This window comes from Melanostigma gelatinosum (assembly GCF_949748355.1).
Source record: "Melanostigma gelatinosum genome assembly, chromosome: 11".
NCBI classification, from domain to species: Eukaryota; Metazoa; Chordata; class Actinopteri; order Perciformes; family Zoarcidae; genus Melanostigma; species Melanostigma gelatinosum.
In genome coordinates, this window is record NC_136644.1 from 6,571,781 (window position 1) to 6,642,122 (window position 70,342).

Sequence of the window (70,342 nt, forward strand, 5' to 3'; positions counted from 1 at the left end):
CTCTCTTGTTCCCCCATTCCTATCCTTCACTCTTCCTCCTTGAGCTGTCTTATTTTTTATGGGGTCGTGCCGGACACAACCGCGGCCGGAGCAATTATGTTTTCAGGTCGTTAGTCCGTCCGGTCCATTCTCGTGAACGCAATACCTCAATTTATACTTCAAATTTGGCACAAATGTACACTTTCACTTCAGGTCAAACGTCAGGATCCCTGTGACTTCACGTCCATTTTATTCTTGTGAATGTGATATCTCATTAATGCCTCGCGGGAATTTCTTTAAATGTGGCAAAAAATGTCACCGTAAACCTCACAAAACACATTTTTGCCCATAACTCAAGAACTCTGAAGCTAATAATGACAATTTCACACAAATCTCTAAGAGGACATTTTGGACAGACATGGACGTAAACTGCAACTTGACCGGTTGGCGGAGGCCCACAACGATGAAGCGGTAATTCTAGATGGTTTTGTTTTCTCTCGCTTTCTCTCTGGTACCTCTGATTGTCGCGTTCCTCATTACACCCCTTCCTCCCACCGTGCGCTGCATTTTGAACTCGCTGTGTCTCTCCTCTCTAGGAGCACGCTCGCTTTGCCTTCCCGTACTGTTGAGAGGCTGATATTTAGCAGCATGACAATGGGGCTCTCTCCGGGGCAAAAGTATTTCGCATTATGCTCCTGACCAACAAAAAGAAAAGAAAAAAAAAAAAGAGGTGGAGAAATAAACCTCTACGTTCAAGACTTTTCATTCAGTCACCGCCTCACATCCCCTTGCTTGAGCAAGTGTGTGTGTGAGTGAGTGAGGGCTCACATTGTGTCACATGCATCTCAATTCTACAATTACCATTTGATCTATTATTGGTTGCAGCTTAACTGTATTGACCGATGGGTGGGTTTGTGGTGTGCAATCAGAGCACACACACACACACACACACACACACACACACACACACACACACACACACACACACACACACACACACACACACAGTCTCCATTACATAACACACACCCTCACATACACACACACACACACGCGCGCACTAATAATTAGAAAACGGTTGAAATAGCACTCTAGCGTGCTCTTTCAGCTAGCTTGGCAAGATAATTGGCATGAGTGCTGAAATGTCACCTGTGCTGTGTCTGCTGCATGTATTGTGTGTCGGCTGTGTGTGCTGGAGTTGACAGTAACATAGATCGCCTGTAGCCACTCTGACTAGTAGTCAGATCCCAGTACTAGTCTTACACACACACACACACACACACACACACACACACACACACACAGACTCCCACCTGCACACGCAGAATCCGCTTTCAGTGGCAGTGGAGGAGAAGATGTGCGCGGTCATCCACCCACGCACTTACCTTCACTGATCCACTGCAACGTACAGCACAAGTACCACACAAGTGCTTCTATTTCCCTCATCCTCTCACTTCCTATCTCTTTGTCTCTTTCTATGCTGCACACACACACACACACACAAACACACAATTCAATTATGGTACAAGCCACATTTTCATGTTTCGGTGGTCGATGAGAGTCAGAAGCTGTTGTTCCTTATCTCTTTTCAGGCTGTTCTCATTCACTGTTTGTACTTATATGAAAAGTAAGGGACTGTAATTAGTATAAAACCAACGTTATCGTGAGCCAGGGCTTCCAGGACTGCCACTAAGGAAGTCAGGGGGCGAAGTTATTGAGCTATTTCTGGAGCTTTTGACCGTATCCCACAGTCTTCTTCAAAGGACGACAGAGCTGGTCTTCGGTCATGTGGTAACAGGTGGTCATATAACTGTAATATCATTTTGAAAATCTACCAGAGATACAGTATGTGTCCCCGCACACAAAGTAACCTTTTTGGACGTGACCATAACCAAGTAATACATATCTCAGCCTCTTTGATTCCCTTTTCTTTGAGAAGAGGGAACAGGAAGTGCAAAAATGTTAACTCGTATCTGGGTTTAAGGACTCATTCCTGCAGCCCTCTATTTTTCGCAGTGTCAATGTAAGTTCACTTAAAGTGCTTGTGTTTGCCACTGAGAAACCTAGTTATCCTGAGTTGTGTGCCTCCCCCTCATTCTACAACGAGACGGCAGCAAAAAGAGAGAGGGTGTGGAGTAAAAGTAAGAGAAACCCTGTGCAGTTTTGAACTGTCACAAAATCGGTGTACGTCAGTCGAAGAGCTCGTCCAATTTATGTTCGCGGATGAAAGCCTGAGACAAAATTCGGGGAAAAGAGAGATAAATATCTGCTTTTTTTTCTCTTTTTATTGTGTCTGAACAGAGGCCCGTGGGATGGAGCGGCATCTTGGAGCGAGAGAGAACACAGATGCTCTGATTTTCAATCAAGCCGCTTCACACTCCAGGCAAAATCACGCCACTCCGCTCCCACTCTGCAGAGCCCGCGAGCCCCGGTGCCTACAGCCCCCATCCAGTCCAGAGTTCGGCTCAGAGCAAACACGCATACACACAGATAAACACAAAGTCCACCTGTGCATCTGCCAAACGGGTTAATGTGTGACTGTGTGTGACATTGTGTCAGATACAATAATCAATGAAGACAAAAAAGTTTAACTGTGTCTTCACAACATGAGAAAAGATATTGGGGTGACAGAAGAGGAGATCTGAGTCACATCTATATAGAAATGAAATGCAATAAAAAAATACAGAAATTACACCAGGACTGCCTGTCAATGCTTGTGTACGTGTGTTTGTGCTGCCCAAATATGTGGCTCAAAGGCAGCCACGTCCTAATGCCACTTAGCATTGCAGGACATCAAAGAGAGAGACCTTGGGGGACAAGACAGACAGCCACGGAGACGGAGCTTTGATGAGGATGTGAACCTATGTTTCATTGTTAATAATACCCCACAGTGCTGACAAGAAAGTATGGCCGCTCTAATGGAATTCAGCGTCTACACTAATAACGTCACGGAGCCTCGATATATTCATTTTAAACTGGTTTAGTGGAAATGAATGGCAAAAATCAAGACGCTGAACATTCATCTTTCATTCGCTGCGTGTTGCCAAGAACTCGTGACCTACAAATCGCAATTCTGTATAGACGTTTTAATTATTAAAAAAGATGCTTCAATATGCATTTTTTCAGCCTCGGATTAAGACGGTTCAGCGAAAGGAAATAACGCGCTGCTTCTTGTACACGAAGCCATTTAGAGCTGATGGTTTATTCTGCTTTGGTAGCGTGCAGTCTTGGAATAAGGACAGGCTCTCTGCACACTGTAGCTATCGCAGACTGCTCAGTGGAGGACAAATTTAGTGCCCGTTGCCATGGTTATGACAGAGAACGCATCCACACACAAACGGAGCAGCGAGACCACGAGGATGCACACCTACACAGCTCTGTCCTCTTTCAATCCACAAACACCACGTGTACATGAGGAGTAACTATCTGTGTGTGTGTGTGAGATTATGTTAGGTTTGTGTGTGCGTGTGCGTGTAGGGTATTGTCATGTCTGCGGTGTGTGTGCGCATGAGGAGCACCTGTGGAAGCACTTTTTTTTCTTTTTTCTTTACAAGTTGAACACAGACTCACCGTCACAGTGGGGATGGCGGTGACTAGGGAGTAGACGAGGACGGGCGGCGCCTTGCTGTTGTCCTCCGGTCCCGGGTTCGGCTTGGAGTAGGCTTTGTCGAAACAGAAGAAGCCCTGGATGTGCACGGGGAACGTGTCCGTGTACTCAAAGTAGTACGCCAACAGAACGGTCCCTGCCATGATGACCAGCTGGAAATAAAACATATTGGTTCCAGCTTTAGGATTGGATCCGCAGGAAGAGGAGGTGGGAGAAGAAAAAGACAGCCGGGGAAAAGGAGGATGTGGAAAAAATATTGTCACGGATTTATAGGAAAAAAAGAAAGAATAAAAAAAGGAATAAAAAGGGAGAGATTTTTCCTTCACAGAGCCAAATGATGGATGCTTCGGTAATGTGTAAAATGAATCAAGTGTGCGTGGAGAGACAGTGAGAGATGAGGATGAGAGAGAGGGAGAGGGAGGGAGGGAGAGATAGAGACAGAGGGAGACAAATAAGGAGAAAGACGATAGAGAGGGGGAAAGAGACAGCACTGACAGAGAGATGAGAGAGAGAGAGAGAGAGAGGGAGAGAGAGAGGGAGAGAGAGAGAGATCCCTTCAGCGGTGTCAGCGCAGCGTGCAGAGTGGGAGGGTAAAGAGACAAATGGAGACCGATCAAAGAAAATAACGCTGTATGGAGGAAAACAGGAAGAGCTGATCAAGGACGGGAGAGAGGTGGGAGGGGGGGGGGGGGTGAGACACAGATGGGGTGAAAAAGAGCAGAGCGGTGGAGAAGACAAGAGGAGGGAGGAAGAGAGAAAGAGAAACAACCGTGGGAAAAGCGTTGTGTGTGTGTGTGAGTGACTATCTGTATAACTTAAGTTACCAGCTGTACGCAAAGTTATGCAGCATAAAATATGATCTCCATAACTATTTTAAACAGTATTTGACAACAGAAAGCATTAGCAATTCCTAACAGAGAGTAAGAGGGGATGATAAACATAGAAACATGAAAAGAAACCCACGCCATTCTGCACAGATGAGACCGATGCACGAGTACTAATTATTCATTTATACTCCAGTAAACAGCACTCCAACGTCTTTGCCCAACTCCCTGCAGGGAAAACAAACAAGAAATAATCTACAACTGCAGACTCAGCTTCTCGAACTGAAAACTGAGGGTTTGTGCAATATTTGTTCGCCCTGCGGGTAGCTTTGGGCCTGAACCAAAAAAACTACAAGTAAAAAAAAAAAGAGGATATATTTATATATCGCTGATTAGTTGCATCATAATCTGCGGCCTGAATTGTGAGATGAACTTCTATTGTGTGTGGATGACAAATGTATCAGCACCAAAAACACGAGGAGCCTCTGCTGGCAGGCTGAGCTGCTGGTTTGAGGCCCATGAGGCAGGAAAAGTATCAGCGGTTTGGCAGCTGCTGCTTACAAATTGCTCTGTTAACTTCAAGGGGTTACAATATGTATGGCATTTTTAAGGTTAACTTGCTACACGTAACACATTCCAGCATTATTACACACTGAAGAGTGATCATGAACATGGGGAGAGGGTGACCTAATTCAAACCCCTTTACACCGCACGCTCCTCCCCGCTGTCAGCTCGGCTTCTCTCCTTTTCCCGTTTCCTTTACAGTCACTGAAAATCCGTGGATGACTCCCTTTGTGAAAAATAAAATCAAAAAATTGATCTGTGCGTACCCGTGGCAATGTGCAAGCCTGATCGACTGATTTGTTTGTGGGTCTTTGCACTGAGGGACCACAGGGAGAGCATCATAATGGGGGGGGGGGGGGGGGGTGTATATATATAGCATCAACACGTGCAGGCAAACCACACAAACACCTCCATCTTGTAGTATATAAATATAGTCCAAGAATACCAAGCAGCTCCATGTTTTTCCAAGTTCTTTTCCATCTGTGTGTGTGTGTGTGTGTGTGTGTGTGTGTTTCCATGCACGTGTTCGGATTTGTCTGCAGGCATGTGGGTGCAGTGCCATGTCTGCGGAGGAACTCTTGACACGGGCACGCTGTGTTGAACATTTCTTTCAATCATCGGTTCCTCTGTTTCTTGCCGAGCTACAGAAGGCTTGAGGGAGGGAGCGAGGGAGGGAGGCGCAGAGAGGTGGGAGAGGGAGCGAGCGAGGGAGGTCCGCGAACACCCATTCAAGTTTAAACAAACATTTGAAGACAACTGCGGAAAACGGCCTCCCTGGCAGATCGTACGTGTCGTTTTGCTTCTACTTCTGCACCGCTTCGGCATTCAAATGGGCTGTGCTTATTGACGATACCGTCAGTTGGAGAGGTCTACAGCAACCGTGTGGAATAATAGATGAAAACAATTCTGGGACAAGATAATCACAGTAAGTTTAATCAGTATGACTAAAATACAAAAGTTGCAGTACATATATCTTATTGCATTAACACAAACAGGAAATACAGCCGATCCCTCCTGAATACACACTTATGGTGAGTTTACATCAAACGGGACGCAAATGTTTGCCTCACATTACTCGCAGGATCATTTGAATTTACAATAACGACTACTGCTGATTTGTGCATGTTGTTGGAGCCCCAGATACGTCGCGTCTTGGTTCATAACATCAAACGGACACGCTCGGTTCATTTCAACGAGCTTCAGTGCATCTAGCGAACCACACGTCGGCTGATTTACTACAGCTGTATGAACATGACAGATTTTGCTGTGATTTAATTGCATTAAATGGACAAAAAGGATGCTGCTGATATAACGACATGGTGATGCAGATTTGTAAAAAGTCGGAATTCATGTTTGTCAGGTTGGGTCCGCCAGACGACGAGCAAACAACTTTTAAAATGCTTGTTTTACTGAATGGAGTCCATATCGATTAGTTCGCCATAGCTGCTCCATCAACACTCAAAATGAAGTCACCCAGGCATGAATACGACAGCAACATCATTGATTACGCCATTGAAACGCTATGGTTCACACACATACATTTATACACATTTTGTCTGGTCTCTGTACAAGTATGAGGTTATGAAGAGCTCACAGACAGTTACAATAGTTTTTTCCTCCATTTCTCATTCAACAACGTCAGGACTTCAGTGACGCCAGGAGGAGAATCTCTAAAGTGAAATATGGATGGTGTTATGGACATAAATTTTACTCATCTGCGTCGCGTCGTGTCATTCCCGTCGCCTGGCGCAGATTTGCGTCTATTCTGGACTTTGCGTGTAATCTTGTCAAGCGCAAAAAGTTGCTTTCCATTTGGGGTGAACACTTTTCACATTAACATCCTCCTTCCCTCCCACATGAGCAAATAACCAACGACCTGCGCACTCTGCAGCCACAGCCAGTTTGTCTAAATACAGCATGAATAAAAGGTCAAAGCAACTTCAAGTTGATGGTTTCTAATTAGCACATCCTGCACAGGTCACCTTGGAATATTCATCTGCATAATAAATGATTTCTAAAGCGCCGTCTGCATGTGCGGTATGAAACCACTGACAAGCTTAAGCTGCGGGAGGGTCACGACAGGCCGACATTACATCGTTCTGTCACATGACTCATCTCCACACAGGCTGTTTACCCAGGGTCGTCAGTCACATGGCAGCCATCTAGGTGTTTGTACGTCTGAGAAAGCACCTTTTGAAACTAATTGCAACTTCATTTCTGCTTTATTGTCCCCAAAAGCCCCCCCAATACTAATGACAATATTGTTACTCTACTGTTACTGTGTCTAATTTGTTCATGTCCTTGTATGTGCAGTATGTGTGTAACAGATGAGATGTGGTACTGTGCTGAGACCACAGGTGATCAGACACTTGCCAGGTGGGGGTTGTCAAGCGGGCGACCTCCATCCTCAACGTTAAGGCAAGCTAAAGACCCACACGTTCACTGACTCTGAATACTTGCATGTACGTAAATAGACGGTCTAAACAAGTGGAAATGACACAAAGTCTGTTGACATCTCCTGCTTACTTAAGACCTCACAGAGAATCAGACGCCAACCGTGTCTGTCTCCTGTTTGTCTCACTCTTATCAGCGGTACACCAGTCCGACAACATAAAGACAACAGCTTCTGTCCACACATACGTTTGAAAAAAAAAAAGAAGAAGTATGCTTTTCACATAGGAACAAAAGAACGCTGCAAACATACGAGGTTTCAAACGCTCGTGGATCTCAAACTCCCACGCTAACATATACAGCTTTTTCAGATTTCAAATCTGAGGTGGTTTCACCGACAGGCGTGACAAACGAGGGATTACTCCGTTGCGCAAAGAAACCCAATTTAATTTAGCTGCTGAAACCTGTCAGCATACATTTAGCCACCAGAGGTTATAACAGAAGGCAGCTTTAAGACGATGACCCCGTTCTAGCTGACCCAGTAGACTAAACGCATTCATCAGGCCGTGTAATTAAGACTGAATGCTCATACCTCTGCACTTCAAAGGCAGCAAAAGCAAGAGAAAATCAAAGAGACTAATATGGCACTGATGTGACAGAAACTATCCCGCCCTCATAAGCCCTTTAACCAGAAAAGAGGAAAATAAAATGTGACAATAATAAAGTGTAATGGGGAGGGAAATAGACGTGGGCATCGCTGATGTCTCCTGGGGCCAAAACTGTGCGCTCGCACATAAGTGTTGCATGGCCACCCTTGGCCCGTGTGGAGCGGCCAGATGGCAGGAAAGTCAACTGATAAAGTCAAACATGTTTACAGAAGGTGAGAACGTGTGGACGGAGGCCGGTGATGAGATGACAGCACCCCGCTGGGAGACGACGAATGTCACGCTGCTCGGGGTGAACAGGAGACATGCTGCTTCATTTTGCTCTCCGATGTGTTTTTGAATGAGATCTGACTCAATGTATGAATGAGTCACAGTCCCAGAGTCCCAGAATCCGCCACCCTTTTTTCTCTCCAAGTGATGAAAGTTCCCATCATCCTTTTGAAATTCATATACATTATTTTTAAGCACTTGAAGATCCGATCATCACTAAAGCGTGTGTCATGCGAATAAATGCAACCAATAGTATATACTGTTGAGATGGGACACTGAATGAATCCACTTTTCATCATTTACAAGCACTGTAAACATGAAATAAAGTGTGTATATTAGGACATGTATAAGTGTTTATTCATGTAATGTATTTGTCAACAATTATAACTTTTCCTATGAAGACACATTTTTTAATATGACACCTGTTGTCATAAGCCCAAAGGAGGAGATATAGTTGTTGAAGAGCACATTAATAAACACCTATATGGTACACTTGGTTTGTTATAAACCAATTATTACATTTAATATGCCGCTTATCAATGGAGGACTGAAAATAATGCGTTACCAAACATAACTCATAATTATAACATAGCTATTCGTTAAACTACATTATTCTATACTTTATTTTTTCTGTATCTGCTTGCGCTCATTAATCAGCCTCAAACTAATTGACAATTAAAAAACATATCCTCGCAACAACATGGTGAAATAAGCCCATTAGTGTCAGACGGTTTCACATTTACAATCCTCAGTCATCAGCACAAAAAAACAAACAAAAAAAACGCTCCCTAAATTGGCATGAGACGAGGCTGCAACACCTCTCCCCCTTTTCCCTGTGATTTGGTTTCCTGATGAGCTCATGTAATCACACTCGCTCACGTGATGAGAGCCTCTGTGAATGTTTTACAGCAGCTGAGGTTTCATCTCTCTGATTTTCAGCAGATGATGAAGAAGATATTCAGGCTGCAAACACACACAGTCAGAAAGACACAAACCACTGCACGTTAAAGAGCGAACACACACCACCCTCCCCTCACCCGTACTTACTCATCTGCTTAAATAACGTGTAGATGATGGAACAAAAATCCCCCCCCCCCACCAAAATAAAAAACCTTGCATGTCATTGAATCAACATGGATAACAAGCAAATGAATGGGCTTGACTGCCGCCTGGTGTCACCAGATTGTATTACAACACGCTGAGCAAGACAAGTGCAAGAGCACATTTAATTTACAATTAACCATACATATGAGACTGCAGTTGTTTTTGGCTGTTTTGTAACTCCTCCAATTTCGATATAAACAATGTAAGGGGCTTTTGACTTGCACTGGCATGCTTGGTGTTCAGGTGACGACGTAAATAAGAGCTTCAGACAGATGTTAGCCAGAACCTCACTGCACACCACGCACTGTGGCTTTGGGCAATCTGCATTGCCAATCCAAGTGAAGCCCAGACACAGATACTTTTCATCATATTTCCTCTTTTTTTCCCAGTCTGATGCTCTCTCTCGTTTCCACTTTTTCACCTTGACTCCGCGATGGGCCGATGTGCTTCCAATTTGTCTGTGCAATCCCTTCCTCCTTCCTCCGTCTCATCTTCCTCTGACTCCCGTTCGACTTCTTCTCCCGGTCTCTCCCCAACGCACCTCTCCGTTCCTCTCGCCTCCGATTCCTCTCTCTCTCGCTGTCCCTCTCCTCTTTTATGACTGATAGCTTCAGATGTCCCACCTGACAGTTTCCCAGATTTTCAGCCAGTTTATCATATTTGCATGAATGTTGCTGAATGAATGAAGTTAGCTGTTAGCTGACGTTAGCTGGACAAGCTAGGCTAGCTAGCTACGTAAAAGACTGGCGGCAGGAGCTGAAGTGCATTTATTTATTAAATTGTACGTCTTTAATTTTAAACTGAAATCTTACAAGGGGAATTTTTATAATTCATGTAACCGAGCGTCTTGGGTTCGTGTATAAGGGCACTTATCATACAGTAGTAACTGGAGTCGGGAGATTAGACATCTTGTATCAGCCCACGGCTACTCTCTTTATTATTGTTTTCTCCTTTGGCCAGAGGCGGGAGTTGCGCCTTCGCTACGGCAACCCTCAAGGGACATATCATGGTCAACACCAGAACGACAAACAAGAGACAGTCTGTTACATTCATGTTTTTACTTTGTGAAAATTACATTTCATATTAATTAGTACACCATGAGACCACCATTACATTTTTCCTCTCGCGCACCCCCTAGAAGCAGCTCGCGCACCCCCAGGGGTATCTTACATAAGCAATTTTATGTTAGCGACTTACTCCAGCAAAGATCTTTGTGGAGGTGTGTGTGTGTGTGTGTGTTGAAGAGGGAGGGGACACATAAAAACAACTAGTGTGAGCATTTTCATATAATGAGCATGAAAACTAACACCAGAGAATTAATCAATGATGGTCGAAGGTAACGTGTTCAGGGACGTTCTGAATTATTTTCTCTTTGCTGAATCTCTTATGTGGTATATACATTGCCCATAAAGAGGTTGTCAATCATTAGTTGTATATTAAGAAATGGCTATAAAGGGATGCTGTATGAGAAGTTGAGCTGCTTCTACATCAAGATGTATTTAACAGAATAATTTGTAAGCCAAATCTGGAGTTAGAATGGAAGGGAGCACTACTTGAGTTAGTAGGCATATTCGGTGCTTAGATACGGAGAAATTGTGAGTACAGTTCGGTGTGTGTGTGTGTGTGGGGGGGGGGGTGGAGGGGTCTCGGTCTTGGCACAAGTGAAGCTGTTTGGAACTAAATATCTTTAGAAAAGACTAAATACATGCAGCGAATGCGTTGCTCGGAGGCAGAAGATGTTCTGAGGCAGAAGATGTTCTGAGGCAGTATCAGACCCAGCAGGGAATAAGGATGAAGTGAGCGCATGCAGAGAGGAAGTTGTAGGGAACTGTAGACCTGATGCATTTAGGATGCTGTTCATTATTGGAGAAACCGATGCTGTGCTTCCTTCACAACTAAAAAAACCCCCCAAAAAGACGACAAGAGATGCCAGAGGACCTCCATGCTCATACACAGCAACATGTAGCATATATACTTTCAACCAGCAAGGTACAGTGTTTCCTGAAGTTGCACTGAAAAGCCTATGATCAGCTACAAGACAGATGAAATGCAACAGAAGCTTGGTCTGTAATCATTCAGAACCACCCTGTCTCCTAGAAATTATATGTACGTTTGATATACTAATTTTGCCAAATATTTCAGGCAAGAAATGCAATTGCCTTGTTAGATTACGTTCAGTGGCATTGCTTTATCAAATGGAGTAGGGAGATGCTCAGGTTACACAAAATTCTACTTTGCACAGACTTTAGACAACTTTTTTTCACATATAGTACACGGAAGCACTCCGAAAAACCTGGAAGCAGACTTTAACATGAGAAATTTGATCAGCTAAGAGCCTAAACCAAAGTACTAGCATAGGAGTAGAACAGACATTGAACTGTTCTCCGTGGTCATTTCAGTAATGAGAATGATTATTGTTATTTGTTCCGATGACAGCACATGTCATTGGGGCCGTAAAGCGATGTCGCAGCTCTCCAGGGAGAGAGTGAACGCAGCTTTGTCGACGGATTGCTAGCTAATTAGCTAGTTAGCTTGTCCTTCTCCGGAGCGGCGGGGAATGAGGCGGAGGGACCGTTCGACCAGCACTGCTGTAACTAGTGTAGCATTAAAGCATTAAAGCATGGCAGAATCACCATGCTAGCTAACTTGCTAATTCCATCATACTTTAACGCTACACTGGAAAGTTAGCCAAAAAAAGTTGTCACTTATCTGGCGACAGCAATGTTCTTTCCTACGAAGTGAGAAGTGTGTGTGTGTGTGTGTGTGTGTGTGTGTGGATGAAGCATTGAGTTGGCAAATTTGCTCCTGGTTTTTGTTGTTGGTAACAACTAAAGCAAAAGGAACTTGCCTGATATGTTCAACTCAACGTTACATATACAGCACTTTACACACATCGCATTTGATTGAAAGTGCTTTACACAATAAAACAGAAGAAAAAGTGATGATGAACAATAATAATATTAACGAATAATAATAATAATAGTGGGGGAGAATTAGATGGTTGGCGGAGAGAATTAAACAACTTGCAAATGAGTAGTATGTAAACTGAAACAGGAACTCATGCACCACATTTTTGCATTACGCAAAAAAAAAACAATGACGTAAATTTTATTGATTAGGCAAGGCAAGGCAAGGCAAGTTTATTTGTATAGCACATTTCAACAACAAGGTAATTTAAAGTGATTCGGCAGAAACTACTGAGCAGGCAAACACTAGGGCATCTGCAGGGAACCTGGGAAATGAGAGACGCAAGCAGACGTGAACGGAGACCTCAGAGTATCATCAGAGACATCATTGGCTGCAGACCTGAAACATCATGTTGTCTGATGATCAGCATGTCTGTTTACTTTGCAGAACCCGCTGTGCCACGAGAGGATGCAGCCAACGAGGCATAAGGAGGGAGCGGAGAGGAGGAAGAGGAGGAGGCATGGCTACTCTGAGCAGGCAGTCGAGACTGAACAGCAGAGCTGGAAAGCCAGGATACACACTGAAAATAGCTCGGTGCCATGAATTAGTAGCTACAGTACAATCACATCTTACCAATGTTACCACCACTCACTGGCCGCCAGTTGTACGCTCAGAGAGATCCACTCAAAGAGTCCACTAGTCACTTTGTAAGTCATCTTCAGTACAGTTTTTCACAGTGGGCCAGTCTGGCCTAGATCACACCAACTCACCACCCTCCTTTCCATCCAGCAGTGTCCAAAGCACGTCAGGGAGCAGTTGTATCAGAATTACTTTTTAAAGAGGGTCCCTTTGCCTCTGCCAGGCTGCGGACCAGTCCTCTGTGTGGCTTCGCAGCACGATGGCAGCAACAGCAGCAGCAGCATGGAGTGAAAACAAGAGCGAAAGATAGGGGGCGAGATATATAGAGAGAGGGCGACTTATCTCCTCTCCATTGTGCTGTTTTTATCCTATGCAACTAAAAGTGAAACTGCGTGGAATCCCCCCTCGTTTTGTATGGGAAACTGATAAGGCCAGCTCTCCCATTTTAATATAGCAGAAGAAGAAAACGATGACTATGGGAGAGACTGAAGGAAGATGGCAGAAAACATGGAAGGCAGGGACAGAGGGGAGGGAGCGACACAGTTATCAAAGTTAAGAGACGGTAGACAAGCCCTGCAATTAAAGCAGCGATGAACTGACAGCGGGACATGACCGAGAATGAGGAAAAGGGCCGTTGCCGGAAATACAAAGTGACAAAAGAAAGAGAGAGCCAGACAGTGAGAGATGGAGAGCTGGATTGTGAACAAAAAGGAGGTGAAGAGAGATGGAATCGGCGACAAGATCACAAGAGAGGAAGAGGAGTAAGATTGGGCGTTTGAAAAGAAACGGGTAATGAGATGCTAATGTAACAACAAAGGAGCGAGTGCCCTCCGGAGGGAGCGATGCTACAGCACGCTGCTTCAGTGTGAACACATTAAGGGAGCGGAATAAAATTAAAAAATGCCCTTTATTAAACTACTGCAATGTACACAGATTCATTCAGGCTCATATATTGTGATAAAAGTCAAATTATATTCAGATCGGCCCACTTCTGGCCCTGTTAGAGCAAAATAAAATAAACCCTGAGAGAGGAGCGATTAAGGTGACAAAGTGACAAAGAAACCGTTGAAAGCAGAGAGGGCATCAGCTCCTCGCAACACCTCCTCCACAGGAGTGTACAGTATATGTTCATGGCACCCTCCACAGCGTGTGATACGAGGCGAGCGCGAGGACAAGTGGGGTGAACAGAAACGAGGGGTGGGGGAAATGAAATGAGCAAAGAAGAGACGACGGAGACCCATGAGCGAGCGTGAAGCTGAGGGAGAAAGCAGATGGGCTTTTTGAGTGGGAGGAGGAGATGAAGCTTTACAAGTAAAGGGGAATAATGGCGAGATCCATGGCGCAAAAGATGTAGTTACCCAAAGGAGCAGGAGAGGAGTGATGTGAATGATCTGTGTAAAAAGAGTGACTGGGCAGTAGTCAAGAGGCCGTCAAAGAGAATACTGGAGGAGGGGAGGAGCTCCCCAGTGACGGACATAAGCCTGGAGATGTTAAAGACGCACTATGGAAAAATTAGAAAGCTGGAAAATCATTATAACAACTCAAGAGGATGCTGAGAATGAGGCAACACCATAGCACAATGAAAGAAAAATAAAAGCAAGCTTAGGGTCGCACCTAAAACCTGCAGGGGATTGTGGGATATTTGCGCTCTGAAGAGATGCGGCAGTCACAGAGAGGTGTGTGAATGAGGATGTTGTGAATGAGTGAATGAGTACAAAGAAGGAAAATTGGGAAGAAAGAAGTTGAGGAGAATCCTTCAGGGTTCTACTGCAGGTGCACTAAAGAAAGATGCAGTTTGCACTAGAAATTGTGAAAACCTGAATGAGAGCAAGTTTTCACTTGTTGTTTGTGTCAACCGGTGGGACGGGAAAACGTCCACGTGTCCTCAGCTCTACTGTTGCAAAACCCGAACTTCTGACTCATCTACTCAACTTTCTATGGCACCGTTTGACTTTTCACCAACCTCAGACTTTAACATCTGAACCCCTACAAGAATCATCTTTAGGGTGAATCTTTAGGGTGAATCCAAAACCAAAAATGCCAAAATGCTGTAGCTGAGAGGACCTGAAGGCCTGGAGCGTGTTAGCGGTGGCACGGGCTAATTGGGTTTTCGTTCTTAATTAGGCCAAGTAATTAGGAAACGAAGCTGAGGCCATGATCGCTCCATCAGTTCATTTAGGGATTACAGGGAGAGGGGAAGAGTCGTGGGAAGAGTAGAGGAGAAGAGGAAAGGAATCAAGGAGTTTTATGAGCAAAAAGGTCACTTGAGAGGCGCCTTTGTTGCATGAATACCTCAGCGGTAAACCCCCTCGCCCTGCCGCTGAATGTTATCTGTACATGATTCATGGAGTGAGGGTAAATACCCATTTGTGACAATTCAATCCAATCAATGACTGCTTTTGGGAGTCAGCGAATTGAAAACGGACCCGGCTAATTCGTGCAATTTCCCGACTGACGCGCATTGTTGTTAATCTGCCATGAGAAACATGTGAAATGATGGAAGAAAGAAACGTGAATAAAAGAGGAGCGGAAGAGGAGCATTCACAGGCAGAAGTCTGTAAAATGTGCTTTCATGTGTCCATCAGTTTGCTCTGTGTGACTCCAAGTTCCCAGAGGTTTTCTAAATCCTCCAACGCCAGCACAGTGTACAGCCAACTGCACAATATCAGCACACGGAAGCCTAAGATTGAGGTTAAGTCCGATATGGCAAATATTGCCTTCAGTTGTTATAGGGGCGGCTGTGGCTCAGGACGCAGTTGCAGTTTTAAACATATGCTTGATGTTGTAATTTCAAGTATAACAACATAAATCTACTTGGTTGGCTTCAGTCAAAAACATCTTGGTTTGGCTTACAAAAAGTATGTTTGTTATGTTTTTTAAATGACAGACTTAATGTAAATTGATGAATGAGCAACATTGTAAAGGGCTTTGTTCGGTAAGGAAGAAAGGCGCTGTATAAATGTAGTCCATTAACCATTGTTGATGCAGAACTACCAAAAGAAAGGAAAAAACCTTTCTCAACAAGCACAACACCAGAATGTGTCCAAACACTCACCTCCACTAAGAGGAAGCAGGGCACGATGTAGGTGCTGGTCTTCTGCTGGCCGATGTCTTCAGGGAGACTCCTCATCGCCCTCCTCTGTGCTGACAGCTGACTGTCAATCATCTGTGGGGGGGGGTCAAAGGTCATTGCAAAGCTTTAGTTTACTTTTGTGCAGAGCTACGGTGCAGTAGGAACGCTAACTGCTGTTTTGTGTTTGGCAAAAGGTAACATTGCAAATGTTGAACTTGGCATCATTCAAATGTATTATCGCACAAGCACCAATGTAATGAATAAAGATGTGGATCAAAGTCTCTGCCAGGCATAAGCCAGCGGGGATCATGTGTTCGGTTGTGTGTGTGTGTGTGTGTGTGTGTATACTCGTTTGTCTGTCCGCAACTAACACTACCCAGCATCCAAATATTTTGTGTGCCCATTTATGACCGTGGTTGAGGTGAGTCCCAATTTCATGGCCTACTTAGGGGCTAGGGTAAAAAGAAGCCTCACCTAGTCTGTTGCACCAAATACATTATTTTGATGCGCACACCTACTTGCACACGTACACGACGCACACAAAATCACTCACCAATGCAGAGGGATGCCCACAAAGAAGAATTCTGCAGGATGCATCAAAAAAGGCACGCACACACACACACACACACACACACACACACACACACACGTACAAGTGTAGGTAGGCCATCAAAAGAGTTGGGAGGGGGAGAGATGAGGTTGAAAGGAGGAGTAGTAGAGTGTAAACAGAGGAGCGATGATCAAAAACAAAAGCCTGACAGAAAGAGATAAGAGAGAGAGACAAAGTCATGATGCAGACGTTCGGAGACTCTTCAGAAGGGAGGAGGGTGGCTGAAAGCCAGCAGACTCAGCAACGGGAAATAACAGCCATCGGGGGATAACAGGTAGAAGTTGAGGGGGGCAAAAACAGCTTCAGCCCTCCAAAGTGGGAATAGAAATGACGTGCAAATGACGGCGGTCATGCCGAATAATGTCAGCGTCGTTTTCATTTCTAGGGACGCCTTATTCAATATCCTCTTTGAATCAAACAGCAAGTGCAGTTTGTCCAAGAACTTTGAAATCGTGATTCTTATCAATCATAAAGCAAGTGCCCTCAGCAGTCTTCCATGTAATTTTATTCATTCAAACACAAATTGGTTCTCCCCTCAGATATCGAGCCTATTCCCTCATCTCCTTGACAACAATTATCTCGCTGACTTTATGGCTGAGGGCAAAGCTCGGCGGTCTTTGTCAGCCCTTTCTCCAATCAATGGTGGCTTTTGGTGAGAGGGGAGGAAGCCACTGCACTGGGTTGGAATGCGTCCAGGTCTCCGTCCGCGATACAGAGAAATGTTACACTTGAGACATGAATCAATGACGGGGACATTTCAAACATGAAAAACAGTAAAAGAGGATTTATTTCTTACACAAATACAAAAATGATCACCATCGTTCGCGATGACGATACAAATTGTATACTTGAACGTGAGCAGGGCCGGAAAAGATTACTATGAAATACTGCCGCAACATATTTAAGGAGCATCACAGTAGATGCATTAATAACGAACACATTAAAGATATAATAATCCCAGTAACCCAAATTCAGTTGGATCTTCTCTCATGCGGAAAATTGCATCTAACGGAAAAATGTAGCTACTCGACTTCTGAACCAGCAGCAAGCTGAGATTCAAAGAATTATTCAAACTTGGATATCCTTTAAAAAAAAGTTTATACAACATGCTACTGAGTACTGCCCCCTCCAATTTAAACATACAGGATTAAGGGGGATTTGATCGTCATCATTTCCAATGCTGTCACAGTGCTCACTATCTGAAAGTCCCTTTTGGGAACTTTACTGTTTCACGTCATAGATTTATCATCATGGCCCTCTATTTGTAGCTTCAGGTGAGACTTGATAGAGGCGTTCAGATACCGATGACAGTATCGTAGATTCCTACGATACAGCCTGTAATGCTGGATCCCTGATAATGTTACATTGTGAAGAACAAATGTGACATCTTCAGGAGGAGGCCTTGTTAACGTTAGCGGTTAGCAGCCGGTGGGCAGCACAGTCCTGCTTGGCCAAATAACGGAGCCAACGTACATTGAGTTACATTATGATGCGTTTAAGGTCTGTTGAGTATTGGGCGAAGGTAGATTATGACGTTATTGTGATGTATTTAAATTAAATCTTGTAAAAATGTTGGTTTTGACGGATTTTTTTGAATAAATGCAGTTGTAGGAGGACATGTTTTCACAGCAATCTAAAATAGATATTATGAGGGAATCTTTTTTTTAAACGCACTGGTATCGGATCAGTAGCCTTCTCGGTATTGGTCGATAGGCAAGTTCAGGTATCGGAACGGTATCTGGCAGGAAGAAAATGGTTTCGATAAATCTCTTCTTGTTTATGGCAGCAAATGTGTACACGCACACACACACACACACACACACACTCACACAAAGCAGTGCAGATTACACTCGCTGTTTTAAGTGTGTTAATTATTCATATACTTCTTCTCTCCACTGTCGCCTGTTTGCCTCACGGGAAACACTATCCCACTATTATTCCTCTATTCCAATATAAGCACTGCTACAGTCGAACCTCTGCTACAGCACAAAGTGCTTGAAACGGCATTCATTGATACGCGAGAGAGCGGGTTGTACAAGTTGTGGCAGAAGATAAAGGGATTGCAAATACACACACACACACACACACACACAGGAGGTAGTCTCCCTTTAAGCACCCGTCTTCCAAAGCAGTGAGAAGCAATCGGGCGTAAGGTTGGCATGACTGATTGTCTCTTGTGTTGCTGTCCATGTTGTTCACTATGATATGCATCCTTAAGCTCCGCACTGGCACCACGGCAACAAAAGACCCACTCACCATCTCGCTGGCACACACACACACACACACACACACACAGAGATGCATACGCACATTGATATTCACACACCTGTGTGCACAGGCTCATTCACACGCACAAGTGACCGTCATCGCATTACATGTCAATTTGGATGTCGGTCCAACAAGTGGTGCTGCACAGCTGATGCCCGTAAGTGTGTGTGTGTGTGTGTATGTGTGTAACACAGAGAGAACGTCTTGCACATAATTCCTCTTGTGCTGCACCTCAGGGTTCAACAACATGGGTCGTAGTGATGCACGATCGCACTCACCGTCTCTCAAAAAGAACCAAAAGAGCACAGCAGTATAACTGGTTTGTTAGAACTCTCACCTTAAATCTCTGTCTGTTGGAAGCAGTGCTGCTGCCGCTGCTGCACAGTGACCGCTGCCTCCTCCGGGTCTCCGTCTCTAGGAGGATTTGCTCCTGCAGCAGATTCACATTCTCTGGTTGCGCTGTGGTCTCGGCTCCGCTTCTTTCTCTTTTCCCCTATTTGTCTCTTTCAGAGCAAAACCATCTCTCACTTCCACCGCTCCGCCACTGAGAAGCCCGTCGGCTCTGAGTGAGAATAGAGAGAGAGAGAGAGAGGGAGAGAGAAAGAGAGAAGGAGAGAGAGAGAGAGAGATAGATAGAGATTGTCCACTGCCAGGCACTCAGTCTCCAGCCAGCCTAGTCTATATCTGTCTGCACTCTGCTGCTAGGTCGCTAAGCTAAATATGATGATCTTCAACAGCACTTCAAGGCTAATTAGTGGAGGGATCCACAGGCTTGGTGAGGGAAGCTTCTCAGCACGGTTGCCAGTGGATACGAGGAGAGTCTGTGCATATGCATCTGTACGCTAGTGTGTGAGAGAACGAGAAGGAGAGGCAAATAAGAGGAGGAGGAGAAAACCGAGGGGGGGAAGAGGGAATAAGAGAATGAGACAGCTGGAGAGGAGACAGAAAGCAGAAAAGAGCCAGAATGTGTATGAGAGAGGGGGAGGGAGGGAGGGAGAGAGAGAAAGAAGGAGGTATGTGTGTCAGAGTCTGAGGCAACACAGTGGCTAAAATGGGAGTCTGTGCACCACTTTGATACTGGCAGACACCATGGGCTCTGTGAGAGTGTGAGTGCACAGGTGTGTGCTTCTGTGTGTGCATGTATGTGGACATGGAAAGACAAAGCACGAGAGGGGAAAAAAGCCAGATGTGATCTGAAGGTCTAATGTCAGTGTTTTGTGTTTGTGAACGACAATACTGACAATGTGAGCTCAGGTGAGCTGCAGACCACGGTCCAGCTCAGCCCTCTGGACAGCAGACAGCAGGTTGACGCACCGTCAAGTGTAAAAGTGGGACGCATCCTGCGCATGGCGCTATGTGGGTCAGATGCCCTCAGGTGCAAGCTCACCAGCAGCTTTCGGCTGTTTGTGTGTGTGTGTGTGTGCGCATTTGTTCAGATATAAAGGTGCTAACCATATGGGTTCTAGTTTGTTAACCCTGGTTCTTTTGTTCTACCTGGAACTCTTTCAGAGGGTTCTACATACAACCTAACATAAAGGAGTATACCTAGAACCATCTGAGAAAGGTTCCACCTAGACCACCTTTGAGAAGTTCTACAAAGAAGCCTTCGATTGTGTAATCGTTGGATCCACCGGCCCACCGCATTGGTGGGCCGGTGGATTGTCATTCCTGGTGTGCATGAGAGTGCGCAATCTTTCAAATTTGGCTTTGTGGTTCGTAAAACATTTTTTTCTGTGGCGTGACAAACAGAACATATATGTATTTGTGCTTTAACCGGAATTTAAGAGCACTATCAGCAGAATAGGTGTCCAAGGAAAAGGTACGGCATCCCTCTTGCCAATACCAATTTCCAAACACATCTCCATTTGTTACAAGAGACTAATGTGTAAAAGCTTCTAAAAGCTGCCCTCCCTCTCGCTGCACTCAAACAAATCATTCACAGCTAGAGAAAGGGCACCGACCACTCACAGTAAAGTGTCTTTTTTTTATATGATTGAATCATGGATAAAATCACGTGGTGTGACGGATGTCATAGTTCCCATGGCAACGTGCTGCATTCATAGAGTGAAAGGACAAGCGAGGGAATGCGCATAAAAGTGCACCTACAATGTAGATGAAACCAGTGGCACTTAAAAATGGCCTTGCTCACAAACCACTGAATTCCCATGGCTGAATGACACCCCTCTCTCACAAGCTCGCACAAAAACACACCGAATGAAACTGGCCTCACTCACTGTCTCCAAGAGGACTTCAGTGAGATAATGAGTAAAGAGTGAGAGGAGGGGAAGGCGAGACACTGTAAATGGGGCAAATATGCAGAGGTACGCATGTGTAGCCTGCAAGTAGTTGGACACACGCTAGCACAACCATGCACGTGCACACACAAACTTGCAGTTTATTTTATTTTTTCAACCCAGTGTCCTTATATCCATTACAGTAAGTATTGTACTGTATACAGTATGTAGTTAGGTGTCATGTAAAGGTGTGGCGGTTGGGCTTATGGATTAACATATGGCGTAAGCGACTTCTGTGCAGAAGATCAGAGTTCGTCTCTTGTCACATATCAGCAATTAACAATACAATCTTTCCCTAACAGTAACCAAGTGTTTCGTTACTGAACCCTAACATAACCTTAATCAATATTTCCGTATCAAAATGACTGAGGTTCTACCGAGAACCATTTGCTTCTGGTTTTCAAGGGTTCTTTGAAAGACGAACAGTTCCATTAACAACCCTACTTATCCAAACAACCCTTTTTGGATGAAAGTCTTCTTCGAGGGTTGTGTTTTTTGAAACATTGCTTTGTTTTGACCCTCAAAGCCACCGTAGTTAATAGTTTCCATTACATCTTTGCTCACAAAATGTTGTTGAAAAATTGAGGCAACCCACATGAGAAACCACTGATCCCCCGCCCCTCCCCCCATTTCTTTTTACATGTCTATTGTATGCACACAAACACAAACGCACAGACACAAATGGTGCTCTTTTGTACAGTATGCTACAAAAGCACATATATGCAAACAAAGAGCGGTGTTTAGAAAGTGCTGGTGCTGGCATGCATGAACACACAGGCACAAAAGCACATGCATGCAGGGTATTGTTACCAAACACACACACACACACACACACAAAAGAGCGAGATACTGTTTTGCCATTTCGTAAAGGGAAAGCTGTGTGATACGAGCCTGTGCGCTCCCACTATCTGGCTGCTCGTGTGAAGGCTCTCTCTTGTCTTGGGGAATCAGAAGTAGGCCGAGTCAGTGGATGTGCTCATTTATTTCAGACACTATTACTGTGGATCACAGCCAAGGACATTCTCGCTTAAAATCGCCATGCTGGGGATTATGGCCATAAATAATTTATCAGATTTTTAGCAATATGGGATTATAAAGAAGATATGGCACAGTTCAGCTACAAGAATATATATATATATATATATATATATATATATATATATATATATATATATATATATATATATATATATATATATAATAGCTTGGCCTAGTTGTATTTGGAGCTATAGAGTTGGGTCTGCCCCTGACTTCACTCACAAACAAAACCTCCTATCTTTCCCACACCAGGGCCAACGTAGGTATTATTTTGTCATATGACGAAAAACAGGACACTTTAAGGAAATAGTTTTTTTCTTTTGGTGTGAACAGTGTAAAAGGAAACTTGAATTGCATGCTAAATATACTCCCAACATATTCCTTCTCATTCAACATTGCAAAGGATCTACACTCGCAAATCTAAATGGTGTAATCTAGTGCATCTAAGTTCGACTGATCTTTCTTTTAGAGGAACACTCCACAGAATCTCACCTTAAGGATACGACAGCAGCGTGAAAGGTTTAGAGCTTCACAGAGGTTAACCGCAGCAGCCAACTTGGATTTACAACGGATTCCCACAGTGACCCTGTATCCCAAAGGAGAAAGAAATATCAAAAGAAGTCGCTTTTCAAACCACCCCTGCATCATTATCACTACCTACTTCTCACCTGTCAGTTCAAAACCGCTGTATTTTTTTTGCAGTCATTCATTTTCATTCAAATATGCCAAAACATAGTTAAAAATACTCATCAGTTGTTTGCAGTCAAAACTGTTCAATCCAGCTATAATCAGATACAATCAACTGTTATCCTCTATAATAACTCATGGTGTAAGTGGTAATGTTAAGTGTTACTTCTTTTTTAACTTCCAGACTATTTAAATTCATTATTTTCCAAGAAAATAAATGGATGTTGAACTAAGTGCTTGTTGTTGCATTTATGTTGTCACAAGGGGAGAAATTGTTAGAATTGTATCCAGGATTCACATAGAACAGCTCTGTATTATTAGAAAAGTTAAGCAATCGTATATCTGTATTTCCATTTCTCGTGAAACTGCAGGAGGTGGAATGAAAGGGTTTTCCACTAGTGATGCACTGTTTGATCCATTTTTCATTACATGTAATAGTTTTGCCCACATTCTGGTTTGAATTTTTATTAAAGCAAAGATTACTTAATGTCTTATTTTAGCACAGATAATCAAGATCACCTCTGATAACAGGACCAGGTCTTGAGCACATGCAAGAAACACACCACGTGAGGCTGGTATTAGATGTGTTTAAATGAGATATCTATTAATATAAATGAATGTAAAACATTATTAAATGTAGCCTACACGTGAGTGTGATAATAAGGATGTTGGCACTCAAATTAACTGCTCAAATACCAAAAAAAAGTGCAAATACACAGAGTGTGATCTTTGCAGGAGTCGTGTGGAAAAGTCAATATCGCAGTGAATTCGTAAATCTCGAGAACACGTCAAAGCATCTCAACCTGCTGCTCTGCGGTCTCTCCGAGTGGCAACAACAGGAAACATGAGGCTGATGTCTGCCGCTGACTGGAGGGCTGGCCTCACGGTAATAGCTGGAGTCAGGTAACCACCGGACAGACCGACTCTGTTCCTCCTCGCAGACGGGTTCAGACACGGAGGGAGGCGGTGTGGAGAGCGGCTCGCCGGGGGACGGTTTCACCTCGTGTTTCATTTACTTTTCGTCATCAACGCCACCACCTTCTCTCCTAAAACTAAACTTTACGGACCTGAAAAAAAAGTTTGATAAACGTCACACAGTCCCCGCGTTCGTGTTCACGAGCGGCGCATTCTTTTGGAGCCAGCTCAGCGCATAGAGGCTAACTCAGGTGTTCAGCTACACGGGCAAGTTTGAGCTATTTTAGCCTTGTTGCTAAATTACTAATTCCGCTGGAAGGACGGGTTCTCTCTCTCTCTCTCTCTCTCTCTCTCTTTTATTTCCTTCGCTTGTTTGTCGCGTGTCCAACTTCTCCACTCGGTTTCGTTTTTCCTCCTCCGGGTCGTTGGACTTGACGTATCAAGGGGACACGTTTGAACAGGTAAGTTGTATCTTAACGTAACGTTGTTCTGCATGAACCCGTTTGGTGTACGTGGTGGTCGGTTGGCTCGGTGAGCCCAGCCAGGAGCTGCACAGACTCGGCAGCTGTTGACTCGTCTGACCTCTGGTTGCAAACCAAAGAGATGCATATTTAAATACCGATTAAAATACCTTTTTGGAATATAACGTGGCTGTCACAAGTGGTGTTTTCTCCCACTCTTTGGCGTCTATAATCCAGACCCATCTGTAGTAATTAAGCACATTTTGCACTTGCACACATAAAATACTTTCACTGTGTGCTGAATTTACAATGGCCACCTTATCATAGTTATTGTCGTGGTTTTATCTTTAAAGATATGCCTTGACGTGCCTACTGTAGCAAATATGTGTTTCACATTTCTTTCGGCATAAAGTATAAGACTTGTAGCTCTTTTCTGCAAGATTTGTTTTCTATCAGTTTAATGAGTAATTAAGTCCAAAAGCCTCAAGTCTTCAGGGCTGTTACAGCAGTTTTATGATGCAGTGGTTAAGATAGTCGGGCTATCTTTTCACACTTCCCTGGCTGCTGTTTCATCTGCAATCAAGATCTCGAATCCCCGATTAACCGCACGTTTGTTTTGTCTGACTTTGATATGCATGACTCAGCCATTTTCGGGGCAAAACACACGGCTGTTTCATCACTTTTAACCACAGCTGTACTAGGCCTGTGCTAAGCCCGTTTCTGCTTTGCAAGCCAGCAAACAGACGCAGCTCGGCGCACACTGATTCACAAGCAGAGATCCCAGCAGGAGCTCCTGACACGGCTCTTCTTCTGTCGGGCTTAAGAACGGAGGGCCTTGGGGTCATATCCAGGGGGTGTTGCCCACCTCCGGCTTAATTTGACTCTCGGGGAAACAGTTCCTTTCTTGAGGATTTGGTTAACGAGGATGCTTACGCCCGAGGTTTCAAAGGGAAGTTGCACATAAAGGATCACTGCACAGGATGCATGGAAATATAAATGTCAAGCAGATCGCTGCTGTTTTATGACACAACAAATAGGACAATGACTGCCCTGGGATAATTATTAAATGAGCTTCAGCTGGTGTCAACCGGCGTTAACCTCTGTTTCGTTAGCGGTAAACCAAACACCCCGCCCCAAAACGCTAGAAGTGAGCCAACTGTTTTCCCCGACTGCGGCCCCAGTGAGCAGTGAATGAGGAGTCAACAGGCAGTCAATATCACAAATTAAAAGGTGTTTTTTAGAAAGTGTGAGTCACCCAAGTGGCCCCCCAAAATATAATGCAGTTTGCTGCAGCAGAATACGAGATTAACCATGGACAGACACGGAGGGGCACACTCACTCACACACACACACGTGCACACTAGGGATGCTGACTTCGATTTTTCTCCTTTTTCTGACGGATAGCCGACCCTTGTTAACCGTTCATTAATCTTTAACCGACTAGATAAGGGCCTTACATGCAGAAGTGCTGTGGTTGAAGTGCCTAATAACAACAACAACAACAACCTGATAACCGATTTACAAACGGGTTAAATCCATCAGTTACTATTAACTGCAGTGTATGTGCAAAACAGACCACTGAATCCCCAATTCACTGAGAGGGTGTCAGCTATGTTTCCGTCGGTGTATTGCAAGTAAAGTTCAAAATGAATATCCCTTATATAGAAAGCTATTGGCACATTTATCAGCCGATAAATGAAAAGAAGAAAGATTTGTTTTGTTTAGCAGAGAAGTTCATTTTTTTTAACTGGAAAATGTGTTGCCCAGTACATTTCTTGGTTGCAATTGTTTAAATTGAAGGGCATCGTATCAAAATGTTTTTATTCAAGTCAGAGGTTGCGTGAAGAAAATGAATATCGGCCAATTTTAATCCAATTTTGTTTTTTTCAATATATGTATTGGCTCTCAAGTTATCCATCGGTCGGACTATAATGACAATGCTCTCTTGAGTGCAGTGTAACCCAAACTTTTTGAGGTCATCTCTCTTGTGCAACCATCACACAAGATATTCCATGTGTAACTAAAACCTCTGCAGCTTTGGGCATGAAGTCAAATTCAAGGTGATTTAACCGTCTGATCTGCTGGCCTGTTTGTTCAGCTGAAATGTTTTCTCCCTTGATGCATACAAAATATAGCACGGAGCCCGAGTCACTTGCAAGGTTTTGTTATGAATCTGCAGAAATCTCCTCAAATGTAGAAAGAGTAAGTGAGACGGGCAGAGTGGGAGGGGTAGCTGTTAAAAGACGGATAAAAGGGCAAGAGAAACTGTGGTCGTCAGCACCACCAATCAGAAGAGTTTTATCTTTTCAAATCGTGTTGGAGAGAGTTTGGCTTTAACAAGGTGGAAGGAGATTAAAAATCAGCAAGATAGAGGGGAGGAGACAAAAGCGTTGCTGGGAGAGATGAAATCCACCGTTTCTTTGCTTGGCAACCTGGGTGACAGATGGATTTTCAGCAGGAGGGAAATTCCTCTCTGCCACATTGCCCCCAGTATATCTCATGTCTGTCTGTCCACCCACAGATGAAGTTATGTTGGATTTTCACATGTCTTTCCCTCTTAGTGTAGCATTGTCACCAGAAACCCTACCCTACTCTCCCTCTCTTTTATGTTGTGTTGCCAGAGCTCATACTGGCTGAGACTGTGCCTCAGGCTGGTTTTATTTTGGCTGTACAGAAGATTAGTCTGAACAAAGATGGTTCACCTGGAAACAAGGATCAGGAAAACACTGGCCATATATATATATATATATATAATTTTTTTTTTATCGAGATGGAACAATGGTGGTGAATAGTAGTTATCAGGGAAACAACTGTGGCACAAAGTGCAAAGAAAAAATAGACATGGCTTTTTTACATCAGGGACCCAGGCTCGCACCCGGGTACGATTGCATACTTGGGTACGGTTGCATACTTGGGCACGGTTGCATACTTGGGCACGGTTGCATACTTGGGCACGGTTGCATATTGATGACGTCACCAGGGTTATTATTTACACAGACTTTGCAAAGCTTCTTTATTTCACTGCGTAGTACTCACAATGACGAGTAAATATGTGTGCTGGGTTTACGACAAATACTGAAATTCAGACACGTGCAGAATTTCTCTCCAGTGAGCTCATCTGACCTACAGCATGTTACTGCATGATGTCACCATCCATGTCAGTCTGAACATACCTGAGATACCAGCCACGCCCTAACATTCAAGTTTGAACTACAGCCACCGACTCTTCCTTTTGTGTGTCCTCTTGTCCTTTGTGTCTTTGTGTCGTTTAGGCAACGGGAGGCGGTTTTCAGACGGCCTTCTTTAAATCATTGTGCTTGTGCGTGTCTGCGTGTGGCATTCCTTTCATTTGCAATAGTCTGTTGACTTGACGCCGCAGAAATCCCGGCTGACAGTTGGTGAGAGGAGGAGGATAGAAAAAAAACGTTTGCCCTCTCCAGTTTACTTTATGCCTGTTGTACACTTGCCTTTCTTTTGACACCGGCATCAATGTGTTGATCAAGCACACAAGGATTAGACGGTCAAGTTATGTGTTGTGGCTGTAAAGGAGATAACTTCAAGAAAAGCCTGAGCTTTCCGACAGCATAATAGTTTAGCTTCATCGCTTGCCAGCAATTTACCTTTCTCATGAAAGTCTACTCTCTCCATTTAGGAAGCTTTTCCCTGCACTTCAGTGGCTTGTGAATATAGATGTAGGACACTTGAAGAAAAGCCACCATATTACAGGTACTGTGAATATAGACAATCAGTTAGCAGTCTAATACAAAGAGCCCTGCAATGAATCCTACCAACATGAAGGTTATGATGTTCAGTTTTTCTTGAAACTGTAGTTTGTTAAAACATATTCCATCATATGGAGAAGTGTTGTTTTTATTTAGCCTATTGGTATGAATAATGTTGACAAAATAATAGAAACATCTTTGAGTAAAATGCAGAACAAGTCATGTTGGAAGCATATAGTTAGGTCTGCTTGTACAAGTAAGATGTTCCTATTTATGTGCAAATGAAACTAAGGCGACAACATACTGTAAACCTAGAAAGGTACTCGCAGAGCGAAGACCTCCAAGGCCATGCCCGATCTAGCAATCGTAAAATAAAGCCAATTCTAGCCTATTCTTTCTAACGGCCATCAGGGGGCGACTCCTCTGGTGGCAAAAAGAAGTCTGATTGTATAGAAGACCCTACTTTTAACATGATTTATAACTTCAGTAAACATTGTAAACATGAGTTTATGGTCTCGATCGCTACTTTCAAGTCTTCTTCAATACAGCATGATGTTTATTTCGTAAATTATGGTCCCATTTAGAGTTGAATAGGCCATAAAGCAGGGTATGCTTTAGGGCCGGGCTACAGGTCGCTACCACGGCATTGTTTGGTCTGGGAATTGTGAATGTTGTCCACGAAAGTTCTTTGTATCCTATTTTAATGCCTAAAAATGTTGTATTGGGGGCTCGGTTATACTTAGCTCCACCCTCTGGTGTAACTTCTGGAAAGCCAAGATGGCGACAGCAAAAATGCCGAACTCGAGGCTTCAAAACGGCAGTCTGCAAACCAATGGTTGACGTCACGGCACCTACGTAATGGGGTCTTCCTCGGTCCGGGCTACATCCTTCCACCAGCTTTCATGAAAATCGGGCCAATATTTTTTTTCCGTAATCCTGCTGACGAACAAACCAAACTGTAAACGTGACCTCCTTGACGAGTGCTAATTAGATACGGGATATGCTTTAGGCTACGTGCACTGAATTGATTGAACACATTAATTGACGGCAGAATTGGGCCCACATTTAGCATGGAGTGTGTGTAAATCTTTGTGGCAGGAGAGAGGATGTGTTGTCACAATGTAGCGATGCCAGCAAGCTGTCTAACGATAAACGTTCTTCCAAAGCTGCAGCTAATGTGTGGTGGTGGTGTCGTCTAGTCGGTTGAATTGCAAAAAAGGCGGAAAAAAAATCGCTGCCAATCCCCAACTAATTTGGAAGAAGCTCACCTGTTGCTGAATTGCTCAAAATGCCAACGACGGATCCGCATCCCACACACAGGGATATGTCAAGCCGATTTTCTTAAAAAAAAAAGTTTGTTTTTGGTAGCTGTGGTTTTGTTTTTGGGAGTCCTGCTGGATCTCCACGCCGCATGTGCAGCGTTAACATCCCTTTTCCATCATCAGAGGAATTTCTCAACTGCCTCTTTTCACGCTTACAGGCATGTCTTTTTTTTTTTTTTTTTGTCTGCCTTTCATTTGAACAAATAGGTTTCATTTGAACAAATAGGCAATAGGTTTTATACTGTCCTTAACTTATTGATTAAATATATAAATATACACTTTTGAGATAGTTTAAGAGACTTGAGGTGTGCTTTGTTTGCAGTCTAGTAAATGAGTCTAGCAGTGAGCTATCACTGTGTATCTGTCATGACTCTTCGGCTAGTGGTGGACAACTCGCCTTATTTGACTTCCCAGGTCAAGAGAGCATATTTTGAGTTTCCTCGAAGTGTTTATGACCCTTTGTTAACGAAACCTAAAGAACACATTTTGTAAACAAAACAAAAAAAGACCAGCCTGTGGCTGACCCTGGTTCATCCATGGTGGTGGTGTGGAGTGCTGTTGACCAAGTTGTTATTGAAACCCCACTGCGTTGGGTCCTGGGAACCCTCCGAGACCTTCTAACCCTGGTACAAATGGCTTTGGACCCAGACATGGGTGAAAAATTAATATTGGTTAAAGAATTTCAGTTCATCTAACAAGGCTACTGGTTTATCTAAGGCGTCCATGCTTTTCTTTTTATATACTACAAGAGGAGAATTTGTCCTGAACAAGTTTTGCTATGTAGTTTGAAAATAACTTGACTGTCAGACATTGTTTTTAAGAACCGTTCTTGATCCTGCAGCCGGTTCTGTTGGTGAGTGTCGGATTGAAGAACTCCTTCATTAAGATTTGAAATCAATAGATGATCATAAAGTTACAGAAAGAGCTGTTAAAAAATAACAAAGGCACAACCTTTGAAAGTAACATAATGATTGGGAGACGAGGAGGGCAGATGAGAGAAATAATGAAGACAGGAGAGAACAGAGGAAGAGGGGGAACCTGAGAGTGATTCGGTACACAGTGAATCCAATCACGCACCGAGTATCCTAATAAAAACTCTGAATATAAAGAGATCTGTTGAAATTAAATTGACAGAGATACCAGTTAACTGAGTTTCAAGAGAGATATCAAACGGGGAGGGCCTCAGTTGCCTCTGGGTTTTTTTTCTACATCTTTGATCTTTGAATTAAATATGAAACCGTTTGGAGGTTTCACATTCTCATCTATATGGTAACAATAGTCTGCAACCTAACGAGGAGATATCAGACACTGAGCCAATCGCAGTGGTGAAATCCAATCATTGCACAGCTGAGATTTGGTCTGATCCTGTTTACATTAGGCTGCTATGAGAGTGGCATTCTTAAATCAATACTCCTTAAAAAGTGCTTCGAGATCATTTTGATGTGAGAGTTCACCCTTCATCGCCTTCACAACCATAAGCTCAGTCAGCCGCGGGGTTGAAAGACGAGCGGATCGTCTCTGTAATTTCTTTAATTGATGGGCTGGAATTCAGTTTGTTTGTCTGCAGCGATGACAAGGAAGGAGGGAAAGTTAAACATTACGTCGTCCGACTAAACATTTACAAGGTGAATGCCCAACACCCTTGCATTAGAGATTGACAAAAGGTCTGCGGCTTATCGGCTGGTTGGGAATGACCTACAGATGGACCGTATTTGCAGTGTTGTCCTGATGCAGCTTGATTCTGATTTGGGCTGCGCTGTGTTTCGTGAGATAATGTGTGTGTGTGTGTGTGTGTAATGACTGATCCACGAGGCCCCGAGGCACACAGGCCTTCAGGCTTTTGACTCCATGACAATGGCGAAAATGAACCGAGACCGGATTACACCAGTCCTGCATTCCTCTCCAAACCTGTTTGACACACGCACACAGTAATCCTGCACACACATACACACAGCCAAATCACTGAAGCAAGCCAATACATGTCTTACACACACATTCTGAAAGTTAAAAGAGAACGCTTACAAACTGCATGTGTGCACATGGGGAATCAGAAAAGTCATTAGTGGGCAATCCTAAAATAGTTCTGTCAAAAACATGCAAAAGTATCACAATGACTTCCCTGTAGTTTATGGCTGCTGCTGCACTGTTGTGCTCTTACATTTAAAAATTTCACTGTTCGTCGAGCCGCAGCCAATTCACACCCTTCCGTTTGTTGTAGTGTACGGCGCCGTGGGATAGCCACCCGTCAAATCCTGCTTACCGTTGGCACAGTTGAACGCCATTCTAGTGCACAGCGGGGTGAGTGATTAGATCACAGAGCAGCACAAACGAACGACCTGCAGCGGGCAGTTTCAATAAAGACCCACACTGACGGAGGAGGCAGAGCCGCTCTGGGTTGAAAGAAAGGTCGCTTTGCCTTTTATTTCCGTTGGTTTTCCAGGTGGGCTGTGCCTCCAAAGTGCTACTTGGTTTTTGGTTGGATGTCCGTCCGTCCGTTGGATGTCTTGTCCAATCCTTCCTGTCACAACAGCGCAGCTGTTTTAATTATTATTATTATGATGTTGATTATTTTTATGCTTAATTGTGTAGCATTTCAAATGTCAGACAATCGTGAAAAAACTGATTCAAAATTTCCCGGTGCCAATGCTGACATCATCAAGTTGCTTTTTTTTTTCTTAGAGTGCAACTCTCAAAGATATCCAGTTGTCTTCATTCATTTTACAGTGATAATAAATAGAGAACAGCAACGAATCCCCATGTTTGAGAAACTGGAAAAGAATATGTTGCATTTTTACTTGATAAATATCGAATAATTGTAGTGCTGGGTGACATGGAGAAAGTCAAATACCTTGATACGGCAATGATATTGCAGGGTTGACCATTGGTGCGTTCACAAAATATTTAAACAAAGAGATTTTTGATACGTTATCAGTAATGTGGATATATTGACCAAGTGGGTTAATGGCAAATAATAAAAGAAAAACAACTTCAACAGCCTGGTAAGTTCAGAAAATTACTTTACTGTAATGCAGCCTTTAAAACCAGGAAAAGACGACACTTAAGACATACTACGATACACAAAATCTAAGACGATATCTAGCCTCATATCACAGTATATATATAACCCATCTTAATACATTACATTAAATTACAGTCATTTAGCAGACGCTTTTATCCAAAGCGACTTACAATAAGTGTATTCAACATAGGTATTCAAGAGAACTACTCGTCACCAGAAGTCATAAGTGCATCTCCTTTTTAAACAAGCATCTAAGAGCATAAACCAGAGCCACAGTACAGTGCAGAAAGAAACCAATACATTATCAACCATTCCGTTGTTTGAACATTTGATTAGGCTACTTGTCTTTTCATCTTATCTGTCTTTTTTGGAGAAAACGGCCCTGACGAGTTTGCTGCTATCTGCAGGATCACCGCTGTGGTTAAAGCTGCCGTCACACAGCGGGTCTTGTGAAACCTCTGTGCATGCGAGACGCTGACAAAATGGAAACTGTTGCGTACTGTAAGGTGTCTCTTGAACTTGATGAGGAGAAGCAGCTGAATGTTTACAGCCTCCGGTGTGTCGTCAGGACTCGTCAGAACAGGTGTCTCCAACTTTGATCCGTTCTCTTCGCACCGCTTCCTCGAGTTCACGCTCTCTCAATCGTTTATGGTTCCTCGCAGGATTTTCTATTTCTAGGATGTCTCTGTGTCGTATCCGTCTCTTCGTGTCTCCCATCCTCCCCCTACAGTGTCTCCCTGCTCTTCATGGCTTGTCGGCCGTGAGGCGGGTCATGACGCGGACTCGGTCTGTGTCAGTCCAGGTTCTTGTACCAGGTTTTGCTTGAACAGAGCCTCAATGGAAGAAGTGTTGACCTTTTACTTCCTTTTCCGTTTATCTTTTTCTCTTCCCCTTGCCATCACGCTGAGACTTGACTTAATTGAAACAATGTAATGTGTATTTAACATACATGTTGCTTGAGACATGATACAGTATATAAAACATGGGTCATGCATCACACTGGCACAGTTTATTAAACCCAAATATGTTAAAAACCGGTGCTTCCTCTCTTATCTTAACCACAGTGATTCCGTCTGTCTTGCAGCGTAACGCAGACAGTTGATAACAAATTTTCTTCTGCTTTGAAGTCTTGACTGAGTGCTATATATACAGTACATTCAGAGTCCATGTAGAGCTGGGCAGTGAACACGTCACCAAAACTGTCATGTTGGTATGTTCACTGCAAAAAAAGGGCCTTCCTCCAGATCTAGCTGTTATGTTATAATGTGAATATGTTAAAGATGACAAAAAATGGAACCTCAAGCAAATCATGTTCATAATTAAATTTGTAATGCAATACATTAATATACGATAATCCCAGGCATTGATACCCTCTATCCTTAAACTCTCAATTTGGATAATGTATACCGCTACATACTTAATGTTAATGTGACTTTAAGTGAGCACATATACAATAAAGTCTAACCCAAATGAGATTTAAAAAGAACCTCTACACTAAATTATGTTTTTGACTTTCACACATAATTCTTGAGACGATTCTTGTTGGCATATGTTGTTTTCCAATAAAACACTGTGTGTGTAAACCTCTTGTTGCTGTGGTTACCCTTTTGATATAGGGTGTGTGGAGATACTTTGATGTGTGATCCTGCAGCGTGAATAATTAATAAGGAAAATACTACAGTTTAACAGCTGTTTTAAAATGCTCTTTATATGCACGAGGAAGTCCTAATGGCGGATGTTTGATTGGCTTGAGGAAAATAAATGGACTAAAATTGTGTTTGAAACGTAATTTATTTAGAAAATCATATTCTGTAGTAACACTGTATCTGTATATCCAGTCTGATAATCTCTTATGAACTCTTTTTGCTCTTTAAGTTTCCCCCAACTTGGCTGATCACAAAGCTGTTGTAATTTAACTGACTGACGCGTCCAAAACAACACCATTCCAGGGAATGCATACACTTAGACCAATGCAACAATGTGTCGTCTTCACAGTCAGATTAAATGGATAATCATGCATGTTAATCACACTCAGTGAGCCAGCGTGACTCATCCACGCTGCGTGGCAAGTTGTATGCCTTCGCCTCACCATGCATATGTATGATCCGGATGACCGCGTTAATCTCTGCGGTCCCTCTGCCGATTTGATGGGTGGATGACAAGTTTTTTTTTTTTTTAACAAAGGCTTCGCCATGCTGTCACTTTTGATCCGCTGCTCAGTTTAATGGCTGCACAACTGATTTTCTCACCCCGAATCCTTCCAGATTTGATATTTTTAAACGTGTGCGACAGATGGTGATTTTGACATGGCTAGTGATCAAGCTTTCCCATATTGGGAACCACGCAGAGGGCAATATCAAGCAAGTACGGTCTATGCAGCCATGAACAATATTTAGCTTGATGTCAACCATCTGTGTTGTTGGCTGATGAGATAATGGCTGACTGCACAGAATATGTCAGTGGGCTCAGTCAGACAAAGTAGGTAAAGGTAACCGTAATAAATCTTCAGCCGCATTTCCACTCAGCAGTCAGGGTCAACTTGTTGAAAAATAGAACTGTAGCAAAAGTTGTGGATAGTACCTGCTACTGTATAGAGTAAAAACCCTGCACAAAACTACGCTGTTCACTACAATAAAGTGCAGGTTGCGAATGAAAGGATCTAGCAGGTGTCTCGTTGAAGATGTCACAGCAGATTCGCCAAGGCAATCAGCTGAGAATCCTGCCTACACTGAGCGGGTACTATCTTACCTTGCACGGCAACACATGCACACGGAAATCCTTCTCGTCGGAGCTTTAAGTAATGCGTTTGTATCCGTCTTTCGCAACATGTTTTTGCTCTTCTCTTTTAAATTGACAGATGGTTCATCCAATCACCCGCCAAGTACTTTTTTGAAAGTGCCTGCCCTTTTCCAGTTTCCAATGTCTGCTTTTCAGATGGTTCTTGGTAACGAACCATCTGGTGGTTCAGGTTAGGTACTATGTGCACCAGAACACGGAAAGAGAAAAGCACCTGTTGAGTCGAGCAGAGCCGTGCCACGCAGTGCAAACGCAGCGTTTGTCTCGGTTTGGTTCAAACTAACTTTTGGAGTTTGCCCGTCTTTTGCCCGTGTGATGGTAGGCAACGGGAATAGGGTATTTTCACCAGTTCACCTGATAATCGTCTCAACAAAAGCTGAAATAATTGCCGCCATGTTCATTTTTCAGAGTTGTAAAATTCCGTCCCGAAGTACTGGAGACTACTGGGCAGTGTTGTGGCGTCCAAACTCAATGATCTCCTACTCAAACCGGACTTCATGTGTTGTGTTTCATGTCTCACTGGTACTCAGTGTCACCCAGGCGGCTCCTTGCATTGTTTTCATGCTGCGTGTGTTTTCAGTCTAAAGTGCGGCACGACTGCCGAAACTGCACAGCGAATGAGTTTACCTGTCAGTCCATACAACATGATTTTGACGCCTCCTGGTTTTGTTTGTTAGTCAGTCAGCGTGAACACACGATGGACCAGAACCAATGGGACTAGATGGACCAAACTACAGGTGTGAAAGTAACCAAAGAGCTTCTGTAACCTTGACAGGTAGACTGTGCTGTGTGTGTAAGTGTTCTTTTACACACTAGGAAACTGTAGGCAGAACCACACTGATCCACCCCCGCCCTCCCCAAATCCTTTTCATGGCTGTATAAGGCAGAGGCAAGATGAGAGCAAAGGGATTCTCTCCTTTGAGATGCTATTGTTTCATCATAGTCTCCTCTCTCAACACGATTTAGTCAAATCGTCAGCGCATTAAAGTCTCTTTAGTCTAACCGCAGAACACCGCGACCTGAAAGATCTCTTTTGATATCCCCTCGCAGCGACGCCTTTTGATGTGCTCGAGCGCATGTGTCCCGTTGTGATAAGTTTGTGCGGGCTTACTGTACACATCTGCTACGGCTGCTGCCCCGACAAGTGCGAGGTTCGTGAGGGTTAACGACGCCCTTTTGGCGCTTTGATGCGCATGCATTGTGTGAGCCTCCAAGTTACTTCCGAGTCGAGACTGAACAAGGACTCTCACGCCTGTGAAGTGCAGCCGAGGAAGTCTGTGATGCACGTTGTTGACTTTGATGATCCCCTAACACGCTCCAAAGTCTACTACACTGTTCGCTCCGTGACGTAGGAGGGGCACACATTAACCTTCCATCTATTACTGTCTCACACACACACACACACACACACACACACACACACACACACAGCAGTGGAATGCAGTGTTTTCATTCCCCCGACCTGGACTGTCACTCAAAGGAAACTTGGCTGCGTGCTGTTGCGGCAGCACCATCCAAGTTCCACAAATTCCACCCACACACACACCTACACACACGCCCTCCCACCTTGAGTCGGATTCATTTCTTTCTAGACCAGCATTCCAGCTCCAATAATGCAATTTCTGCAGCAGTCTGTAAAGCAGCGGGAAATCGATACCTGATGACAAAGCACTTTTCAACAATCCGCGCCGTCCATGCCTCCAGCTAGAGAGTTACGGCCTCTTTGACTGTCCCGGTCCGCGGTTGGAGCTCCATCTAGGAGTTTGTTTCACAGCGAGTCGGCTGTGTGTTTCTGAGGCAGGCTCTTCCTGAGCGGCCGGACAGTGACTACAGCGGAGGATGCGCGGGTCCAGAGATCAGGGTCTTCGCGATAGCGTGTTCCGTCACTAATCGTCTGGAGGACGGCGGTGTTTGCGCTCTTCCTGTTCCCAAACACACTGGAGGAAGGATATTCTGAATTTACAGTGGCCCTGGAATACTCTCTCTGTTTTTCTCCGTCTCACAGGCCTGGAACTGTCCTCCAGTCAGATTTTCCATTAGAAAAACCTTCAATTTCTCTGCTACTATCTTGTCCGGTTCTGCTCTTTTCCGTTCTGCAGTTCTTCGTCCTACACTCGAGTGCTGTGTGAGCGGGCTTGAAAAGACAGTAATGTTGAATAGAAGCAGGATAATGGGACGCAGCGCCGTAAATGAGCCTCCAGCCGATGAGCCGCACTTCAAAGCAAAGATGATTCCAGGGTGGCCTCACTAATACCGGTATTAGAAATTAATATAACTTTTAGTGTTTGTAGTCAAATGCGCTCGCAGCACCATGAGGGCATACAATCTACTGTAACTCTGTGTCCTCACCTCTGCCTCCCACTCTCTCCCCTCCGTCTTCACTGTAATCATCCCCCACCTCCGTCCGCTCTTGTCTCCAAGAAGTGGAGCAGAAGCTTCAAAGGGCACAGAAGCAGGGTGGCCGGCTGTCTAACGGCAGAGTAATTGCATCATCACACAAAAACAAAATGTCACTGGGTGGCCTTTTAATGACACCCCCACCCCCCAACCCCCATAGACCTGAATCTATTTTAGCAACTCTGTGGCCAGCATTTGCAGAATCGGCCAATTCAGAAAGACTAAACACTTTCTAACATTAAGTGCATTGTATTTGATGGCAAACGGAATATCTTGGGGTTAAGGACTGAATCAGTACAGTATTTTCTGACATTGTATCGACAAATCAATCAGACATAATGTGCAGATTCATTTTACATTACTAACGTCAGAGATTTGTCAAGTCCAGCGATTGCCGGGACTGAAAGGTGCCCTGTTGACCGAGAGGTCACAGCTGTCATGCTCCACGGCGCCGCGTGTCCATCCCTGTGAAGTCAAAGTCAACAACCCTGCACTCTCACCTTTCTAGTAACATGTGCAATCCATACCCATTTGTATTATCATTGCATTTGAATAAGCTGGCTCCTGATTCCATAGTGTCACCTGGGATTTCCATTCCTGAAACATGTGCTTTTCCTCGACTTCTTGCAGGCATTTCCTCTGGTGTGGCTCTTGTATGCCGTCACTTTGTACTGACTGCCTCTCCCACAGTCTTTTCACCTTTTTTTTTTAAAGTGGCATTTATGCCGTTTTGCTCCGTTGGAAAATAATAACACTTTTTTTTTTTTCTTTACACACTGATTTGGATTTAGCCGAACACCAAAATAGTTTGCTGGTCTTCAGATTTAAAGACCTCTTGCCTTGTAGGAGTAGCACGGCCTAAGATATGCAGTCGGTTGTGCACTGCCAGCGACAGTTGTGTCGGAGGAATCCAAGAGCAGCGAGCTGTGACGCTAACTGATTCTTATGCTTTTGCATACCAGACACCCCGCTGTTCTCCCATCTGTTCCCACAGAGTTAATGTCACTACGCTGGCACTCGGCATATAGGCTTCATGGCACCCCACTAGGCAAATATACATTGTTATGTATACACATAACGCACGCGCACACACACTCTGAAGGCAAATATACATTCTTTTGCACAAAGGCAGGAGGAATGTTTCATGCTGACAGTTTGCAGGAAGACCGAATAACCTTCCTATATACACACACACACACACACACACTGCAAGATCACAGTGACCTTTGACCTCCAAAATCAAACTGGTTCAACCTTGAGTCCAGGTGGACGTTTGTGCCAAGAGAATGGACAGGACGGACAGTCGGACAACGCAAACGTGATGAAGCATTGAAAAAAAGACGGTACCTTTTGGTTCTGCTGCAACAATTACTGAGACTCTTGAACAGAGACCAACTTTTTCGACAATGACACGGGCTCATTGACCGATAAAAAGAATAACTAATCATTGCAGCTCCTGAGTTGGCATGTAGAAGGTGGACCAGGTGTTGGGTGTGCCGTGTTGGCGGTTCACTGCCGCCGTTTGTTTCTTACACGTATCGGATACAGTGTGCAGGGAACAAGTCGCACATCACATCTGTGGGCGGCGGTGCTTTCTGAGTTACCACAAGATGGTTTGTGGGAGTCGTGTGAGAATTCACAGTTATGGTGCAAAGATTCATTAATAACACTTCTGATTGGTTTTATAATGTGGACGCGGCCAAATAAAGAACAGACATGATCTACAGAAAATCCTGAATGGTTTTAAGTATCTATAATATTCTCACCCTGACTTTCCAAATTGTATTTTTACTATTTTTATTTTTTTTTATATATTTGGGTCTGCATGACATCTTTTGCGTGTCGGTCCATCCTGGAAGAGGGAGATAGGAACGGTACATAAGCAAAATGTGTGTTATACAATAATATAAGTATACAATGCTGTATTATTACACTATAATTATGCCAGCTGTTATTAAATCGGGCCTATATGTTCCACTTGAATTACCAAACAACATTTACCGTATATCTCTGTGGTAATTACCTTGTCTGAAGTGGATCAGGTGATTTTTTTTTTTGATTTTTTTTTTTTGTGTGTTTAACAGCACAGGGACATAATGCTAATCCTGTCTCCTTCACTTATCTCCTCATCTTATCAGTTTCCTTCCCAAATAAGTAAAAACCTTTAGAACAACTTAACTTATTCAGACACTTATTATTTTGTAAGTAATTCCCGTACATGCTGCTCAGAGTATTTGCAGTGACAGACGACTAAGTCACTAAAATTGGTGCCCCAAAGTAAAGTTATTTGGAGGCAATTTGTTCACCACTTTTATTGTAAAAACGGCTCATAAAAAATGCAAAAGTCTGGACCTCGGTGACCTTAATGGTAAGTACGACCATGCTGATAAACCCAAAGATTACTACTAGCTAGTACAACTAGTATAGATTTAATCTAAAATGTCTCCATTTTCTTGACCAATCCCTTGTTTGCTCTCTGCCCTGAACAAAAGGCGCTCTCATATTTGGGTCACCGGTCGTCCGGTTCGGTGGATCCGAACCCCAAACCCGTCGGCAGATCTCCCGTCGCCTCGTCTTCTGTCTCGTCTCCTCTGCAACCGTCTCTCTGACTTTCTCTGCCTCTTCACTCTTTGACTTTGTGAGCCCTTCCCTCCGCCACCCTCCCATATCGTGTCTAATTATCGGAGTCGGTGCGAGTGTCTACGGGGAGCGCCTCAATACCTCCTCATCAAAGCCTCTGTTTGTGTTTGCTTGTTTATCTCTGGCTGCTATTCTAGGCGCTCTCCCGGAGCCCTGATGAGACACAAGCCTCCACTCCCTACGGAGGCTTATACTGTAAACTGTCGCTGCACCTACAGTCATCCAGAACACTGCCAGAATGAGATTGTTTCTTTCCACCTCTGTTAGAAAGGCCTCTTGTCTGTCAATCTCTCTCTCTCTTGGTATATGTATGTGTGTATGCGTGTCTCGCCACCTCAGTTCCAGCGTAATGAAAGGAACGCTAGAGGTTTGTTTCCCCATCACAACATCTCCTTTCACCCGTCTGTCTCCCCCCTCTCCCTTCCGTGCGCAGTGCACCTACATTTTTTCACATTGTTTCATGTGGGCCCTTTTCCCTTTTGACCCCGCCACCCGCCCCAAACCTCGGGCACGCCGGAGGAATCCTTCAGGTGTTTCTCTCCCGTGTTAACTGTCGCCCCCGAAGGCCCTGTAACATCCACCGTATTGGAAGAGCAACAAAAGCATCGGCGCCACTGACTTGCCTTCTGGGGAGAAATGAGAAACCTCGTTTGTGGAGGATGTGAGTGTCAGGTTTCTGAGGGGGAGAGATGAGTAATGTGGCTGATTTGTCAGAGGTTATTATGGCAGTGTGTGAGGTTATTTTCTTTTCTTCTAAAACTGGAAGTGTCGATGTGCAGCTGTAGGTAAGATACGGTCACCATTTAAGTTTTATTCTCCCATTGGGTGTCCATAGACGTTTGTGTGTTTGTGAGGTTTTGCAGGTTGTGCATCTGGAAATGTGTGTGTCCTTAGTAAGCACATATTTTGCGCTTCAAAGCTCTGTGATGGCGATTAGCGACAACGGCTGTGACAGTGTGGTATTTGTTACAGAAATAGGACGCCGCATCGCTCAGATCTCCTCCAATACGAGATCCCAGTGTTGTGGGTCATGAGTCACAAAGGGAAATACCACCACGATATCACATGTTTCACAAATGGCAAAAGTCACTGAAGCGTCTCCATTTCACAGATGTAAACATTCGCCTGTCGCCTAGCATTGCAGTTCCCTTGAAACGGCCTGTATCCTGTGATTTTTGCACCGGTGGGACTCAAAGAGTTTGGGGACTGATGCAGAAATAGTTTCAGTCCACAGTCAACTACAATGGCAAAGACCCACTTCACACAGGCTGGAAAGTCTAGAGGTCTCAACAGAAGGATTGCAGAGGATACAGTAGAGCCCGGGTTCGTTCCCTCCATCCAGACATTACTGTATTTATTTAACCTCTGACCTTCAACCCTGTCTTGTTGTGTCACAGCTGCCACGATGGATGAGACGGAGAAGTACCAACAGCGGCTGGAGGCCATTGCTGTGAGTCCACACACACACACACACACACACACACACACACACACACACGCATGCATTAATCTGTGTATTGACAAATCCAGCGACTGACGCGTGTGTTGCGCTCTAAAGCGCGGCTTCAACCAAGAAAAGACACGTTTGGGTTAATCACAGTTGCCCCCGCAGACAGACATGAAGTGGAGGTCTCCAAGAACTACTTTGAAGTTGACGACACAGATTTTTTGGGGGAAGATACAGTAAGTCTGAATGTTAAAGGAGTAGCTCAGCAGGAGTTGGCTTATCATCAAATTCCATGATTTCTTGCATTGAATTCTGAAGAAATGCATAATTAAATGCATTAATAATTAAAAAATGTCAAAGAATACATCCACAGAGCATTTAGAGAGGTGGGGAATAAAAGTATTGCTCCTCCTAAAAGAGAAAAAAAGTATTAAATATTATTACTTATTAATCATTTCTAAGTGAATGATGGCTGACGTTTTGGTTGCCGCTTCTAACGAGGCTTCACTCCGGTACCAACCAAAAATCACAGCTTTAATCCCCGAGGAGCTACGTTAGCATAAGCGACCGCTGCGTCCTGTAACTTAACGTTGTAGCTCCCTTTAAAGAATATACACCGTATAACTGCATGTACCCTGCACTACACCACTTAACATTACCCAAAGCTAGACAGCCATGTCCTAAGACTACATTACATGAATCTTGAAACACCGCCGCACAAAAAAACGTAAAATCCATATCCATCCGTCACTGGACGCGACAGTCTGTCTAAGTCCCAATCCACCCGACCATGAAATACGGAGGTTGTGCAGCGATCTTGACAAATAATGAGCCGTAGTTGTCGGTTTAGCTCTCGGAATGCGAAGGAAACATCCAGCAGTCTGTTGAAACCGGACAAGTTTTAAGTTTTGTAGAATAGACACGAGTGGAATCGACGTGTTTACGAGGGACGTGTCTGCATGCCCGTCTACTTCCGATTCGTCTACATGGAGAAGGAGCTCTCCGTAACTCCTGAATCATTTATTGAGTGAGCCGGGGTGTCCCGGGTCCCACGAAAAACAACACCGGGTTGCCATAGGGACAGCTGCTCCGAACATCACGAGATGTAGAGTATACCTGATGTCTGTGGTCACATTGTCCTGGTGGCAGATGGTTGACCAGGTGTCCTTGTTTTTACTCTTTCCCACTGATGTTTTATTCACTGCCGTCTCTTCGCTTTCTTTGTTTCTCGTCATTAATTTACATCAGCTCCAATACGTCTGAGTTCCCTCCATCTTTTTCTTTATTTTAATGACAGTGTGCTCTGCCTACACTGATCTACATTCATTCTCTCTCCCCCCCCCCGACAGGAGAAGCGTCGGCTGCAGGAGGAGCAGGACCGAGCCAGGAGAGACATCGAGGACGAGAAGCTCAGACTGCAGCAGCTCAAGGTCTGACGCGCATTCGCCGGATGATCGTACCCGTCTCATTCGTTCACACACACACACACACACACACACACACACACACACACACACACGGCTTTAATTTCACTCAGCAGAAGTCCTCTGCACACCCATTCCAGCTCGTTAGGAAGCGAATGGTCTCCAAATGTATTTCTTTTCTCACACACACACACACACAGATGAACTGCACGGCCCTCCACACTTCCTGGTTCTGCCGCAAGGTTTAGGGGCAGAACCTTCCTTTGCTGAAATCCGTTTTAATGCGAGCGCTCACACACTCTGCGAGTCGCAGAGCCGCTCTATTGTTTTCACATCGTTTCCAGCTCGGCGTTCCCACTTCCTACTCCTCTGTGCTACGGGGGGCACATTCCTCAAATTGTGTGAAATTTGCGCGCAAGCGCGTACATGGTGTGGTCACGCATTGGGAATATTTTTGCATGTGCTCGTCCGTCCGATTTGTGTGCGCGTGCATGCACAGTGCTCCAAAACACGAATCTGTACAATCAAGTTGCAAGAGGCTTCCGAGATTAATATAAAATGATAATGTGGCTGCTCCCTCACAGGGAGGCGACGTCATCGTTGCTTTTAGTGCATTCATTACTTTTGACTTTGACTCTAACCCCGATGGCAGATGTGAGGGTGTGATAGGAGGGAGCAGCAGCTTATGCACAGCTCCTGACCTGCAGGAACGTTGGGGGGGGGGGGGGGGGTGCTGTGTCCAGTCAGCCGACGGCACAGGGAGGGGAACAGAGCGGGGCTTGTTCTGCGCTTCGGGAGAAAACACAGAGATGGTTTTGTGACGCTTCTAGTTAAGTAGGTAGCTACCAACTAACTGTTGCCAGATTTGTTTTGGGGGGGGGGGGGGCAACATGGGGCTGGAGGGGAGTATGGGTTTTCAGATGCTTTCCCCTCAGTAGTAGGTGAGAAGCCTGCAGACATCACCTGGCTTATGAGAAAGTGCAGCTGCTGTGAGGACCTACAGTGGATTTTATTGCACACAGCCATGTTAGATATTTTATAGATTGGATTCACCACAGTAAAAGTTCCCTGCAGACGGACTCTGTTTATTTCTGCTCGTCTGGGTCAGCTGCAGACCAGCGTTTCCTAGAGCTGGCAGGAGTTTATTGTCCGGCTCAAGGGCACTTTAGCAGCGCAGATGCCCGCTGAAACAAGCCCTCGAAAGGAGGTCAGCTGGGTTGCAGCACGGCTGTTGTCAGACCAACAGGGAAACTCATGGTTTGAGGGAGGAATGTTGCTTCTTCTTCACCTGCTGTTTCCTGCTTCCAACTATCTGAATGACGAGTTTAATATGCAGCCATTTGGAAAGTTTCCATTCGTTTTTTGGCAGAAATGTGTGTGTCATTATTTGTAACCACCATCATCACGAACATCAATTTCATCACCAGGGTTCTCTTTCAGATTGTGCAGTAGTACATCGCTGCCATTTGTCTGTTATGATATCTGGATGTATCACGAAATATGTCCAGCTTTTGTTGAAAGACACGCCATTTTACCTTTTTTCCTCGTTAAGTCCAACGTTCTAAGTTTGCCCGACATCTGCATTAAATATACTTTATAATGTCCTGGGGGAAAAAAGGCAGTGAATGCGTTTAAAAAGGAGAAAGATTTCATGTTCTCTTACTGTATCTGTTTGTGCATTTTAATGAATCTACATGAAACTAAAAGTAAAGAACACATTTTCTTTTAATTTGCTGTTAGGAGAAGAAATTTGAGAAATCATATCCAGCACCAAACATTTACCAACCATCCAAATCTGCTTTTAACCAGGTGTGCTGAATGATGATTAATTGGAGGCGCACGGCCGATTGTACATTATTAACCTAGGCAAACGCCCCCTAAGCGCCATATAAGGGCACGTGCGGTGCCGTGTGCAAACACTCTGGCCGCAAGGAGAAGAAGTTCAGCAGCAGTTAGATTGAGGTGCTGTTAAATATACTCAAACGATGTAAACATGTGATTCATCAGAGCGTCACTTCTGGCGTTACAGGAACATAAAAGAGCTTTTTAAGAGGGTGTGCCAGATTTCCAGTGGAGTTCTGGAACAACGGGTAAAAAAAATAAGAAAACGCAGAAATGTGCCGTTATTTAAATGAGCATCAGACTTAAAGGAATGGTGTGTTAAACACTTGTAACGATCTGTTAGGAAGATGACGGTCGGAGAGTAGTCTGCTCAACAAACCGCAGAGAATTGCGCTCCTGTTTTTTGTGAAACTTGAAAGTGTTTGTTCTTGTGTTCTGTTTGGGGTTAACGGTAAGTCGCCTCGGGCGTCTTGCGTTCGCTGGGTCATGTCTATTTACTGGAGTGGTGTAGGAATAAGATGAGAGTTTAGAGTGCACACATGCCCTGAATTCCTACTCGTATTGTCTCTGTTGGATAGCTCAGGTGAGATGACATGGACTCACAGCAGGCGCTTCTGTCTCTCACCATTCTTCTCACCTTCGCACCCTGAGATAACCACATTTCGCTTTACCCGCCTCATCTCAGTACCGCACTCTGGGATGTCAGCGCTTTATTCCTCTCTCTCCACTTCTCTCCACTTCTGTGTCTGAAATCACTGTTTCGATCACCACTTAATACAACAGCCTATATTTTACTCTAGCGAGAAGTCCATTGAGATTTACGTCGTCCGTTGTAGCTGATCATGTGGCATGTCTGTATTTTACAATGTGTCCCAATTACATGCTATGTACTAATTCTAAGATAAATTCAAGTGTACTTACGAGTGAGTACACATACTAAAAGATGATGAACACAATTTTATGTTGACTTCTTGTATACTATATATATATATATATATATATGTGTATGTATGGATGGATGGATATAGTATAACAGTACTCCAGATTAGTGTATACATACTGAAGGAACACAGTGGTGTTGTCATGGAATGGGAACTACTGTTTTCTTGGTGGCATTAATGAGGACACTGCAGTGGCGCCTGTGATTTACGCTCCGGTAAAATGGCCGAGGGTAACTCTAGTGCACTAAGAAACCAAATCAGCAGTGAGGACGGACAGACTTCTCTCTGTTTCCAGCAGTTGGTTTTCAGTTGAACATTCTGTTGCCAGTAGCAACCAGTGCTGACACAGTTCTATAGCAGTTAAACTGAGATCGGTAGCTTCATCTACCACTCGGTAAACAAGCTCGACAGGCGTCTTTCATCGAGTTTACTCTCAGCAGGACCTCGTTGGACCGATATCTGCAGCTGTGTATTATAACGTTAGCTATTCTGTGACAGTGGCTGGTTGGATAAAACATCGCATTGTGACAACCTCATGTAAAGAAGAACAAAATATTAAAGGGACAGCAACCATTGTATCGCAAAAATGATTGGCAAATTCACATCATCTCACACTATACTGTTGTTTCAATAACAGATTGCTTACATAACCCAATATAATCATATCGCCACAATTACAATGCTGCGGGAAGTTGACACTCTCTCTTCCTTCCTCTTCCTTCCTCTTCCTCCCTCCAGAGGAAGTCTCTGAGGGACCAGTGGCTGATGGAGGGACCTCCCCTGTCCCCAATCGCCCCAACCTCCCCGGAAGCCCAGAGCCCCCGCTCCCCTCTTTGGGGCTCCCAGGCCCAGGAGATCGAAAAGCGCATTGACAAGTACTGTGTGTGTGTGTGTGTGTGTGTGTGTGTGTGTGTGTGCAAGTTTGAGCTAGAAGACGCGCAGGCAGTTTGTGAGCTGACAGAGCTGGCGAGAACACTTTTTTTTGTTGCATTTGTTTAGCAGAAACTTCATGTATATAGTGGCAGCATTCCCCTTTTCTATTTCAGTTTTCTTGTAATTTCTGCTGTCCTCATACATTATGCATGCTTTGGCAAAGTTCACTTTTAATTCAGCCAGCACTGAACTGCACGCAGGCAGAGAGCCAGACTTTTTCCCTTGTTGCAGTGGACGATGTTGTCAGACTCCAAATTATTACTGCAAAGGTCCACAGCTCGGTCTCGCTGTCCAAGAAGACACCTCTCAGACACACACACACACACACACACATTACACATGGCCTCTGGGGCAATTTAAACATAGTACTAGAAAAAAAAAACATGACTTTAGTGTGACTTGGATTGGGAACATAAAGTATGGCTGTAGATTTGATGTTTTGTGTGCGTTTGGCCGTCTCAGGTTGCAGTCAGAGAGTCAGCGGTTGGCAGAGGAGGAAGAGTCACTGAAGGAACAGATGGAGGGTGGCCAAACGGTGAGGAACTTGCGCGTGCACACACAGTCGCCCACACACTCGCCCACTCGCTCTTGTGGACACAAAGGGGCTCGGCATATGTGTTGGAACAAGCTTGCTCCATCATCTTCCATCACGCAGAAAACTCCCCACAACTTGTGTCCGTGGCTTTTTCTCCATGAATAATTTGTCTCCTCTCTTAATGTACGTTTGATGTAGCGCCTCTCGTTCAGCGCTTCGTGAACGCAAGCAGCCCTGTTGCATAAACAACTCAACACTTGATCCACTCTGGAATTATTGCTTCACCTCAAGCGCAAGTGTTTGCCTCACCTCGCTGAAGGTCTTCATGGTGGGAAAATAAGTTGTCCCTTCCTCCTCCTACCGTCCGCTCTAGATAAGATTATTTTAATAGCTGTACCAGCCTGTGATAAAAGAGACTTTGAATCTATGACCTGTGTGAAAAAAAGCATCACTGTAAACGGGCAGCAAAGCTTCAGACTAGTGGGCCGACTGAGAGTGAGTGACCGCTAATGTCTGGCAACTCTAACCGGGTTTTTTTGGCCTAATGCTTTCTGATGAGACAAGGAATGCGATGATGTGTTCAGGTCCTTGTAAAAAAACAAAAAAAAAGGTGTACACGTATACATGATAATTGTTTATCTATGCAGCTCTGATGCAGTTGAGTACACGCTGCACCAAACTGTGAAAAGGGGGTCAACGTCTCAAAGGTCAGGGAGGGCTTTTCAGCTCAATCACTCCCCCTTGTGAGCAGGCAGAATGTGTCCTTCATCTGAGAGACCACAGTGGACACATTAACTATTACAGTGCAGTCCTTCCTGGTTACAGTGTTGGATATCTACCGGGACAACACGAGGACAGATATGTCTGTTTCCTTGAAGCCTGTGTGATGTTCCAGTATTTCAAACACGCCAGAGGTTCAGGCCACACAACAAACCGTTTCGCCATTTCAGTCGCAGTGAATTGAATCCTTCCACTGTTCCTCTCACCCAACAGGAGGCCGTGAAAAAAGCAGAGGCTGGAGCAGGTAAGTGGGATCAGATCCACTTTCTGGTGCAGAGGAATCATACAATTACAGTGGACATTTCAGAAAATTGCATCTCCATTAGCTTTTTATTTATTTATTTTTTACCAGAGAAAGTGATAAATCGATGCCGATTTCCCTCCGTGTACGAGTCAACACGATGATTTTTAAAGCAATCTGACAAGCTCATTATGTAACTGTGTGCAGAGCGAAGCATCGCTGTCCTCTTTCGACACACTATTCTGTCCAATACATGTCAACCCTGCAGCGCTTTATCCCGTTCAACACCGCCGTGTGCAGACACGCTGCTACCACAGCTGCTCTTACCCAATTACATCAGCACACACTGATTAAAGTTCATTTATTTAATGCATGTTTTTTTGGTTTTTTTGGTCTTTCCTTGCATTAAAAAAAACCTTGGAGGCTATCTAAAGAAAAGGTCACGCATTCTTAGGTTTATCATCTTCCAATGTTACTTTGGAAAGAAGCGCAGCTGTGTTGATGCTATTTTCTGAGAAATTAGGGCTCCATCTTGTTGTAATATGATTTCTGTACTGCATGTCTGCCAGTAATAAACATATATCTTTTTATTTTCTGCTCAGAAATGGTCCAAGATGCTGTCATGCAGAACGGTGAAAACAATGGCTCGGGTGGGTACGGAGTTGACTCGTGTGTCGTAAAATGCACACGGAAACAAGTCCTGCGCACATTGAACCACATCTGGATTCTCTTTGATGTCAACATCTCTCTCTCTCATCCCTTTGAACCTGAAAAGATCTTGTCTTATTGTTAATTCTTAAACATTCACCATCTCACCCCGACCCCTCAAAGACCAAAGACCATGAAACCCCCTTATAGAAATGCGCGTCTGTGTTCATGGCATATACTAAGAAATTAGCATCACAAAAGGAGGGGCGCATACCTGCACTTCACAAAAAGTTCATACATGCTGCGAATGAATATTTACGCATGTTAAATAAGATTGCGCATGTATGTTTATGCAAAGCGGCGCTCAAGGGCATGCGTTGCATTTTTAGAAGGCAGCGGGGACGTGGACAGCTGCTGAAGTGGACAAGAGACTTCTGAGGAGTAAATAGTGTTTAAATCAAGCAGGGTCTTTAAGTTCAGACTGCACAATCTATATTTGCATCTAATGCATGCTCTTTGTTCTGCTAGTTTATCTGCCGCTCACTTTTGTGTCGAACTTCATCTCATCTCTCATGATTTACCCTTAAAATTCATATTGTATTTTTTTTTTCTCTCATTACGGTACAATAAATATCCACTCCTTCTGCTCTGTGATAAATAAAAGCCTTCATTCATTAGGCTGCACTTCATCGCCTGTAGCTAAAGCAGCGCTACCCTTTATTAGCTTCTGCATTGTGTAATGTGTGGAGATTAATAAGTGGCAGAGCCTTTTGTTAACTGCATTACAACAACTAAATCAGCTGTATTGAGCCCTGACATCGACTCTAGTTGCGATCAAGTCCCGGTGCGTCCACACAATGAAGGCTAATAATCAGCGTAAATGACAGTGCGGTGTATTGATTGCAAATTCACTCAGCCTCATCGAAATGCATCAAGCAGCAATAACTTTTCTAATTAATGCCATTGTGCATAAATCTCCTTGACTCACAGTGATGTTTACTTGGTGTTTTGTCTTCAGATGACGCGAAGACAAAAAGCACCCCGCTGGGTGAAACGGCGGCTGTCCTGACCAATGGCGAAGCAGACTCCAATCGCGACACTCGGGCCTCCACTAACGGACCAGTAGAAGCCTCCGGGGGCGGCATGAAATCAGAGCCTGGGTTGAGCTTGGGCGTTTCTGAGGCAGAGCCTAGTCAGGTTCCAAATGTCAACTTTAATGAGGAGGAGGGGGAGGAGGGGGAGGGGGGGATTCTGGTGATGAGAGCAGAGCGTGTGATCATCACGGAGGACGGAGATGATGTACCTGAGGATCTTACACACCAGCAGGAGACCATGCCGACAGAGGCAGCAGGCCAAGAGGGAGGGCAGGCTGCAGAGGGGGAAGTAAAAACAGAGGCAGCTCCAGAAACGCTCACACAACAAGAGAGGAGTGAGGCGACTGAACCCGCTGCAGAGGAACAATGGGCAACCGGAGATGGAGACTCGCAGGGTGGCGGGGAGACGAACGGAGACGGAGAGAGAAAATCTGAAGGAGGGGACAAAGATTCGGAAGGCCCGACCTCAGTGCCGGTGCAGTCCCCAGCCGGTGCCCTAGAGGGCACTGCAGTGGCTTCGGTGCCGGTCTACTCCGAGGCGCAACCCGCCGCCGAGCTGGAGGCAGAGGGTGAAGCTGCGATGTCACCAGAGGGAGCCGAGGCAGCACTGAAAGCCCAAGTCCCTGCCGCGCCGCCTGGACAGTTCCAGGAGGTGCCCCTGGCTGATCCCCAGGAGAGCAAGAGGACCGAGGCCAGGCCGGGGGAGCGGGAACCCCTCCTGTCCCAGGCAAAGGCCAACAACGCCCAAGCAGAGCCAGCAGCAGCCTCCGCCAGCACAGAGACTTACATCTCGGCCAGGGCCGGCCATGGAGAGGAGGCCAAGGCACCCAAACACAAAGCCTGCCAGTGCTGCTCTGTCATGTAGATGCCCCTCACTGTACATTCATCTCCTCTCTCCTTCCTCCTCCTCAGTCTCTCTGCTCTTCAACTCCACACACACTCCTCCCCTTATTTCACACCATATATTCTAATCGGCCCACCAGCTACTTCCCTCTCCTCCACCTACTCTCTGCCCTCACTCCGTGTATTCATCTTGAAACTTCCTCAATCCCACTCTTGAGTTTTGATACTCCGAGAGGACGTGAGCTCTCTCCAACGTGAAGACAGGTGGGAGGTGTGGACCGGACTTGTCGGTGTTTAAGTGCCTTGAGGAGCTCTCTACCCGGAACTACTCTTTTTAAATTCTCTTCTTCTAGTAGCTGCAGTTGAGCGAAAATAACAGACTGTATTATTTTATACTGTTGTATCCACATGTGTAATTCATGAGGTCATTTTCATAATCTAAATATGAGATTTTACGTCAAAAGATCTGGAGAGTTTCAGAGGACATTCTTTTAAAGCTGAATTATTTTATGGATTTTGATCTTTTATTAGAGATGCTTTTAATGCAAGTATAGGGCCTGGACATTTTTGTTCACAGGTTTTGACAATACACAGACTAATGGTATGAAATGGTGTAATTTATAAACAGCGAGCGCCACTGAATATTTTGTGGGACGTTGCCAGTTTTAAAAGAGATTATTTTAAGATGCCTGAAAGTATGAATTTTGTATTTTGACCAGATGTGCTTTTGAAAGCGGGGCTCCAGAGCTCCTGACATAGCTCTGTGCATGGATGTATGAACCGCATACAGAAACACTTGGCATGTCAGCTTTGAAATGATTGGTGAATGATTTAATGATTAAACTGACATTTGTGATAAATTGCTTGATGTACTTGATGCTCCCAAAACGACAACATTGCACCATGCAAAAACAAACACCCTGGATAATGCTTCACCATTTGATTCGCAGTGTTATTTATTTCTTCGTCCTAACCCAGGGACAGCTGGGTATTTGTCTATCCATGCACTTTTAGTTGTTTTAAACGTTCCCCTGAATGGAAAAAGAGAACTAACGGGACGTTCCGCAAAAAGGAGAGGGATCACTGGGACTGAACTAATGAGATGATGCACCTGGTGTTCCCTGCAACAAGTCTCACAAATCCATGTCCAAGTCCATGGCGCTTTATAACACAAATTCCGCCATGAAAACCACAGTGCAAGTAAGTCGAGGGAGACGTGTGAATTTAAGAGTGTGCATTATAGGTTTCATCGTGATTTAAAGAAACTGCGCATTTTGTAGTTGTAGCTTTTGAGCCAATAAGATTCAAAAGGTTTTAGCGCGTGCTATCTTCAATATATGAGTTACAGTGAACTCACTACAATGGACTTTGACATCAAGGTTGGGGGGTCAATTAACCTCAGGGGGACCTTCTTACATACAGCCTGTTTGGACTGTGTGACGCTGACATTCACCGAGGATTCACCAAATCAAAAATACATCAGAATTGTGCCTGCTCAGCAGGCAGTTGGACCGGAAGGAGGTGCATGATATCTACTCACGGTGTCAATAAAGTGGATGTGGATCTATATACAGTGTCTGTGATTGCTTTTAGGCAGATGGTTAAAAGTGAATGTGATATTCAGTGAATAATCAGAAAAGCCTGCAAAATATGTACACACAGCTTTATGTTTTGTGCGCTCAGTTCATCCCCTCCATGCTAATCCGTTTTTCTTAATGACAAGCCACCGTCCCATTTGGTAACGGCTAAACACCATCGTGTTACTTTGGTTATGCTCATAAATGTGTTTTCCCAAACAAATGTCAGGCCGTATACTATGACTTCAGCACATATTGCAGTGTTTGCTTGTGTGTGCCAGAGATGGATCTCACTAATAAGGAATGATGAATTTCAAAGTTGAAAAGCACATTTCTCCTGAAAGGTCATATTCAGAATGAACAATAGTTGTACATTTTAGGCTGGCACTAATCTCCAGACTTAAACAACCAAGAACTTGCAGCATGCCGAACAAAGCCGAAGCAATTTTTCAATCGTTTTTTTTTATTTTTATTCCTTCTTACAAAGTTTGTTTGTTGTCTACAAATACAACTACGAACTCAGCCACTGGATCCGTGAATCATTTACTGCCAGCGCATCCGCAGGTTAGTCTCCCCTACTCAGCCTCTCGGTGACTCATTTTAAGTGGCCGATAGTTATATACCTTTTATCAAAGGTGTGGAAATGTGTGTGTGCATTGTTGTAATGATACTTTTACTGCAGTGAAGGATCATTTCTACCACTGCTTACTGATCTGACAGAAGCAAAGTTATTATTATTAACAATAACAGTAAGTATTATTGTTCGTAGTATTATCAGTTAGCAGTTTAATTTGTAAATATATTTTTATTAAAGATGTAGATATGTATTTATACATATTTGTGTAAGTTGTACTGGTACTTGTACTGCCGCAGAGGATCTAAGTACCACTGCTTACTGGTCTGATAGGATCAATAATAATAATAAAGTTAGTAGTTTGATTATTAATCGTATACCTTTTATCAGTATATTTATGTATGAAGAGGAAGGGATCTTGTCAACCCAAAGGACAAAATATATTTGATGTGTTTAGGTTTTGATTTGCTTGTTGGTGAATATCTTTCATTATACAGTACAAGTATGTTGAATCAGATATTGTGATCACCCTAAATTAACAGACATCCTGCAACAAAATGTTAAAATACAGCTTTTGTCCACGACAAATTCCTGATCTTATTTCCCCCCAGTGTGTGCGAACGTTTCAGATTATGAGCACGATTTTAACCTGAAATTTAATTTTACTTTGTTAAATATTCCATCATTTCAAAATCGCCGAATCGACTTTGCCCTCCAGCATAGACGGTGTTGCAAAACTGGAGGTTCCTGATCCAACTAAGTATTTGGACACACAGTAAAACAGAGTAAACATCCTCACCACTATGCATGTACACAATATAACAGTTTGTATGACTTCAGTATGCAGATATATGTTTGCTTGGGTGTGCCAACGCTCCCATTCCTTCACTTCCAGAGCAGTGTCTCAGACAGCGAAATGTGAATGAAGACAAATTTATTTCAAATCAGACAAGAACATTTGACCTGCCAAGCTGTGAGTGGAGATCTATTACAACTCCATTCAGTTTGAAGCAGTTGTAAACCTAATGCTCCATACTTTAACGACCAGTTGGTTGCAATATGCCAAACAATTTTTTAAGTCCTTCAGAGATCCTCCACTCAGATTCATACTGATCGCAATACTAAAATACCATCAGAGTGTGTACAGAACTTCAATCCAGGAGAAGTAAAGAGAATAAAGCAAAGGATTTCAGGCTTTGTCACCGTGGACCCTCAACGTCACCACAGGTGAAAGAGATCCAACCGTAAACCCCCACCGTAAACGAAAGATAGTCAGTAATACGATGTTATTTAATTTCACAATCACAGAATCCACAGGATTAAAAAAGAGGACTCTGCTCTCTGGTGTTTTCTGTATTGTGAAACTGGAGGTTTCTGAAACACATTCGGCCACATTCTCCGTCGACTGACACACTGACTGCCCTCAAGCAAAAATGTTTTTTGCTGTGTGCGCCATCACTCTCCTCTGCCTGATGTCTGTGAGCCGTGCGGCTCCTCTGGCCTGCGAGGACTCGGTCCGGCCTCGGGATCGACTGGATCCTCGCCATCTGGTGGGAAGATGGGCGATGATCGCAGGCAGTCTGAACCAACTCCCATTACTGGAGCGGTTCAAGCAGAGAGACAGCGCCTCCGTGAACTTCTCCAACAGCACCAGCGACACTGCCGTTTCCTACTCTAGCAGCATCCGTTTGGACGGCACGTGCCTGCATCACTCCTACAACATCTCCCTGAAAGGCGGCCGATTCACCTACGACGGGACACACGAAAGCAACCTCACCATGAACTTCGTCCGCACATCCTGCCGAGACTGCACGCTGATGCGCATGAACGCGGAGTCCGGGAAGAGGCAGCACTTGTACCTGTTCAGCAGGAGGAGGGAGGTGGATCAGGAGGAGATGGAGGAGTTCAGGGCTCAGGTGGAGTGTCTCAACATGCCTCCGCCTGTCGTGATGGATCCTACCAAGGAGCTTTGTCCAGATGAGACACCAAACTGAAGGGACAATTGAGAGACCGTAAAAAGATATTTAGTCCCATCAAGTGTATGTCAGTGTTGGTTTTGTGAAGATGTTAAATTGCCTTTCTCTGTTGTATGTTTCTAAATTTTCATGGAAACCACCACATCTGTATTTCTTACTTTTAAACTTCAAATAAATTCATTTTTCGAATTCTAATCTTGACTTTCACCCAATGCATTATGATATCCACTGAGCTTACTCACCCGACAGCCTGTATAGTCTGCATGACATGACTGAGTGTCACAAGAGGATGGTGCTGCAGAGATTGAATTCTTCCTTTTAGAGAAACAGAGATCATTTACAAGATGCATAACTGAAATTTGGTTTAGGTGAAAAAGGCTTACTTACTTGGTCTTGATTCAGAAAAGGCACAGTAAAAGATACTCCACTTGTTCATTAGATGAATGAAGGCCACTCATGATTGGGTAATTGTTGCAAAAAGGTGGGGACCACTGCTGGACGGAGAGGGACACATTCAAGCATGACGAATGGCAGAAAACATGCAAAATAAACTGAAATGGCCCTTTAAAAAGTATCTTGGAATTCAGTTGTAATCACTCCACTTCATTTCTCTCAGTTCTGGCACCTATCAAAGAGGGATCTTTGTTAACTGAGCGTGAACCGAAAGGCATCACATTCTCCCCTTGGTTACTGTTACTACCCGCTGTCAACCGTTTCCATCCTTACACAGAACAGAAGCAGTTTGCAGTGATAACGGGGGCTGAGTTCACAATCAAAATTCTTTTGTAATTTGAAACAGCATGTCTTCAATTTCACACTGCAGTAAACAAAAGCAGGTTTCTCCCTTCTAGCCAACAACCATGGCTGGTCTATGTGCAACTTTAATTCACAGAAAGCACTGTTCTGTTTCATGAATCTAAAGACAGAAGAGACATTTTGACTAGCAGAAGCACAGGTGTTACAAATAACACTAACGCCAGCTCTGTTCTATTCAAGCGAGAGCGACAGTGAGACAGCATGAGCAACTCGAGTGCGATGCTAACCTACACAAAAGACTGGGAACTGGGATCATGATGCAGCAAGCATTTTGTGTAAATGTAATTTTAATATCAGGCTAACTATATTTAATTAAGTTATACGAAAGCATTTTGACATTATGCAACTTGTGTTAAAGTGGAATGTGGATACACCAGAAAGCTCTGCAGTATTATGTTTGGAAGGGCCTTAGCTAACTACAGTAGCTTGCTAACACATAGCTAACTAGCATGAGCTTGCATTATTTGAGTTGTTAAATGCATCCCTGGTCGACATACGGTGCTAAAATAATCCTTTGACATGCTAGAATCTGATGTTGTTTAGCTAGCAACAGGCATTTTGGTTGCGTTTCAGCCATAGTAGCATAATGTGGCGCCGATAGTTTTCCTCTCCGGTGGGTGTTGTTTTCAGTGTGACACGTTTCTATTATATTGCCTACGGCAGCGGTTCCCAAACTTTGTAGGCCGCGCACCCCCTTCTACATCCCGACCGGGTTCACGCACCCCCAATCCCCCACACCTTAAAAAAAAAACAAGCAAGAGAGCCTATTTATAGCGCATAGAAATCGGACCAATGGGAGAACAGTTTGATCGCGCGTGGCGTTTGTTTACAATATTTAGCTGTTAAATGTTGCAGTGTGATCACAAACCGAACAAAGGGGCAACTGCAACATTGGATCATATTAATCCCTGAATCAGAACAAAGCAAACAAACTGAATGTGTGAAAACGCCCTGAAACACTGCAACAAAGTTTCAATAACTTTCAGTTACACAAGGCGTCACTTTTAAAGAGCAATCAGGATGACGACAGGCACAGGCACAGGCTCAGAGGCAGATTGCATCACATTTCATTTACAATTAACCACACATAGAATGAGACTGCAGTTGTTTTTGGCTGTTTTTTAACTCCTCCAATTTCGATATAAAAAATGTAAGGGGCTTTTGACTTGCACTGGCATGCTTGGTGTTCAGGTGGCGACGTAAATAAGAGGGCTTCAGACAGATGTTAGCCAGAACCTCACTGCACACCACGCACTGTGGCTTTGGGCAATCTGCATTGGCAATCCAAGTGAAGCCCAGACACAGATCATTTTCATCATATTTCCTCCTCATATGTGCTCCCGATTTGTCTGTGCAATTCCTTCCTCCTTCTCCTCCTCATCTTCCTCTGACTCCCGTTCGACTTCTTCTCCCGGTCTCTCCCCAACGCACCTCTCCGTTCCTCTCGCCTCCGATTCCTCTCTCTCTCTCTCTCTCTCTCTCGCTCTCTCTCTCTCCCTCTCTCTCTCTCTCTCTCTCTCTCTCTCTCTCTCTGTCCCTCTCCTCTTTTATGACTGATAGCTTCAGATGTCCCACCTGACAGTTTCCCCGATTTTCAGCCAGTTTATCATATTTGCATGAATGTTGCTGAATGAATGAAGTTAGCTGTTAGCTGACGTTAGCTGCACAAGCTAGGCTAGCTAGCTACGTAAAAGACTGGCGGCAGGAGCAGAAGTGCATTTATTTATTAAATTGTACGTCTTTAATTTTAAACTGAAATCTTACAAGGGGAATTTTCTAATTCATGTAACCGAGCGTCTTGGGTTCGTGTATAAGGGCACTTATCATACAGTAATAACTGGAGTCGGGAGATTAGACATCTTGTATCAGCCCACGGCTACTCTCTATATTATTGTTTCCTCCTTTGGCCAGAGGCGGGAGTTGCGGCTTCGCTACGGCAACCCTCAAGGGACATATCATGGTCAACACCAGAACGACAAACACGAGACAGTCTGTTACATTCATGTTTTTACTTTGTGAAAATTACATTTTATATTAATTAGTACACCATGAGACCACCATTACATTTTTCCTCTCGCGCACCCCATAAAGGCAGCTCGCGCACCCCCAGGGGTGCTCGCACCACACTTTGGGAATCCCTGGCCTACGGTATATGTAAAACCCTGATCGTTGAAATCCATTTGCACTCCAATGCAAACACTAAATATTTTTGGAATTTCAATCCAAGAAAAGAAAAAACGGTTTTATTTCTTTAATAACACGTATAACACAGTGAGCAACAACATTGCCGCAGGTAAAGAGATTGCCAACAAGTAAACATCCAAAGCTCAAAAGTCACAGGACTCAAAACTGCATTTCACAATCACAGAATCCACAGGTGCAAGGCGGACTTTCCACTCTGTTTTGTTTCTGTATTGTGAAACTGGGGGTTTCTGAAACAACTATAAAAACCAGCCATATTATTTAGATACTACAGTGCAACCGAGACCTGATATAATCATCCCAACAACAGAGTGCCCACATTACAGTAGACAGCTGATAATGTTTGCCGCGTGTGCCGTCTTTCTCCTCTGCCTGAAGTCTGTGAGCCATTCGGCTCCTCTGGCCTGTGAGGACTTGGTCCGGCCTCTGGATCGAATGGATCCTCGTCATTTGGAGGGCAGACGGGCTCTAGTTACAGGCAGTCTGAGCTTTCTACCATTCATGGAGCGGTTAAGACGAAGAGAAAGTGCCACCATTAACTTCTCCAGCAACACCAGCGAAACCAGCACCTCCTGGAGTCGCACCATGCGTTTGGATAACAAGTGCCACTATGCGTCCTACAACATCTCCCTGGAGGGCAGCAGCTTCACCTTTGACCATGGCAACATCACCACGACCTTCATCCGTACATCCTGCAGCGACTGCATAGGCCTGCTGATGAGCTATGACGTGGAGTCTTTGAAGCGGCAGCACTTTTACCTGTTCAGCAGGAGGAGGGAGGTGGAGCGGCAGGAGATGGAGGAGTTCAGGGCTCAGGTGGAGTGTCTGAACATGCATCCACCCGTTGTGATGGATCCTACCAAGGAGCTTTGTCCAGAGGAGACAGCCGGAGAAAAAACACAGAGACAGAAGGAATGAACGACATTTAGACAAGATGATTAGTTGCATGTCAAAATCGGTGGGTGGCGGTTATGTGCTGGAAACCATCATAACTCTATTTCTTACATTTCAACTAATATGTTAAGGAGGAGGGAGGTGAAGCAGGAGGAGATGGAGGAGTTCAAGGCCCAGGTGCACTGTCTGAACATGTTTCCACTTGCCGTGATGGATCCTACCAAGGAGCTTTGTCCAGAGCACAGTGCTAGTGATGCAGCAGCAGCTAGGACTGAGGACTGACACCGTGAAGTGTTTTGGTTCATGATATGGGGTTGCATGGTGGAAAGATAATCCATTTCCGAATTTGAGAATGAGGCTCGGTTATTGGCTGAGCAGTCGCACAAACCTCCCATGAAAAGATTTGAACAATGACCCTCTTATCAGCCTCGGATGGTTGGCATATTCTTAAAGATCAAATCACATTCCAGCTGTGAAATTGCAATCTGTTAGTTCAAGAAATGATTTTAAATGTATGTAGTTCAAATAAAATGAATCCTGGTACTTGTTAATTCTTTTCAAATTTGTATATTGTATTGTGTTTTACACCAAGTCACTAAAAGGGGCCCTTCAGCAATCTTTTATAAAAAATCGACAAAGTTTGCAAAATATAGGTTTTAGAATGAACAGACAATAGTGGCAATATTACTTCCTGTTATGGTTCAAATTTAAAACACCAGCACTTCCCATTATACAACTCAATGGTGTCTTCCAAACTCAACATGCCCAGTTTGTAACAAAGACTCTCATATTTCAACTACTTTTAGTCTCCAAATCCAGCTAAGATTGCTCAAGCAATGTCATGCCGCTTTCATGAGTCATAATGATATCCCCTCTTCACTCCTTTATTTGTGGCCTACGTTTTTATGTCTCATCAAGAGAGGATCTGGTTTATAGTACAACTTGCTACAGTTTTGCAGAAAAACTTCATTATGAATTATCCAGCTGGATATCCCATTATTGTGCAATGAAAGAAAGTTTGATTATTTTGGGAATGATCAATCTTATACAACATACACAAAGAGCAATACGTCAGTATTCAGCCACTTATAATACGCCATGGTCATTGTTGGACTGTGAATAAATGACCGGAGAAATAAACGAAACTAAATATCAATTATTAATGAACTGTTTCAACTAAAAACGTACACATAAAAAATCCACTTCCCTCCAAAGTCTTTATCAGCTCATCCCATCTCTTCTGCCTGAAAGCCGTTCAGCTCCTCTGGCCTGTGAGGACTTGGTCTGGCCTCTGGATCGACTGGATCCTCATCATTTGGAGGGCAGATGGGGTTTAGTTGCAGACATTCTGAGGCCCAAATATATATCCACAAATATCAGAGGCAGCATGACCATGTACTTCTCCAGCAACACCAGTGAAACCTCAGTCTATTCTTACACCCAGGCCAATCGTTTACGAACGTCAACGGATAATTCTTCATTCATAGCGGGAGTGGTATGGATCTTCTCATCTACATGTAACTCACAGCAACAAAGTGAATAAGCATATTTGTCAAAATGTTCAACTTTTACTTTCAACTAACTTGATGCTCTGTATGTAAATTAGGCTACTGCACCATGCAGATAAGTGGAGAAACGTATTAGAGATGGAATAGAGGCACACAGACACATGCACGAGGAGTATTACTGTGTGATTGCCGCCGCACGCATTTTGTTAATGGAGAACAGGGACAATAGCCGTGTTCTTTTAATGGATGCCCTTAAATACAGGCCAAATACAAGATTGCTTCCTGAACAGATTTCACAATGAGCAGATGGATTGTCAGTAGTTTAGCTTTTTGAAATCTCACTAAAATCACATATCTTCTATCATAAAGTCCTGTGTTTGATTTGTTTCCTTTCACACCACCAACGAACTGCACAATCCACTTGGAAGGGAACCGAGACCCACCTTTTGAGGCGTTCTTGGTTTGGATGTTTGGTCCGCACCGGGGTTCGATAGGCAGTTTACACCAGTTTACACGATCCGTAAACGGACCAGAGTTTGTTTTAAATAAACCAAACTGGTTGAAAGCACCCTTACTTCTGTTTTACGGGACAAGGACTAGCCTACAGCACCAAAAACCTGTTCTCCTTCATTATAAGTTACTGGAATCAGTCCCTCGACACATGTCTGGGAATTACAGTTACTGTGAGGAACTTTTAACTGCAACATCTCGATTTAGATTCCATCAATTTCTGCATAAAATCATGCAGGTTCACCAGAAACTCCTTCAGCTCAGACTTCAGCGGAGCCTCCGACAGCGACCACCCCATCGCGGAGAAACCCGAATCCGGTTTCACTGCAGCCTTTGACCTCCGGTGGGAGGTGGCGCGAGCTCATCGCCCGGCAACAGTGTCTCTTTTTCCAACCAATAGCTGCTCCGCCGGTCCCCGCTGGGAGCCAACACCGACACCTCCCTGCTGAATTTGAATGAATATTGCTGAGCCCGCTGGAGGAAAAGGAGGAACGGGAGAATCAGAACCAGAACTGAGAGGAACACACTGCCAGATCCCTGCTGCAGTAAAACAAGAGGTTCTCTAAAGGGAATCTGGTGCTCAGAAACACTTCCAAAATCGACACAAAATAAAATTTTCTTGTAGTAACTTCAATATAGAAAATAGATAGTTGCATTTACATGTTGTTATGTTCAGTTTCACATAATTTTGAGGAACCAGGGTTGCGAAATGGAGGAGTTGTTTCTCTTTATCGCTGTCATTCAGATGTTTTCCCCACATACCTTTGAGTACACATACCTTTGAGTATCTTCAACAAACCCCTTTACAAAGTCGTTACCCCAGCTCATCCCATATTTTGTTCTACACAGAGAAGAACAGGAAATCCTTAAATTGTCATGAACAGAATCACAGAGTTCACTGCCTGAAGTGACAAGCATTTGGTCTTTTTTATCTCTAGATTCTACAAAATAGAAAAATGACTCTTGTCTTTATTATGAACTTGATTACACTGCACTGCTGTGTGCATTGTTGTATGCTGTTTCTATATAATTACTGTAAGCAAAGACGAGGTTGATTGCTAGTTTGGAGACTGGTGACCTCATTCCAATGCAAAACACTGTTTTATTCCCAGAAAATATCGAAATAAATAAACCAACAACAACATCCGAAGTGGGAGAGAACCACAAAACATTACAACTAGCAATTAAACTTTCTTTTATTGCACAATAATGGAATCCACAGTTGGATAAGGGATCGTAAACATGTACTGTGTTGCAAGACTGGACTTTCTAAATGCAAGTTGTACTATAAAATTGGACAAACGTCCGAATCCAGCTCCATTCTTGGTTAGAACTGAGACCCCAGTTTCAGAGGTGAATACTATCAGCACAGAATCTGTATAATCTCATCATGTTTGCCGTGTTTTCCATCTTTGTCCTCTGCTTGATGTCTGTGAGTGGTTCGGCTCCTCCGGTCTGTGAAAAATTGGTCCACCCGTTGTCTCAGCTGGATCCCCATTACTTCGAGGGTGGATGGGCTTTAGTCGCAGGCAGTCTCAACCACCAGCCGTCCATGGAGGCCCTGAGGCTTAGAGACAGCATCACTATGTACTTCTCCAAGTCCAGTGACGCCTCCAACTTGTCCTACACCCAAATCAACCGCTTTGGTGATCAATGCCAAGACCTGCGCTACAACATCTCAGTGGACGGCAGCACCTTCACCTTTGACGTGGGCGGTCGCTTCAATCTCACCGGGTCTTTCCGCTACACGTCCTGTCCAGACTGTGTCGTGATGCGGTGGATTGTGAAGTCGAGTAGGAGGCAGTCTCTAGACTTGTACCTGCTGAGCAGGAGGAGGGAGGTGGACCAGAAGGAGTTGGAGGAGTTCAAGGCTCAGCTGAAGTGCTATGGGCTGCCCACACCTGTCGTGATGGATCCTACCAAGGAGCTCTGTCCAGAACAACCCGAGAGCCAGCCGACCGACAGCAGCAGCTCAGACTGAGGAGAAAACGGAGGAACAAAAGGCATGAGGGACTTTGGCACATTTGTACACGATATTCAGTCGCACATGGAACAAGTAGGACAGTATTACTGGGACATTCCTTATATTCATCTTAATAGCTTGATTCAATAGGGTAATCCACACAATGCATATCTCTCATTGGCAACCTTTTAAAAAATGTCAGTCGTTCAATGGTCGAAGGATGTTTTATGCTCTTTTAGGCAAATTTGTGAATTGTGATTTTTGGCCATGTGAATAAAATTACGGTACTACTTCCCGTTTAAAAAGTACGACAAGGAAATTCATTTTGTGTCAATTTTGGGGGTCCATGTGGACGAAGGTGGTAGTGTTTCCGAGCACCAGAGTCCCTGAATAAAACCTAATTTAACTGCAGCAGGGGTCTGACAGTAAATTTGAATTTACAGTAAATCTTACAGCTTCATAGAATATTTTATGGAATCGCACAGTTTGTTTTTTCTCCAAATATAAGAGGGCGCAATTGAAGAGTGTTGTGGCATAATCACCCATTTATCCCTCTGGTACATTCCCCACACATCGCATGGTGTAATAATGATGTGTGTTGTTCACTAATTGGATTAGTGCTATATATATATATATTCAGATCCGCAACAATGGGGTAAGCCTCAAGCACATGCGTTTGCGCACGTGCTTATTCTTGTGTCTTGTGTGAGTGAACGTTTGCTATGTGTGAGCATGTTATGCAAATGTTGGCGTGCGAAATCGGGGCGCTGAGGGTGTTAGTGTGCACAAGGGAGGAGACACAGGCAGCGAGGCTGCAGAGCTGTGAGAGTGACCTGAAACAAGACAAAGTGTGCATTCTCAGTGTCATATGGAGGGCATCTTCAAAACATTTTGTTAGCAGGTATGTGCAACTGTAAGTTCTAGTTTTCTGTGCTTTACTCTGCTTTCGTTGAACTTGAAATTCTTGTACACGCACGTTATATTCCATCAGGTGAATGATTGCTACAATAGAAAACAACCTCGTAACAGAAAAGATTCTTAACAGCCAAGCCTGTAGAGACCAGCTTTTCCTTGTGTTACTTTTTGCCACAGTGACTAAAGCATATCAAAATAAGTGACTGCAAAATGTGCAAAGAACTCAGCAACCATTAGACTGCAGCAGAGCTAATTCTAAAATGAAGTTGGCTGCATTTATTTCAATTAATTTGCATTTTTTGTCAAATGCCCTCAGATCTTAAACTACCTCAGGACGCTACTGACCCCAGAAAGGAGGGCAAGTTTATTTGTAAGGCCCGTCGCAGATGTATTTTTAATGATGATCATAATTTTTGAGCCCCTTTGTAGATAATGAGCAAAACATAAGTCTGTTATGTAAAGGGAGATTTAATCCGCAATCACTTGCAACCTCACTTACCCAATGAGCGAGTTGAAGAACCTTTGGTTAAATTCTGCCAGCTTTCTCTGAGCATCTTAGAAAATGAAACCGAACAGCGCGCCGAATTAGATGTTGAAGGATATGTACATATGGAAAATATCTCATTAGGGCATGCCAGAGAGTAGTCGGATTACATTACCGTGCCACGGTATAAATGAGGGGATTGCTTATCTGCTGTAGCGTTGCAGGATCATTATATTAATTGATTTAAGCTTGTTTATTTTAATCAGGATTTTCAACAGAATCAGCGGGTTTGGGTGAATAAAACAGTTTGAGCAGAGATTTGCAATAGATTTCAGAGTGTAAACGATCACAACAGTCACCAAAACGCTCGCTTTCACGCTCCGTTTCACAGTGAAACTTCTCATTGAGAACTCTGTCAATGAGTGACATTATGCTGTCTTTATGAATTGAGAGTGAGTCTGTCAACATGTGGTCTATTGTACAGCAGGGCCGGAAGTATGTTTTACCCAAAATAATACCTGAATGTTTATAGCCCAGTTATTTTCTGTGTCTGGAATCAGCGCAGGTGCAGTATGCACAAAACAGAAGCAATGATTGAGTCTCATTTCAACACAGTGATTCCCCCTCCCACTCACATCACATGAGAAAACAGCCAGTCTGACAGCAGCCAGGTCAGGATACATTTCACTATGGGGACTGTATGAAGTCAATGGCACATTCTGAGCCTCTAATAAGCTGTTTGTTCATAATGTAGACATAAACTCTTAAAAAAAAGGGCCCAAAGGTTTGTCCCTGAAGGGCTGAAGTTCTACTCAGAACCAAGGTGGAAAGCTTCTTGATAAAACCTTCAGAGAGGGTTCTTGGTGGAACAATTACACAGTAGAAGGGTTGTCTGTAGAACCTCTCCCAGGTTTCTGGTTGGAACCTTTCAAATATGGTTCTGGGCATAACCCTTTATGTTGGGTTTCAGGTACAACCCTCTGAAATGGTTCCAGGGGGAACCTTTAAAATGGTTCTACCATGAACCAAAAAAGGACCCTATATAAGTCTAGTTAGCGCCTTTATTGTGTAAAGTGTAGGACACTATATTGACATTTTTACATTTGAAAATATTGGTGGAATTTCACCAAAGGACAGCCCAAAGCCAGTGATGGTATGCAGCTGGTGAATGGTTCCCAAAACCAACCATTGTTGACTGTACACAGTGTCTGTCATAGCTGTCATGACTCACCGCTCTCATCCTAATTTACCCACATTAGGCCACTTTGTTCTGCCGTGGGGCCTACATGCTCTGCCATCATTGTTACTACAGTGTTCCCCATTAGTCCTGCCATGTCATGCTGCCAGTCCTTCATCCATCTAACCATCAATCTATTGTCCACCCGTTCCAGTTGATCATCACAGACTAGTAATCCCCAGCGCTGTGATCCACATTCCCCTTAATGATCAGTCACAGTGTTGGAGTCCACCCAGAGTTGCTTGGCGAGAATCAACATGGATGGGAATGGGAGTTTGTCAGGATGCAGGCTGAAAAGAAGACGACAGAGGAGTTTTTTTTTTGTGTGTGTGTGTGTGTGTGTGTGTGTGTGTGTGTGTGTGTGTGTGTGTGTGTGTGTGTGTGTGTGTGTGTGTGTGTGTGTGTGTGTGTGTGTGTGTGTGTGTGTGTGTGAGTATAAGAGAGGTGTGAGGAGGGCAATAATATTGATACAAGGCAAGATTGAAATAACAGAGAGACAGTGTGTGTATTAAAGAAAAAGAGAGGAGCTGGACCACCCCCCCCCCCTTTATCAGTATACCCTGCGGACAATCCTATTGTTACTTCAGAATGTGTGTGTCTGTGGGGTACTGAGCCTTTGCCCAGCACGTAAGCAGATTAAAGAAAGGTGTGTTCAGCAGAAAACTTTATATGTTGCACAGTGGAGTAGAGTAGCTTACACCTTACACCCCAAGCCAAGCACAGAGTTATAAACTGCTTGCCTGCCATACAGTTCTTTGCACAAATACACTAATGGGTGACAAGGTAGCAGAAAAACAACAACGTGTAAGAGTAAGGTATCGGTCTACCACAGGCACTAGACAAGACGAAAAGCAATTGTTTGTGTTCTTTATTTATTTTGTGTTTTGTGTCTTTCTTCAGTGATAATTGCAGCGTTGCAACACAGGTTGAATGAGGTTAGAAAAGCATTTCAAGACTATTCCACAGTAAATGTCACAGTAAATAGAGTGCGATGAGTCCCTCACGTATTAATACCACAGCAAATCATTTAAACTGCGTTGAAATAATGGGAAATACAACGTGTGGCCATGTGTGTTGTTAAACTTCGTTAATCACACTGTTGTTTCCCCTTTCCCCTCTGCGTTCCTCCGCTTTCACTCAGAACGACTGACTGGAGGCCAAACATCCTGACTGCTTAAAAGTTTTACATCAGCAGACTTGTCACCATGGCAACAAACCCATTGGCCTGGCAGGAACAGGGTCCAGTCAACTCGCTCGACGAGTGGGTCAAAGAGTCCTGGGAGCAAGGTGAAGAGAGTGCAACCATAAGCCACAACTCCCCTCGGCAAGACAGAAAGGCTCCCACGGCAGAACCCGAGGAGGACATAGACGTCCTGGAGCCAGGAACTCGAGACCAAACACTGCCCGAGAACCAAACGCTCTCAAGAACCGAAGCATCCGATGCAACCAAATCGGAAAATCAGGAATCTGCAAGAATTAGCCCGTGCATCCCCGGGAAGACACAAGAGATGGTGACAGAATTAGTTACCCTGCAATTTGAAGAATCACAGGCCGAAGAGGAGAAGTCCCCACGTGAGGTTGCTTTCCCACCTCCCCTCAGTGCTTCATCAACAGAGGAATGCTTTGAGAAAGAGAGCCTTTCCAGCCTTGTGGCTGAGATCATGTTGGACCCAACAGAGGACCTTACGTCTCCTGATGGCCAGAATAGTCATGAATGGCCACCTCTTTGCCAGTAAATCTGAGCCAGTAAGCTATCTGAGCCATCTGAGCCAGTAAATAAAGAGGTAGATGCATCATTGGAGGAGATGACAACACAGAAGAATGGCACACAGCTGATCTTCTTATCTGATGGTTTTGACTACAGTGAACCTGAAAATAAGATGTCAGTGGCTGCAGCTGCTGGATCGAATTCAACAGCGCATCATTCTCCCTTTGACAGAAACAACTCAGATGAGGTGCACACTGTTTGCTCGCCTCCTTTTGCTGATAAGAGCGGGGAAGAAGAGGAAGTGAGCATGGATATTATGTCCCGTCAGTATCATTGGGCGACGCTAGATTTCAGAGGCAAGCCTTTCCACCCCTCACATCTTGTTAATATCTCAGTGTCCAATGAACAAGACCCAACGTCAACCCTGCCTGCATTTTTCTCAGCCAAACAGCAGGAGGAGCTGTTCCTCCAGAGCCAAAGGGAGTTTGCCCCCAGGGGAGCAAACCAGGAAGCTGCACAACAGGTGCTGGGCCAGAGCTCTTCACCTTTGTCGACCGTTGCCATGGAGCCGTCCAATCAGGGCGGGGCAGGCTCTGGTTGTGGTGTAGCTGTGAGAGAAAGGCGCAGCAGGGCGGGGGACAGGACAGAGGGAGGAAGCAAGCAAACAGGTGTAGAGGGAGTGCAGAAAGAGAGTGGACTTGAAAGGAACAAGGCTGTTGGGCAGCAACGCGGCGGAGGACTGTTGAAATATTCAGAAACAGTCCAAATGGAAAAGGTTAGGACAGAAAAACTCAGCGTTGTGTCTGCTAAACACGCCAGGATGGAGATTGACTCGTGTGATGATAGCCAGAGCGACAGTGGAGTTTCAGTGGACTTCTCCCCATGCAGCACTTTGGAGGGCACCTCCACCATCTCTACGGTCTCTCCAGCTGCTGTGCCCAAAGAGACTCCCATTGAGAGGGAGATCCAACGGGCTATAGAGCGTGAACACAGCCTCAGAAGATCCAGAGGGCTTCCGAATCCACCCACTTCGCCAGAGTACGTAGAGATCCCTTTAAGGAAAACTGGTCTCTGCCAGTCCGTAAATGCTAAGTCTGAGAGGAGTCAAGGCAAAGACAGGCAGTTTACAGGCAAAAGGATGCAGCACGAGATCCACGAGGAGGCCCAGAGGGAACAGGATCTAGTGAAGCTTGGGAAAGTTCCAGGCTTCTATGACAAAGGCACTGTGCGCCAACTCAAGGAGAGAAAACAGCTTTTTGAGGCATTTCAGAAACCCAGTGACTTAACTTTGAATGTGTCAACTCGGAGTAAGGCCACGTCCTGGTCCTCCACCAGTGACATTTCAACCCTGGCGACCCAGGAGGACATCTCCTCCCAGGCATCCACCATAGGAGGCTCATATGTGGAGAGGATTCCCACACCGAGCCCAAGCTTAGCCAAAGAAGGGGGTGCCTCTGCTTGGACTCCCAGAGGACCAGGGTTCTCTGAGGGGACAGCCTGTCAGGTCATCATTCTCGAGAGCAATCTGAGTGTTCCAGCGCAGAAGCTCTGCCACACCAAACCAGAGGCAGAGCCCGTCACTGTAGTCGATTCTGGACGTGCTGACATTTCATCATCCAGGAGAGGTGGACATGGTGGGATTAAAGTGAGAGAACAGGAAGAGGACGAGGAGGCACCTAAGGAGAACCCCTTTTTTAAGCTGCGCTCCTCAACTAATTTAATTAAAGTGGAGCAGGACATCCGGGAGGCTCAAGAGAGGGAAAAGGAGCTTCACAAGCAGAGGGTCGGTCTGTATGGGGGCACAGGAGAGCGGGTAGGAGGAGGGAGGCCAGTCACCACGCTGTGCTCTTCGTCATCACTGAATGGACTGGCTGTTCCTGACTTACCTGGCTCGTCATCCAGAGGGGGAACTAGACCCACAGCAGGTTGGTATAGCGCCGAGTGTTTGAAGTGTGTGTATGTGGGTACGACTGAAGACACAGACAATGTGTTTGTGTGTATGTTTGCGTGTGGAATTATGTGTGTCATTTTTTACATGTGGTGAGATGATGGAACCCAAAACAGCACATGATGTCATTTTTTCTCATGGTCATTGGAAAACAGCTCTAAACAGCTCTAAACAGCTTTCAAAATCAGCGTTGGCTGCTATGAGCAATAATTTTGCACCGGGGACCTTAAGCTGGCTGACAAGAAAACTAAATTCTGTAACTTCACAATAAATATAGCGCTTAGTCAGTCATATTAATTGCAAAAGCTGAGATGAGCAAAAGCCCTGAGTTATATCCCGACACTTTATTGTGTCAGCAGGAAAGGAACACGTTGGAAGAGTCCAATTTTGGGATGAAGCATTCGAAAAGTGCATACAACTTTGTTTTTTTTAGTTCTAATGGTGATATAGAGACTTATGACAACAAGAGCAAATGTCAAATACAGTGCTGCCACTACAGCCTGCTGAGAGGACAAGTTATTAACATCCATCTCTGTGATTGTGTGTGCTGCACTGTTTAGCAGTGATTCCCAACCAGAGGTACTTCTGCAGCTGTCAGGGGGTTAGTGAAGCTTAAGTGATACATATACATCAACCCTGTCTCCGCCGAAATTACGCCCCCGTACGACTGAACTGCATTCTCAATTACCTTTCGAAGAAAAATGTATTTTCTCTCACATTAGTGTCGCAGTCTTAAACTTGGATAACGTTGTAAATTGAAACAAAGCGGAAAAGCAACGAAATGACTTGGTTGCGTTTGGTAAAACATCATGGTTTGGTTTAAAATAACGTTGTTTAAGTTACAGACGTACATGAAACACATATATGTATGAATTCAAACTTCATCAAACAAATCGTTAGCTTCAACAAATGACCACATTTTTGAGGAGGAGGTGCTTCACTTCATCTGCAGGTGTGTGTGTCTATATACGTACGTGAGACAACAGAACAACAGACTGCAGTGCTGTATGTTTGTGTTTTGTTGGCAGGAAATGTTGCCAACGTGCTTTTTGTGACTATGCAAGTGAAAGTGTCACCATAGGTTTCACAACTGTGTGACTAACCGAAACA

General features: G+C 44.3%; 2 protein-coding genes across 2 annotated transcripts in view; one reads left to right on the forward strand and one right to left on the reverse strand.

The window, feature by feature from the left end:
• plppr2b (phospholipid phosphatase related 2b) overlaps window positions 1–16,116 on the reverse strand; it is a gene marked incomplete at both ends in the record, with an annotated part of 28,556 nt that extends 12,440 nt beyond the window's left edge. The window contains 2 exons of the mRNA XM_079278512.1: window positions 3,550–3,738; window positions 16,006–16,116. Of these exons, the coding sequence (XP_079134638.1) occupies window positions 3,550–3,738; window positions 16,006–16,116 (300 nt within the window). The remainder of the gene's footprint in view (window positions 1–3,549; window positions 3,739–16,005) is intronic.
• Window positions 16,117–23,878: 7,762 nt separating this feature from the next.
• On the forward strand, window positions 23,879–52,388 carry palm3 (paralemmin 3). The gene is made up of 8 exons (XM_079278126.1): window positions 23,879–24,296; window positions 41,590–41,642; window positions 42,989–43,069; window positions 46,585–46,721; window positions 47,242–47,314; window positions 48,308–48,338; window positions 48,938–48,985; window positions 50,002–52,388. The coding sequence occupies exons 2-8, from the start codon at window positions 41,598–41,600 to the stop codon at window positions 50,940–50,942; spliced, it is 1,356 nt and encodes a 451-aa protein (XP_079134252.1). The 5' UTR covers window positions 23,879–24,296; window positions 41,590–41,597; the 3' UTR covers window positions 50,943–52,388.
• The last annotated feature ends 17,954 nt before the right edge of the window (window positions 52,389–70,342 follow it).

Bases quoted from the DNA above. Each gene is read 5' to 3' on its own strand.
- palm3 (XM_079278126.1), top strand. From the start codon at position 41,598: ATGGATGAGACGGAGAAGTACCAACAGCGGCTGGAGGCCATTGCT. The intron at 43,070-46,584 runs GTCTGACGCGCA...TCCTCCCTCCAG, and splicing joins TCAGACTGCAGCAGCTCAAG to AGGAAGTCTCTGAGGGACCA. The intron at 46,722-47,241 runs GTACTGTGTGTG...TGGCCGTCTCAG, and splicing joins ATCGAAAAGCGCATTGACAA to GTTGCAGTCAGAGAGTCAGC.